The sequence below is a fragment of the Colletes gigas genome, unplaced genomic scaffold (assembly GCF_013123115.1).
Source record: "Colletes gigas isolate AHSC1104 unplaced genomic scaffold, ASM1312311v1 Colletes_gigas_Sc00007, whole genome shotgun sequence".
NCBI classification, from domain to species: domain Eukaryota; kingdom Metazoa; phylum Arthropoda; class Insecta; order Hymenoptera; family Colletidae; genus Colletes; species Colletes gigas.
In genome coordinates this window covers 10,422,496-10,476,024 of record NW_025106636.1, presented here as the reverse complement: position 1 = coordinate 10,476,024, position 53,529 = coordinate 10,422,496, and the positions used below count along the sequence as shown (strand labels likewise).

The following is a 53,529-nucleotide window of genomic DNA, read 5'->3' as shown; positions in this document are numbered from 1 at the left end:
TTAAGTGATAAAGTAGTAACAGGAATGACTTTCCATTCTCATCCGAGGATGAAGATGAAAAGACATTTGTTGCAGCCCACTCTTGAGACAGTTTGTCAGGGCCTCTTCGGCTCATCGAGAGCCTTTTCTTTCTTCGGCGGTCCTGCCGATGCCTGAAACTTACGAAAGACCGGGCTCGAGATTTTGTGCAATACGTAGTCTTCCAACAATATACGAATTGTTGCAAGAGCATACGTGGTGAATCTCGAGCGGGACGAACGTTTCGAAAGGAACCTAATCACGACCGCGAGCGCGAGAGAGCGACTTTAAGAGTCGCGCGATTCGAGGAGTCGAAAATAAAGCCGAAACAAACAGCACAAGTGCACCGTTTGAATCAGCAAGATTTCTACTCTCGAAATCGTAACTACAGGAACAGAACTGCCACGCGAAAACGCGTCTACCCGAATTACTAATGTGGACAGTCCTGCCCTGACCCTACCTACTTAGGTTTAAACACACACACCAGAGAATAAGTTACCTACCTACCTAACCCTAAATTTAAAAAAATGCAAAACTCAGTCTCTCAAACAAACACTCCACGGTTCTCATTCTGAATGTCCGGGCGCGACCTAAACTAGGGAGGACTCCCCGGGGTTCCTCCGACACCCGGACACAACCTCATTCATACTCTAATTGTGTACGTACCAGTTTTTGTAGTGGACTGACAAAGCTAGTGCCCATTGCGTACTTTTACTATTTATGTAAAACATTTTAATATATCTAATATAGTCTTTATTAAAATATCCTCTATATATGATTATATAAGATTGAAAAGCTAATTCATTATGCATTTTACAATATTACTGACGCGTATGCAATACGAACAATTGCCAAGTATATAATAACTATAAGTTTAATATTATTATTACGATTGTTATGAATCTAATGTTAAAGAATTCTGTATCTGAATTGTAATGAACTTTTGATACGATGCACTTCCATAACCTAACCACAAACACACATATGTGGACAGTACATCGTGCACGAGACACTAGCATTGTCAGTCGCACGGATAAATTATTATTATAAATGTTACAAACTAAGTCATCGTGCCCCGTTGCCTTCGCTCGTGCAAATAACACTTGGGCATGTGCACGAACTTAGGCAACGAACACGGAAAAGTATCCTGAAAATCCTGACTAGAAAAACTGGTTATTAATAATTAACTAAACGGTATCTATTCTCAATTAAAATGACTCGACTTGTTATATGTAATATATCGACAATAGAGTACGTTAATATTGAAAGATATTATTATTCAAGAAAAATTTGTGACTGAAATTTAATTGTTCAAAATGTAAGACTTTAATAAAGATTGCATGATAAAAGAATTTACTTTGCATATTGAAATAAATTTGTTAAATTACTATTCAAAATATTCAATTAACCTTGGTCGATTCTGTCGTCAAAGTAAATTTTTAAAAAAATAAAATTAACATGCATGTTCCTTTGAGTTGGAAATCGACCATTCGCGAAACGCCTTCTTGCACATAAAATACATCATATGATGTATTAATTAATAAAACGAATATTTAATAATTATATTAATGATGTAAGATATTTTACTCAATCGTACAATTAATATAATGTTTTCACATTATATTAATTCATATTCTACTCAATTATTATAATTCATATAAAGATAATAAACATATTCCATATATTTTATCAAAATTGTGTAATATTTATTGATAACATTAAAAAACGCGAGTGCAAGAAGACCCTAGCCTGCACTAAAAAAATATAACTCATGGGTAGTTTTCATACCCGCGGTCACTTAACTCGTCAAAAATACCAAGTATACAACTGGTCACCCGTGTTGATTCGGATCTTTCATCCTACAACATGGTTGAGGACCAGAGGAACACAAATAGCATGCGACTCACGAGTGATGAACTTGTGCCTCTGGAATGACTGCATAATGATGCTGCTGCTGCCCGGTGGAAGTCATCAAAGCCCCCTGCATGGTCCTGCTATAAAGAATAAGAAAGCAATTATAATCTATTGTTAAAATTATAGAGATTTTTAATTAACACATTTCAAAGTATAAATTTATACTTACGTTGTTCGCCCGTGGTCCACCGCCCGATACCCCCCGGGTACTGCTGCTGGTTCCCAGGATCATGTTCAGAAACTGTAAGAAAACTGCAAGAAAACAATTAGAATCTATTGTCAAAACTGTAGAGATTTTTAATTAAAAATTTCAAAGTATAAATTTATACTTACATTGTTTGCTCGAGGAGCATCGCCAGATAATCCTCTTCCGTGATGCACTGATTCTAATTCCGGTAACGAGGAGTTTAAATGTCAAATTGAAAAATAATTAATTTGATTGGAAAGTATTAAATTAGATTACCGCGACCGAAGATTGAAATCGGCGAACAAATGACTCTATTATCGCGATTCAGAGAACAAGGAGAGCCACGATGCTCTGGAAATAATTTAATACTGCGTAAGAAACACTGCTTCTATTCTCGCGTTTGCCTAACACCGTGAACGGTAATGTGCTTGGGGTCACTTTGCCCCGAGAAACAAACATGTTGCTACGTACAATCACTGAATCTACCGGCCGCATTGCGCGCGGCCAACAAATTTCCTGGAAAGAAAAGAGCTGAAAAGAAAGGGACAGGAGACAAGAAACACAACAAGCACACCTGTGCTTATCCTACTGGTTTTCTTTTTTCATTTTCTTATAAGAGTTCGTCAACAGAAATACTGCTTTACGTAATACTACTGCATAATACATAATTTCAACGATAAAATATTATCTACGAAAATAATTACGTACAAGTAATTATTCAATTTATAAATATTATATCACTAAATTTCATAGTTAGTGTTGTAAGCATGATTATGTTTACTTTCTCGAACGTTAGAATATCCCGTAATTTTTATAAATATTCCGAAATTTGCAAGAATTAAAGTTCGCTAGTTATTTATGCTTGAATAGCATATTCCAACTCCGCAGTTACTACGTTTTCTAAAACTTGTATCGAAATATGTATGCAAATTGCAATTACAACAATTCATAAAGAAATATAAAGGATCAATTAAATAAATAACAGTCGGAGATATTTAATCGCGATCAGAATACAGTCTAATATAAACTATTCCAATTTATCGTTAATATCTACCGACGCCATTTCTATATACTTCGATATGTATCGAAGTAGATAAAAAGTTTGTTAACGATTTTAATATTTTATCTTAACAATGACCGATTACAAAATTAAGATCATGCTTGCAACGAATGATTTAATAATGATATAAAAATATATAAATATTAATATGGGTGTTAATTTTTGTTGTAATTGTTTAAACGTTACCAATATTCCCTCCAAAATTTGTCGACTCGTTTGCCATCTGTTATGGTGTCGTTTACGCGCCAATGAAACTTTCCATGGCGTCGATTTTCAATCCGAGACTGTAACAGAAATGAAATACAAATTAAATCATAATTAAACAATAATTGATAATAATGAAGAAATATTAAAAGGTTAGAAACTCGTATGTACCTCGTTGGTCGCGAAACGCTGGCACGTCTTGGCAGGTTCCAACAAGTCTTATTATTTCTTAATTTCGAGTTCCAATAAAAGACTGTAACAGAAACGAAATAACGATGCATTAAAGTACGCAAACGATTATTACAATTAAGTAATGATTAAATCGAAACCGTATTGCAAGAGATCGTAAGTAGTAATACGCGAGTAGTAATAGTGGAAGGATAAACAGGTTAGAAATACGCACCTCGGTCGCGAAACGCCGATACGTCTCGACACGTCTTGTTATGTTTATTTTCAAAGTATGAATGATGGCCGTCCGCTGTGCTCGGCAACGCTCGCAAATTAGGCGGCGGGGTGGGAGAAGCTCCGATGTCTCGCGAAGCTTGTTTATGAACCCAAGGGATACCTCGGATAGAAACCGCGGATAGACTGATTTTTAGTAAATTATTTACAACTTTAACTAGTCAAGGAATCGCGAATAATTCGTACTTTTCAATTGGTATGCATTTACACGCACTAGCTGCTGCCTACCACACTAATTCAGTGAGTTTCTCAACTGACCGTTATCCATGAGAAGAGGCCGCTAAAATCACCTCCGAATTTTCAGGTCGGTATGGCAGTCAGATTCGGCCGCGAAAGTCCATAAGGTGAAAGGTCTATTCATATATCTCGTCTGTGATTTGGTATAAGAACTGAAATACCGATCTGGTATAAACCAGCTGTTTTTTAGCGACCTCTTCGTTTGAAGAATGATCGCTTTGATTACTATACCCAACCACAGCGACCTCTTCGTTTAAAGAACATCAAATTGAACCACCGAAGTCGATAAAATTAACAAACGCAGAAAGTCAGTCTAAACCGATGAATTTATTTAATTATTCATTTAGAATCGCTCCTGTGATTTAATTTTGTTCACTTCGATGTAATTATTATTTAAGACTGCAGCAGTCGTATTCTAATCTGAATCGATAATATACGTATACCTCGTCTGTGCTTTCACCTTATGGACTTTCGTGGCCCAATCTGACTGTCATACCGACCTGAAAATACGGAAGTGATTTTACCGTCCTTTTTACATGGATGGCGGTCAGTTAAGAAACTATTCACTGAATTAGTATTGATAGGCAAACAGCTGTAGTGTTGAAAGATCTACTCGTATACCTCGTCTTCTCTGACAATACTCTAGAATCTTTGATGAATCAATGAGAATCAAAACTAAGCTAGCGAAGAAGCTCTATATTTATGATGACCTATGCAAAGCGGATCGCAGCCAATTTGCTAATATTGTTTAGTTTTTAATTAATAATTGCATTACCCAGCTAAGAGTGATACGATTATTAATTAAACGCTAAATAATATTTCCCAGGTCTCACCACGTGGAGGTTGCTGCGAATGGAGACCCGCCCTAACCGATTCCCAACCACCCTCCATTAGTAAAAATCTTTTGTGACCATCGATCGTTGGTCGAAGAAGCAATAAACGAAAGTGCAACCAACGAAGAAAACAACCAACGAAAGAGTCTTTTGAGAAAGAATTCGTCTCTAAATTCTCATCAACAAAACAGAGAAATGGACCAAAATATTGCCTGCCTGATATAATGATTAATATAGAGAATCAAATTCCTGCCTAACTATAAATCTAAATTCGTTTATATCCTACCTATCCAATCATCTAACAAAATACATAGAAAACGTATTCTTCCTTGTTGATCCTTCGACGAAGATTTCCTGAAACATACTGTTACATTCTACCTAACTATAAATCTAAATTATTAAAACATAAACTAAGCAATCTGAAACAAAATACATGAAATACATTCTTCTTTCTTCTATCTTCTATTTATCCCACGATGATTTCCTGAAACACAAACAAAGCAATATCAAATAAAATTGTAACAATTCTTAATTGTTATTTCTATAAACCCAAAACTTCCATAGGAATATGCTCTGCAACAGAAACTTGTTTAATAGATTCGTAAGAGAACAACACGGAATCTGTAAAACTACAAATACTACAACTACAGGCAAGTGCAGTGAGAAAGTAAAAATAGTACATAATATACGAGGTTACTTTGACTCTAAAATGTATTCGTCGCGAAATATCTTCTTGCACGTCGATCTAATGATATATTTTAATAAGTAAAGAAAGACTTTGGGTATCTTCGATATCGAAGATAGCCAAAGTCGTCAACTTAATTATGAAGGTGAATTTAATTATTGAAGAATGTAAGGAACAATCGGAAGCTACTAATTTGACACTCATTCTAAAATTAATATAATTATAAGTATTATAAAAGATATTAAAATCATGACTCTAGTTTCGATTGATATTACGATATTTGTCATATTAAAAATTGCGGCGTGTAAAAACATCGCACGCTTAAATAAAACGCGACGCGACACGTGCTCATAGCGTGCAGTGAGTGTGGGTATCAGATTGATCCCCCCCGGCCTTGATTATCAGAAAAGCAAGTCGCGCCCCTGACCCACGTCTATCGGACCTCTCTACGTACAACCGCCGGGCCCTGGAGGACACACGGTCACAACAGGACCCGCTTAGTACTCGAGAACGGATATGGGTCAAGAACTCTCACCGGAGGTCATTCTCTTTTCCGTATAAAGAGGAGAATATATGCGCTCGGTGAGGCCCCACTTAAGCTGAACCAAGCTGCACCGGGGTTGAAGCGGTAAGAGCTATCACACCTACTACACAGGTGTCACATGTTTCATTCTATCAAACAGAGGTGATCGAGCAAAACTCTCCGGTCCTTTCGGTCGAGACATAATCTCGGAAAGCGAGAACCAGAGAACGAGCGGACGAGAGAAAGTTAACTATTCATATATGTATACGTACTCATTATATATTCATTTTAAAATCAGTGTCAAATTAAAAATGAATCTACTATGACATTTGTCATCTTAAAAATCGCGGTGTGCAAGAAGATTATAATTTTAAGCAAAAGATACTAACTACACTTGCCAAAGAAAGCACGTATACAACCAGTTGTTTTACCCCTTTGCCTTACGATTTAATTTCCAACTGTGCCAAAAGCGTCAGCAAGTTTTGGCCCGGTAGACTTATCACTTCTTCGAGACGTCTTGTTCATGTTAGGCCCGGTAGACTCATCACGTCTCTGAAACATCATTAAGCTAAGGGATTAAAAAGGAGGTTTTTAAACACTTAAAAATGACCTATCAACCTATCACCTAGCTTAAAAATAAAAATTCATGATATTGTATAGAAACAAATATAATATATGATCGAAAACAATGTTACATTAATATATCCTGCAATATTATACATATCGAAGCAATCACATAAATTCGAAGAACAATGTAAAAGTGGAAACCGAGAAAAGGAACATTCGTAGTAACCAAATAAAATCAGATAGATAAATGAAGTTGAATTCACATCAAACAAACAAATAAAAATAATAAAATATAAATAAGTGGAGTGGACTTACTACTTGTTGTCAGTATATAGGGTAGTTACCACTGGGCCAGCTGTAAAGTAAGAAAATATTCATATTATAGCAACGTCAGTTAGGCAAGCAAGGCAAAATCAGTTCAGTGAAGCGAAATTGGTATCAAACGATAGAATAGAAGAGGGGAGAGAATTTTTAAACAGTTCTTACCGTAGTCATCACCGTCCGGCACTGGTCAGTAGTGGTCAGCAGTGGTCAGTAGTGGTCAGTAGTGGCAGGAACGCGAGTCAGCACTGGTCAGTAGTGGTCAGTATTGGTCAGTATTGGTCAGCACTGGTCAGCCATGGTCAGCAGCGGCCATCAGCGGTCATCAGCGGTCCCCGGTTCACTTCTGGCTATTTGCCCACTCCCGAATCCGCGACGAGACTGAAGAATTCTTCGCAGAGACCCTGCTTATATGATTAAGGTGATGAAAGGGTGGGGAGGCCAGTCAGAGCCAAAGCTGAAGTTAACAGTTAAGACTGTCTTGTCTAGAAAGAAACTATTTCGATTGGTCCCACCTCTTGACCATTTCTGGATCTTCACTGGACCACTGAGCTTGATGTCAACCTCACTGTTGACCACCAGTGACCATAAGCTAGTCATTATTGATCATCGACCCATTAAAACCATTACAAAGATTAAAGCCTTCGTACGAAGATCCCCTTACAATTTGATGCATGATCTTTTTAACATTTTGTTACACTTTGGAAGAGTGTATCTCGTTAATTTTTGTCTAAATCTGTTGGTAATGTTGCGAGTGACACGAAAATGGTAACGGGGCTCTAGAGCCCCAGAAAATTGGGCCGAAAAAATACATTGGGTGAAAGGTCTACTCGTATAACTCGTCTGTGATAATAGATTTTTGGAACTTTTCAACAGTAGATATGTATCAAATCGACAGCTGATAACAATGAAACCTACCGAATCTTGAACATGGGAATATCGAAATAGTATCAAAGATCAGAAATACTGTAAAAAAATCATATTAAGGTAGGCTTCTAGTAAATAAATAAGAAAGAACGTATCGGATTCCAAATTTCTGATTTAGATCTTCAAACGTGTCTTACCAAGTGGCGCTGTAGGAGTTGAGCCGAACTACTGGCAAATACCTCCAAGTGGAATAAGTCAACGAGCTACGAAGTCAGACATAAATTCAAACAATCATATTAGTCCTTATTAATTTAGTCCTCCTTAATTTTTCTAGTCTGCTGTATTCCTAGATTTCATAGAATATTTAAAAAAATATATCTGTTTTCTATATATTTTAATACAACGTATAGAAAGTAGTTATACATTTTTAAAAACAATAATTTGGTATTTAATCGGTTCGGTTTGCCTGCAAGATTTTGCGCCATACTTTCTACTTAAACTCAGAGAAATTTTAGCTTAAAAGATGCAACGCTTGCGACTGATGTGCATTGTAATGGGGTTGCTAGTTCCGTTGCAGCTAAAATTTGTCTCACTTTTGTCCCCACGTTTTTTAACCAATTCTCGGAGCCCTTTTCCTCATCCAATCATTAGTCCCAGCGCGAGAAACATCACTTCCCCCACTGTGAGCATTTATCTTCATCATCGTTTCATTTCAAACTTGCACTAATCATTCGCTGCACTAATAAAACGAAACTTGGGGGTGTAAAAACGTAAACCAGACGGCAGTATTTGAACAACGAAAAGCACCATCGACTATGAAGAGTTTATCTTCCTAGTTATAAGTAAACCAGTTTAGTTTAAAAATGAATTCGATAAATTTTGTTTTCTTACCAGGTCGATTTTTAAATAGTAAAATTTTTAGAAATTTTCTAGTTTGTCTAAAAAAAAAATTTACATTACAGTTCAAGTAAACACTCCACTGTTTCTTTTTGTCATAATTTTCAAACAAAGCACTCAAGAGCTTTTATAACATTTTTTTGTTTTGTTTAATTTTGTTTGTGAAACGTTTTGACAAAGTTTAGCGTACATATTTATTTTTACTGACGTAAAAGCAATTTATAGAATAATAAATTAAACAAAATTAATTTTATATTAAATTACTGTACATTGGCCATTGTTTTACGAAGCTGATAAAAGACACAGGAAGAGCTTACCTGACAATTCATATATTTTCACAGCGTATATCGGTTTCGACGTCCAATTGACATTCGAAATGTGTACGAGGGCGAAATCGCATTTCGGAGACCTTTGACATCGCTTTTCACTCGCCACGCCTGATTCCACATTCTGTGTATCTGTAAAATTTGAATAAGCACAGATTTTTCGCGCTACTTTCCTCTTGTTTGCGCACACGAAACGTGCAACTCTACAAATATAACACCGATGAAATTTTAATAAAGTTAAAAAACGAACGAATATTTCCATTTATTTTACTATAAATCGAACGATTAACTAATTCCTGGTAAAAACCAATATCTCAGTTATGAACTGTTTCCATAATAAAAGCTTCGAACCCGAAAATAATTGGTTTTTTTTTTTACTTTATATGTAAAATTAAAATTTTATTCTTATTATAAAATTTCATTTTTATTTTACCCTGTTGTATTCAAATATAAAAAATATAAAGCTATTAAATCATTTGATGATTTTTGGGAACTCACACGACTATGATACATGTAATTAAGGAGAAATTTATTTCTTCTCTCTAATTATTATTACCTAACCCAGATCATACTTTTGCAATCTCTGCCAAGGATATGGTAAACAATTGTATGCAAAATAAAATTGAAACTGAAGGACGAGCTTCCTTCAAACGCAAACCACTGATTTCGAAAGCGAAACTTTCCATTCAAATAATAATTTGCGATGTTGATGCACGGTCGCGCGACTTTCTTTGAAACGAAAGATATTCCAGAATCAGAAACAAGGTAACGAGATGTCGGTCTTCTCGTCTTGAAGTTTCTTTTTAAAAACCAACGAGAGTGGAAATCTTAAAAATTCGATTTAGGGAAATTATCACTTATTAAGATTTTATTATAAAACTAAAAAATGATCAAAATTATCAGAAAACTATGAACAACATCTAACGACGACTTCTACTATTTCAAGTTAATAATTTTGGAATCGCGTGTTTACTAAACTTAATTGACATTTTGTATTATACTAATGATTTTAACGCGATGTTTAAAAATGTTATAGTATTGGATAAATTTATACAAGTTAAAAATTGCTCTCCAAAAACAATTTTGAAGGAAGTTTATGAAAACAAAGAAATTCTAAAATAGTTTGAAATAAATATTTAACAATATCTTTTGCTTCGAACGATAGTATAATAATTGTGCATATTTATGAGAATGTTACAATAAATAGGGCATCGCGTAAGAAACATTTGGACGCAACGAAAAAAATCCCCTTCGCCATAAAACCCGAATCCCCAGTCGCGTTAAATGGCACATGATCGCTTGAATATTCATATTTCTAACGTAATTGGTAAGTTTCGAGCGATTTTGACGGAACGTTTATGCAAAACCTGCCGCCCCATAACGCCCCGCGCCATGAAGTCGATTCCGATGGGCGCACGAAGAAGCCCATTTAATCCTCTGCATCTGTAAAAATAAAAGGCAAACGGTGCGAAACACCGCCCACGAGGGGGGATTGACGCGCCATGACACTTCACGCGGATCGTTTGTCCCCCATTTTTATTGCAAATGCATATCGAATGTTACAGTGCAATGGCTTGTAACGCGTCCACGGCACACGGTGTTCAATTCCTCGCGATGTCTCGCGTTCTTTCGTTTCTCGATCCACCATTTTCATTCTTACTTTCGTAATGAATTTCAGGCTAAACGAACGATTGATCCTGGAATAAAAACTGGACTTGTAAAAAACATTTCGATTATTTTTGGAAATTCTCCATCAAAATACGCGTAGTTTGCCTTTTCAAACATTAAAATCCTCCAATCCGTTCAGGAGTTATGATGTTTCAAAGATTTGCATGAAATTTCAGGGAACCATTTCATGCCACAGATTATATTTTCAGCAAGGAATTTTTTTCACGAAAATGAGTGGGATTTCAGGGGTATATGTATTGACCAAAAATGATTATAATTGACCCCCCCCAACCGAAAATAATTTTTCCAGAACAATTTGAAATTTTTTAATTTTGTCAACTTTGTCCACCTACTCGAATTTTTTTCTCGAAAGTGCGTAGGATTTCGGGGGTATGTCTATTCACCAAAAGTAATTATTATTGACCTCCGCAACTGAAAATAATTTTTCCAGAATGATTTGAAACTTTTCAATTTCGCCGAAAAATTAAGGCACCTACCCCCTGTCGATTTTTCTTAAAATAGTTTTTCATTTATAATAAATTTGTTGGACGCTGTACAAAAATGTTGTCTAATACTTTTTTGTAGGTATCCATGAGCTCCACTTCGCCACTAAATTTTAATTAAAACCATTCACTATTGTAGGAGTTATGGCCGTTTGAAAATTGGATCATTTTTATGCGGTTTTTCTGACTTTATGGGGTCAAGGAACAACATTTCGATTATTTTTGGAATTTCCACATATTCTCTATCAAAATACGCGTCGTTTGCCTTTTCAAACATTAAAATCCTCCAATCCGTTCGGAAGTTATGACGTTTTAAACATATCAGGAAATTTCAGTGAAACATATCAATGTATGGTCAGACATTATATTTTCGGTAATGAATTTTTTTCTCGAAACTGGTTGGTATTTCGAGGATATGTCTAATCACCAAAAATGATTGTAATTGACCCCCACAGCCAAAAATATTTTTTCCAGAACGATTTGAAATTTTTTTTTTCGCCGAAAAATTTTCTGGTCGTTATGGAACTTTAAACGTTAATAACTTTTTAACGAAGCCTCGATCAACAAATTGTTACTCTTGATTTTCGTCTTATTTTGGCCTCTAGAATCTCCCATTAAAATTTTTCCCAGAGATGGCCGAGCACCTTGTATTTTTATAAAAATATAAAATACAAAAGTTACTTGTCTTCTTGTGGGAAACAATAGTCGCTTTTTCTGACTAATTGGGATATATATTTTTGTAAAAATTTGTTCTAAAACATGATTGTTCCTAATTCGGTTATATCGTAGAAAAATTGATTGCACAGAACAATTGTCTTCTGTTTTATACAAATGCCTGTTTCAAGTACAGCTTACAAAATGGCAAATTTCTTGAGATCAGGACTGATCTTTCGTTCTACCTGCAATATTGACAACAGTACCAAGGACAGAGTATCGAACTCGAAATAACTAGGCCCCTCATCGTTATCGTAGTCATAAAGGGACGATGTTACTCGTACTAACTCAACGTAAGAAAGGTTTCCTCCTGCACCATATTTGCTATTGGAGTCTAATACAACTCCCCCGGTGATAGAACCCTCGTATCATACCGACAGTCACGCAAAGATCACGAACTACCAACAAAATGTTAGATCTTGACGAGAAATTTACAATATTCGACCAAAATCGTGGCACTAAAAAAGTCAATGACTAGAAGCTGAAATTAATTTTTTTTGGACCATATTTCGATTGTTTCGATCCTAGTTTTCCACCTTCTTACGGAAATTCATTATTGCTGATGTCTCGAAACCCATCCTTGGAGTGGATTTCTTCAATTTTTACGAACCGTTAGTCGATCTTCGCGACTGTCTCTTCTTCTATCAGACGATACTTAAGTCGTATGACGCGGGATAATACGACTTCCATTAAGACTTTTAGCGAAATTTCGAATTCTAAAGGGCTGGTATTAACCCGCTGATCTATATTTGAAAGGGTCATATGTTTAGAAAGGAGAAACGATCAAAAACAAATTGTCTTTCAAGTGTTTAATCTTTTTAACTAATTCGCTAGATTCTATTGAAACGTAACATTTACATTTTTTTTTTACAAAATTTATCCTGTTAAAATTAAACACTGGTAAAATACCACTACGTAAATCAAGCAAATATTTGGGAAGAACGAGATAAAGTGCAACTCATCAAAAAATGTTTAATTGTTAGATCAAACCCCCACCTCAGAAGTTGATCAAATGTACCAAATTTCGATATGAATTGATTAATATGTTATTTAAAATTATCTATCGATTCCAGGTGTTAATTTTTCTGAGAATATAAAACACGTATAAATGATCGACGTTCTTGGGTTTAAAGTTCAAAGGGATATTGGCATGATTTCATTTTGTAAATTCGTTGAAAATCGTCAATTATCATGTTTCAATCTCCTGACTAAACGAATGGTATTCGTTACCGCTATTGATTCAGAAATAGGAGAGAAATATGCCAGAGGCCAACGTATGTCGGATGATTAGAGCACTTCCTGTCTGTAAAATGACTTACATATTGCTCCCGCTTCTGAGGAAACTCACGCCTCTCATCGAATATCGACCTTTACTATTGCGACATCCGAAAAAACGAACCCATTTCCTATTTTTCACACCGATACACAACTCAGAATGCAACTAGTTATATACGACTGTCTATTTATTAAATTGATACAAGACTTCTTTATAAAAATTCAATTTCCTTGACGTAACAAATTATCACTAACAAGATTAAAACATTTAATGCACGATAAAGTAAAACCATTCTTGGAAATTAGTTGTTTCGAATCATTCTTGTATCGTCAATTGTTTCATTTATTTATTTGGAGAATTCTAAAGTAATCGTGGTTATAATCGAACTGCATCGCTAACCAAAGTGCCTTTCTGTAAAAGTTAAATGACATTGTGAGAGGGATAGTCGTTATTGCGTTGCTCACGCGTCGGTGATGTAATTGAGGACAAAAGCCAAGCTGCCGCTTTTCCTCCTTCTGATGACTTAGGTTTTACGACTACCATGAATCTCTCTTGAGACCGTGTTGCGCGATAAAACGTTGTTGACAGCGCTTTTCGCGTGATGAGAGTCTCTCATGGTCCTAGTTACTCTGAATTTTTACGGTCAATTTTTAATTTGCGAAACCACGGATCCCACCTAAACGCTGTAACGAGTACCTTTGCAGTCCAATCGATAACAGAAACGAAACATAATTTCTTAAATCGAGAATTAACACTTTCACTGCCACGTCACCCATATATAGATGACAGAATATGTGAATTTTAACAAGGTTACGAAAATAAGTACTGAAACAAATTTTAGGTTATGTAGCTTATAAAGGTCAAAAATAAAAATTTTATTTTTGCAAAATATCATACTGATCTGACAGTGAACGTGTTAAAGTTCGATCAATTTAATATACACTTTAACATCTACAAAATTAACAAATAATAAAGAAATATAAGTGTTCGTTGAATCAAGCCTTCAAGTGTATGCATTTACATGTTTATAGGAAAACTAATATTAAAAATTAATATTTGAAATTAATTGCATACGCAATTTTTATTGCTAACAGTAACATATCTCGATAATTGCATTTGCAATGGTTTTACATTTATACTCTTGTTTCATTTTATGTTCAATGTAATTGATAAATGAAAAATTGGGACTTCAAATTAAAATTTTCACATCTCACCTAACACGGAATATACGAATTCCAAGAATATTTTCGATAAGTATTCGCGTGTATAAATTTACAAATATTAACACAATTCTCGTATATTTTATATATATATATATATATACATATAATAATGGGGATAAATTTCTGGGAAACTTCAGAAAAACGTTCCTGTTCATAATATCATTGTTAAATTACATAATTATTACTTTTCACATACCCTTCATCGGTCAGTTCCAAACTCGGTGAACAAATTGCGTTGTTCGTGGAATTGGATGTTTGAAATACTCTTGGAAAATGTTATGCTAATTTTATTCAATTCCAACCCTTTGAATCGTGGATCTGAAATCAGACGAAGAATAATAGGAATAATTTTAAATCGCTTAAAATGCGTTTCCTCTGTACAATAATATTGACATAAAATATTGTCCTTCATAATTAATCGCAGAGATTTATTGTTTTAACGATTAAATTGTAAGATTTTAAATTAAAAACCTTGAAAGATTTCTTTATTTTTAAATACATTTTATTTCACCAAAACGAATAGGTGTTTCTGACAGACTCTATGTACAATCGTATGCTAGTAAAATTAATGGTGTCCATTTTTAATTGGAAGCATGGCCAGTATTTTTTTCGCCGTTTTGTCAGGTTACAACACAATTTTGTAATGAGGTTATATTGCAAAATTATAGTGAATCTGATTAAGATAATATACCCGGCTAAAGCGGGATGAAATATTAACACGCGCAATTTACGATCCATGTATAATGATATTGGCTTAAAATAACAGGATCCAGGTGCGCGACTATGCGACCGTTCGTCATGCGGTCGGACTAAGAATCGTCCTAACTACTTAAGACCATATGCGTGGGTCGAGAGCTTCGCCACTAAAATTCGCGAAACGAATGTAGTTACTATAATTTCCTATAATCGTGTTACACGCGTAGGTGCATATGATTTTAATTAACTTTATTATGCGTAAGCTTGATTACAGAAGTTATCGTAAATTTCTGAAAAATGCATAAACTGTACATAAAACGAAATAAATTCGAATTTTGATATTTAAAGTCTCAATTTTCTTTTAGTTTTAAAAAGAGTATTTATAATATAGGAACACAGTTGTCGATTCTAAAACAATTTAAATGAAACTAAAATATTGAAAGTAATTCTATTTAATTATTATTATATTTTGTATGTATATTCAATAAATATATTTCTTTTAATGTTAGAATTGTTTTCAGAACAATGCATTCTGTGTGATAAAAGTATAGAAATTGAACTTAAATAATAATATAATTCATCAAGATAAAGAGGAATTATAATAATTATGCAATGTCATTGTAACAGAATAATATTTATGAGTTTTCTTCGTCCACGAAACCTTAAAGCAAAATAGCATCTAATATTTATGACACCTACTGACAGCGTTGCGCAACGTCTTAGTAAGAAATTATAATTAGCGTTGCCAGTAGGCGACTCACATATTAAACCACAGCGTGATTTAAAACCCTGATTTTATAACCAATTTTTGTAACTATTTTTCTTAATGACACTAAACATTAGTAATAGAAGTCAACTGTAAATATTATTTTTTACAAATGAGTTAGAGTAAACAAAGAAACATCGATATTTCATGGGAATCGATCGTTAGAAATAGCAATATCCTATCTGTGACATCTACTAAACATTTTGAAATTCCACAATAAATATGGAAATCTCTAACATACGTTTCTGTTCGTAAATCTAACAACGAAGTTTAGGATAGTTTGCACAGCTATTATGAAACGGGGGAAGTAAATTTCGTAAAGCCTCATAATTAAGTTTCGCGTGTTGGAACAAGAATGTCGTCCGATAACACGATCATACTCTTGTCAATTATTCCAAGCAAGAATTCTTCCAAATAAGTTCCTCCATTCCACAACACTAATTTAACTTGTAATTTGCTTTAAATTTAACAAAATTTCTCGAGTAGAAATTCTAATTCAATAATATAAGGTGAAAAGTAAGGTTTTCTAAAATATTTAACTTTTTAATTCGTAATTGAATATGTTCGATTCCAGACACTGTGGATCTCAGAAAATGAAATAATCTATAACGAGACACATCCATTTCGAAGTCATCCATCAGCTGCTGACACGCTGAACTCTCAAGACATCAGTCATTCTACAGCTCTGAATCTATTAATTTCCTGGCATGTGTTTGCTTCGACATTTCTGTTTCGTCTAATGAGTTCCACCATTCCCTAAAGTTCGAACCCACGATTTTCATACTCCAGAATATTCTTCTTCCTTTTCTACACTAGATTTTACTATATTTAATCAATTCTGAATCGTCTATTTCTTTGCAAAGTTAATTTTTCTAATTTTATTTACAATTTCCAAACATTTCTATTTGTATCAATGAAAGAGCCTCCCACATTGAATCGAAACATTTTAAATTGTACAAAGTGAAACAAAATGTATAGTGAAAATAAGAATAGGGAGATTTTTCATATAAAAATAAGCGGGGAATGTAAAATATAATTTTTTCATACGAAATTTCGCTTTGGAGAATACTAATTTCGAAAAGTTGGGTATGCTCGTTATCTCGGGCATTAATTATTATTTCTACGTGTGACAATGGTTTTATACAATAATGATGGCACAGTATCATCTGATATATCTGGTTCTCGTTAATTCAGTAAAAAACTAGTAACAGGTAACGTAATATAACCCTACTACAAGTAGAAAGAACGAATAATAATCAGACTTAGCTTCATGCCTGACCATTACTCCTCAATTCTACTTGCCCCAGTACTTGTGTTTGCTATCTCGTAACTATTTAACACCATTCGAAACAATATACATATCACGTCATTTGCAATGTTTACAATCACAACTGCAAGTAGAAATAGTCAGTGATGGCCAGCCTTGTCAAGTCTGACTCAATTTTCAAAATCGATTTGCTCGAAAAAGAAACTTCTTTTCTATTATATCTTTTGCTATTATAAAGCATATAATATATTTAAGATATATCCATTTGTTTATCACTATTTTTCACGCAATTCTAATCTCATAAAGTTTAATAAGTTTGGTATAATAATAATATATACTATTATACAACCTCGAGTGTTGGTAACCTTAAAACTATTTGAAGCCACGTTTTCTTCAAAATATTTCTATAAGTATCTGTTTACTCTTAAGAAAACGTGTGCGCGCGTGCCTGTGGAAGATGAGTGCCATGACTGCGTTTGGAAGCAAAGTATAGTCGAAAACGAACCAGTAAAAGATTCACTATCATAGGTTATCATGGGTTATTACGTAAAACGTACAAGTATAAATAATTGATATTTCTATTTCTATTGTCTATGTACTACTCTTCGTTTTTTATTTCTCTCAATTGAAACATGGAGGACAGTTTGGATCCCTACTACCGTGTGTAACAATTTAATTCAGCGTCACTAGGGTGGGTATTTTACAGTTTCATCAGCCCTGACACGCATCATACAGATTTTCCTCCATTTCGCGCAGTTTAAGAGAGAGGATAGGCCTACTCTCTCCGCGTAATTGAATTTCAACCCTTCATTTACACCGAATTCGTGTCACGTTTTAATGGACGGGTTCAGTTCGCACAGATTTCGCTGAATGAGTGTTTACGAGCATTTAATATCATTTCTAGAACCTGGAATAAGTTTTGCCATAAAAATGTCCGTTCTTGCAAAAAGTCGACTTCAACGTCCTGTGCTTAACAAATACCAGCGCGTAGTATAAAAACAGTAAGCGTTACTATTTCTTTTAACAGTTTGAGGAAGTATGAAAAATATAGAAGACGGCAATATGTTTTATGTACGTCTATTTCGTATTATTTGTATTTCGTCGGTCATTTTATTCGTGTCTGAGTTTCATTTCAGCTTTTCATGTACATTTGACATTTATAATTTCACATTCACAGCTGCTAATATCAGAAAAATTTCTTAATTGCAGAAAATATTCGAGACTGGTATTCGTCAATCAATTGAACGTTTCGCGCAGAAGACATATTCAGTTTCCAATGTTTTCGAACTAATGGAACTCACAAAATAATATTCCTATTTTATAGTATAATTTATAGGACCACAAAGTTTCTCAATTATTCGAATTTTTAGGATACCGAACGTTTAAATTTGTCACTGATTTTAATAATATTTGAAAATTAAATCATGCAACCCAAAGAATATATCTATAGGGGAATAGACATAAAATTATTGAAGACTGTACTGCATAAATATTAAATTTTATGTGATCAATTCTGATTCTTGAAATTGCAACATGATCTTGGTTTAAGAGATCATTTAAGAAGTTCATGATATTCATCTTTAATCGATAGTAGGCGTGAAGGGACTTTTCCGTTCTTTAATCCACTCATCCTATATATTAAGCCTTATAAGGTCAGATTGTTTGCTGTTAAAACTGTTGCTGCAAGAGTCATTATTTCTTTCATCGCTTTTCACAAAGCAAATGCGGGATATACTGTATAGCACTGTATAATTACGAATATTTTTCCATAGCGTGGTATTCCTTAAAATAGAGTTTAATTACGTATTCGATTAACCTTAAACATTTTAGTCTTTGAAACATTTAAATCTAAATATCGAAACCTGAATATTGACGCATAAAATAAATGTATTGAGATGAATTACGATTTATTGTTATATTTCTTTCCACAGCGATTCCGGTATTGTTTTTTTAAATTATTAGTTTAGTACATCGTACCACATTTGTTTTTGCAAATTCTGTCGCATGCTTTTCAATATCCTCTGCAATCAACCGTATGGTTAAAATATTGGAATATTGGTACGATCCACCTTATTCATTATTAATTACCTTACTCGTTCGTTTAAAATATTACGTCCGTCTTAACCGAAAAACAACGACCAGGAAACCCCTCATGATTATTTAAAATATTTCAGTAAAATTCATTTCAGAAAAGTGTACAACATGACGTTTAACGTGTGTCAATTTTTATTGTTGAAAACTTGTGTGTGTATTAATTTTGGATAATTAAGAAAAGGGATTTTATCTACTTCTGGTGTTTCTTAAAAAATTCTAGGTCTACAGTTAGCCCTTAGGAGCCAACATAACGTTTAACAGGGTCAAAAAACCGCGTCAATTTTTACTGTTGAAAACTTGTGTGTGTATTAATTTTGGATAATTAAAAAAAAATGATTCTATCTGCTTCAGGTGTTTCTAAATCTACTAATAATCTTCAGGAACTACCATGGCATTTAACATGAGTCTGAAAATCGTGTCAGCTTTTATAGTTGAAAGTTTGAATGTGCGGTAATTTAGAAAAATTGTTTAAAAATGATTTTATCTATTTCAAGTGTGTTTTTTTTTTAATTTCTAGGTCCCGGTTGCTTGGGTTTGTTTAGTCGTTGCCCCCAGACGTCGAATACTTGGGCACGACCCTGTTTGTTATCTTTGGATCATCAAAGGATGGCTAGTTTCAGAGCGAAATGACGTCAAAAATGCCTGGTGGCGTCAGGGAATATTTTATTCTTTATTGGAACGGTAGTTCTGGAAATTGAGGAACGCGAATCCGTAAGAACATGCACGTAGCCCTGGTCTCTGATCTCGCGGGAAAGAATACCCCTATCCATCGACGCAGGTGCGCGTTTCGAAGGCGCGCGGATCAGCTGCCCCTCCACCATGTACCACCATGCTCCACCATGTACCAGACGTATCTATAAAAGCACCCGACGTGCCACCCGACGCCTTCGAGTTTACTCGTCGAGCCCTTCGATCGAGATCCTCCGCAGGCGGAGCGTGGAATTTCGAATCGGTGAACCCGTGCAACAGGACCTGTTACTTCATCGCGAACCTCCTGGTCTCGCGTCGCTCATCCTTCCACGAATCCAAGGTGACATAACTAAATCGAGGGGTTACAACGACTGGCTGAAAGATACAAGGTAGCCTTTGGAAATTTTATTCGAAGACTGGTGCGCAATTCTCATCGAAACTTCGTCGAAACATCAGGGACCAAAGATAACAGTTTTAAAACAGAGAAAAAATTGTTCACGTAGAATTTGTTACGCGACTCGGTGATGATAGTCTGACGCAAAAACAAAAAAAAATATCGGTTTTTAAAATGCTTCGTTATATGATACAGTGAAACTTCCGTATATGAGTTCACTGATTTATAGTAACATTTCAATTTTTACGAATGTGGAAATGTCTAGGAATTGGATAAAGCTTGGTAAAAGAAATTCTCGATTTGGTTAAATAATAAGAATAACAACTGTTACATATGTATGTACTGTACATTGAAAAATATAAATTTCGCGTTAACTTGAAACTGATTTAGAATTTTTTTATATGTCGTGTCGAGATTTCGGAATTGTGAAATTGTTATTTTTACTGTGAATCAATAATGTTTGATAGAGGAACGTATTGGTGCAAGTTGTATCAACAAGTGGTCGATGCATGGACCTGATAACGTTGCAGTTTGAGTTACTATTCTATCATGCATAGAAACAATTTTACACTATCGTTGATTAAATTGTATCTTTTCTTCACGTTTGATATATTCTGTAATTTTGTTAATTTTGTTTAAAACGTTAATGTAAGAACATGATGCAACCAAAATCGAGGAGTCTGATTTATTTAAATTATTAGCGATCAGAAAATATTGACTTATATTTATTTGAAATAGATTCCAGGAAATTCTAAGTTATTTCAATTCATTTAAAAAATTCAAAATATTTAGAAACATTATGCCCAAGTAGAGTAATTCATTTGTAACGCAAAAGCTATTTTTCTACAAGAAAGGAAACTCTGAATTTCAAACGGTGATTTCACCCCCACAAATTGTATTATGGCAACCGTGAAAAGTGGTTTCGCGTTACAGGCGAACTACTTTAATTGCGCGCGATTTGAAAATTTTTTTAATCAAGAAAAACAGTTCCCTGGATATGAAGGTTTTAGATAAATTTCAACGACTGAACAGATCTTTTTAATAGCTACCTGGGGGCCTAAAGGGGAAACGTGAACTTTAATTAAAGACAAAAGAAGGAAAGCAGCTGTAAGAGGAATTTCCTCCACTTATGCTAGCTTTTAAATAAATGATCTTGCCTTAGTCAACATTCATTCGTTCGCCTTTCGTAAAATTGTTTTAGACAAAATTGAACATTAAATATTTTACACTCCTCGAATCATAAAGTAATTTTTAAAAAAATTAATACTTTTAACGGTAACAACCATAACTTTGAGATAAATCGAAACTTCGTCATAAAATTCTGTTAGATAATGAAGAACATTAGCAAAAAATCACGTACCATTCTTCGTAAAAAACTTCTAAAGGTCACCTTATTTTTCAGCATATCATTCAGAAACCATGTTGCCCCATGTTAGCGATTACTATCTTAGCAGATTGCAAACATATCTTCCTTCTTACAGTGTATTTTATTATTAATCTTTCAATTTGCAGTATATTTCTGTGTTTATAATTTAAACTTTGTCATCTAAAAATAGTGTATTAGTAGGCAGAAATAAATTTTATACTAGTGTATAAAGAACTTAGTATTTTTGAATAGAAAATCAACAATTTCAAAAGAAACGTATAATCTGCTTTCGTAAGTCTATTTTTTTTGCTTTACTTTGTATTTCTCCTACATCCTAAACGACTGTTTCGAGATTCTCTTTTTACTCCTTCCGGTATCGGAGTTGTAGTCTGTTTGACTCCTCTTTCATATCTAAGCTCTACTCTTTTCCCCTCGAAATAGAAGCTCGAGAGATAAAGTAACTTAAAAGCTGACACGGGATGTAATTTGAAGGGAATGTGAAAGTATTTGTCACCGAGACTGCACGTATTTTTCTTTATTTGAGTAGCTTTGAAGATCCCGTATGAAAATATCGAACACAGAGGGGAAAGTATCTTGCTTCAATTTTAAAAATTACTCATCTTTTCAGTGTCATTGGCTCATTAAAAAATTACAAAATTATTATATGTTACGCCAACGTTTACTCCTCTTAATAAGCTTTGATCGAAGATCACTTTACTTACTAGTAATATTCGGAGATTAGAAACACGATACTAAAGAGTAAATTTTAATATTACGATAAACATTAATGTCGAAAACGTTATATTTTGCATCGCGTTGCAGTCACAAATATTTAACAAACTTTGAAGCGAATAAAATTGATATCGCGTTTATTAAAGTTTACCTTTCGTAGGAATATGCATCAAACCGAAAATGAAAATACGAAGATTTTCGTTGGATTTACGTTTTCGCCTATTTTCGAGCGCGTATTTGGTTATTAAAAATTGTTCCGTTTGCGGTTTTATTCGTAAATATTATCGATATTACCTTCTATTTTAACTTCGAATCCAACGAATCTTCAACGATGCATTTGTTTGACACTCACGCAGAACACAACTGGCCACATGGCGACCACTTCGGAAACGTCACTGACGATTTACGTACGTACTTGGTCCTTCATCATACTCTTCAGCTTTGCGGGATGCGCGGCTGGTACGTACAAATGTTAAATCATTAAATTCGTTTCTTTTTTCTAACGTTTAAATGCTAGTACTACCACACACACACACAAATGCATTTAATTTCTATACACACAGAATCTTCCATTAACATTTGAACACCATGGAACTCAAGAAGTTATAATTATAAGAGAAATGAATTCATTATTTTCTGGCTCTATCAAGCAGCCATTTTTAATAACAAACTCACAAATTTTCGCGTGCATGACTTGCTTTCTTAGTCTCTTGTTATTATTAAAGACTAAGGAATAATACAATCCGATTCAAGTGTTTTTATTTTTAGTTCAAAATTAAAATCCATATAACCTAATCCAATTCTATCACATGAAAATTATTGTAGTATTTACTATCGCATAAATCGACTTGAAATTAAGTCACGAGTTTCATATTGCAATTCGATTTTATATATATATATTTTTTTTTTATTATTTTCTATAAATTTTATTTTATAGGACAAAAGAGACATACTATTATTGAATTGTTTAACTTATTTCTAGTTCTACGGTATTCGAATATTTATACAAACGACTTTCACGCTATCTCTATTAACCTAATAGACATTTTCACTGACCTTCGGAAATTAACAGTGAATGCAAATTTTTATGGTGTACCGTTCGCAAATTAAATAAACCCATTATATCTTAATAACAAAACACGTTAACTTTACGTCTAACTGGTAATTAAGGATTAATGCCCGCGGTTACTGCGAAAGGTACACTTTCATTACACTTTGGCTCGTTGGACATAAACGACGTTAAGAAATTTTATAGAAACTTTTAAACTTTGATAAAATCGAGATACGAGAGACATTTCGCTGATAAAAACAAATGGACAGTCGTAGATTGTTTTTTAAAACATCGCTGATGTTTGTCCGTGATACGTAACGATCGTACGATGGTTCGTTTCCTTCTCGATCGAGTGCCATAAAATTTTGAAAAGGGAAAGACATATTGGGCCAATGAAAATTAAAGTTTGCTTCATGGTATTTTTTCGTAAGATTATTACCAACGAATTGATGGGTTTTTCTGAAGAAAACGAGTCCAAACAAGACCTCGATCGAACTATTTTTTTTAAATCGTGTGTCGTTCAAATTATTTATTTTCATAGAATCGAGGGTAGTCCGATTAGGGTCGTGTTCGGATTCATTTTCATCGTGAAAACCTCACCGATTCGTTCACGGTACTCCCACTAAGGTAAAATTATTCTACCTTATTTATTAACGTTACGATCTTCCGCCGGATTTTTAATTACTTAAAAAATCAATATCAAAACTGAGGATCGGAATATAAATATTACACAAGCTTATATTAAAAACTGAATCTATTTGAGGTAAAATTTAATTTGAATTGGATTCAATATATTACTGAACCAATATTCACACTTTATTAGATTTTAAAACCATTTATCACCGGTCAAACAAAAGGCACGAGAGACCCTAGAAACAAGGTTAAATAAAATTAAAATTCCCACGTCACTTTTTGACAAATAATTTCTCCCACCCACAAGGCGTCTCCTTGAATTGATAATTTCTTTCAATATGTGCATAAAAATTACCCGTATTCCAGGGAAACGTTGCCTCAGTTTTGTATCGGTTTAATTTATGGCTGGGAACGTCGCTGCATGAGCAGAAAAACGACGCCTGACATTATATCGAAATGTAAACAAATATGAGAAAGAGTCCAGCAATTATTTCTGCTTCCAGGCGAAAAGTAATTACGAGCACTAAAAGTGTACTAGCCTTCGCTTTCCCCGGGGGTGTAAACTTATTAAGCGCGTTATAGATCGCCGAAGTTCCGTGAAATTCACCGGAACGTGAGATCGCGATACAGGCAAAGAACGATCTACGCGTTGAAAAAAAAAAGAAGAAAAATTGCACGCGTTTTGACGTCCAGATGATTTGTCATAAACTTTAATTGCGTTATTAACGAGGAATTTCTGATCGTGTTTGAAAACAGCTGCTATCAATTCATCGTTAATATTGTTGTTTTTGTTTCTTCCCGTACGTAGAGAGATGGTGTATTTATTAGAATACCTAAATATTTTTAAACCACCATTCGGTTAAATATAATTAAAAAATTATTTGCTCCAACAAGAATATTTTACTGTTTTTATTTTGTTACGAGTATTATAATAATGTGGTTAACAAAGTAACTGAATAAAGTACAACGGAAACATTATTCTTTTAATGACACGTTACTGAAAAACACCAAGAAAACTTCTGTTCTTTTGTATCACTATTAATTTATTTAATTATGCGATATGCATGTTCTTCATCTAAGATACATAAAGTTTCAGACAATAATGGTATTATTCTCAAGTTTTTCATTTCTTGGTCGAACAAGTTTTCCTTTTGTTTACGCGGTATAATTATGCACATTATTATCAGCGAAACTGGGATAATTACGAAACTGTGATCATTCGGTATTACTATAACAAATTTGGCAACAGCACTTTCGATCGAATTTAAATTAATGTGATAAAATTTTGGAAATAAATATTTGAGAATTAATTCGTTAAAAACTAAATTTTATACGAGGTGATAATAAGTGAATTGTTCCAAAAGTAAAGAGTGAATATTTGTAAACAATGTACGTCAAATTATGAACTATTTTAAAATATGAAAAATACACGAAATGCAAGTAAACATCCACGTGCTTGGAGTCTAAATACTGTACCCAGAATATTATTATTGATTCAAGAGGTTATTCGAGAATTTGTAATTGAATTTGAATAATAAGGGGGACGGCTTAAGAAGAACCAACGCGAACAATAATAACGAGATTCCTGCAACTTTGTTAATGAGATCATCCGCGGTCTAACGATCCCCGTTTCCATCGAAGGCGTTAAATTTTAATTGTATACAGGGAATCCCCGTTTATCGGGTATAAGATTAACAACTTCACGCGTTCCAGGAGTTCGGCGGTGGTAACCTGTTGCAGCTAATCCTCGAAAGCTGAGGTTTTGCTGTCCCATCAGTTTAAGTTTTCAGGGATAACACCTTAAACGGATAGGTGATAAAAAGTTTCCGGGCAAAGAAAGCTTTCGTTGTTCGTTAAAAAATTATTGATACGCAAAATAAAGGATATAAAGGGTGTGGACCATCGTTCAAAGGGTGATTCTACATCCTGGAACGCGACAAAAATAAAAAATATATAATGCAAATCTCAAATAAATTTGAATAATATTTAGTTTATCACATAATAAATTACTTTTCTCAGATTCAGATTTGCTCCTAAAGGAATTGTTATTAATATGAGAAAAATAATCACTTTCTAAACGTCTCATGAAAAGGTGGATAGACAGTATGAACATTTATATTCCTCGTTGTTTCTGCATTTCGAATTTCCGGGTATCAAAGATATTTGTTGTCACAAAACAACATATATGCGTACGCCAGACAAGATGACACGATAAAAAGAAGTTTTTTTACTAGCATTTCCGATGCACTCTTCTAGAAATACATATACTGCAAAGCAAATTGAGAGGGTATAGATACAGCGATACGTCGCGAACATGGAAATCGGAAAACCAATTGTCGCTTTTGTCACATGGTCGATCCCACTTGGATACGAAAACAGACGTTTTTTTTAAGAGCATTATTCGTGAATATCAAGAACACCTGTGTTGACTGACGTGTTAAATTTATTACTTAATCGTGTATATTTTAACATTTCCATTAACTGTTTATTAATATACAATAAATATAATGAATTTTATAAATTTTTATTCAACGAAATTGAATTCTATTGAAACAGGAACGAGTTACGCGAAAAAAATATAAATTGGCATTAAAAATTCAAATAATATGATTAATTTATTCTAATAAATAACAAATTCAATCCAAACTGTTTAAATGAATTTTTTAATTGAGTGTACTACAGAAGAGAGAATTCATTTTATACATTTTTACTAAAACACATTTGCATCAAAATATTTAATTCAGCATAAAACTTTTATATGCAGAATTTTATTTAAAGTTCCCAACCTAAAAATTCTCACAGTTATAATGTTATTTACTGTTTAATAAGAGAATTATTATTTAAATATTCCCGGAAACCATTCTTTCTCGACAGATTTATAGAATCTGTCAGAAATAATTTCTTTAACTTTGAATTCTCATAAAAGAACACTGTTTTTAATGCGTTTTATTCATACAGTTATGTGCAAAATATAACTCCTGGCTAGGCGAATATGAAAAACAAATGACGTAGAGATATATATATATTCGAGAAAGTCTAACTCCCTCTGACATTTTCTTCTCCGGAGACACGTTAATGCATCTGCAAAATAAAAATGTATTTACCGCTCTTCTTTCGCGACAAACGGTACACGTCTTTATTATACGCGAAATAATAATAGAAAAAGATAGCTAAGAGGTGAATAGTTTAATTAAAAAATTATAATTGTAGCTTGATTTATTATAAGAAGCATTGTAACATTTTTACTACTCGATTTTTTTCAATCTGTCTTGCTAAAAATATTGCAACTGGAATAATTAACTTTTTGATGCAAATGTATAATTTATATGTAAATCATAGTATAATATACATACATTTTTAATTTTATATCAGCATCAATAACAGAGTATTTCATAATTTCATTTTGCGACTCTATCACGGTGACTATAATTTCTAATAAAATACAAATGATCCGAAAATAGATCAAAACAAATGGAAAAAGTAAGTTTATTAAGCGTGATTAAAACAAATGGACTGGAATACTGTTTGTTGAAGGAATATTTCATTTATCAACGTTGGTAAAGTTTAACCCCTAAATACATGATTTTTTAATTTTGACCGAAAAAAATCTATTATATGTAGAGTATAAGTTTATGCAAAAATACAAAAAAAAATAATTAGTAAGTAGGTTTTAATCTTTTTTTTTTTGTTTAAAAAATGATGCACCATGGAGTACAAACATAAATAATATCGTTTAATTGTTATAAAAAAATATGCATATATTTACTCACAAATTATTATGAAATGAGGAAAAATAGCTTGAATTTTTTTTGTTAACATAGGTAAACATTACATTTAGAACATTTTATGGAACTCAGGAGTTTACATTGAGGCATTTGACGTCTTCTTGAAACTGTTTTGAATTGTTCATGAGCAACCTTATCTTATATTTTCCTTTTTTTATTTCATAATTTGTTTGAATGGACCAAAGTAATATGGCATACAGTCAAAAGTAAAACTTTCATTTTTGAGACACTGTGCATTTAAGGGTTAACTCTGTTTATATTTGATATAAAAATTTCAAGTTCGATTGGAGGGCTACGTACAGGTATAAGGAAACGAAACTCGCGTAATATAATTATAAAAAAGTCAATTGATGATAACGCGAGCGTTCCTCCATGTTACGTTGTATCGTGTACGCCCAACCGAATAAAGTCCACGGAACTTTTCATTCTGTTACACGAGGCACTTCGCCACGCTGTTGAGTTTTTAATTAGGCCAGTCCGCCGTAAAAGTTCCCACACTCGTATTGTTTTAGACATAATTTAAAGAGCTCTAATGAGATTCACTCGCCCACCTTGGATTTTCATTCAACATGTTATAATGTATCGCGTAACGCACGTCAGTCTTTCACAATCGTCCAATTGCACATCGTGCAACGTACCTACTTCTTATTCGACGGCCTATAGAGAAAAATAGTTCAACAACTTTTATTACGTAAAGTCACGGTTTAAAACCCACCTGATTCTGACTTTTAAAAAAATTTATATTACATAGAAGGATATTTTTTCTTTTCTCAATCAATTTTCTACCACCTTGTACATTAAAAAATTGTGCTACTGTAGTTTAACTATCTTTCGGGAATTATTTGTACTGAGTATTGCTTGGAGAACTATTTTCAAAGAAAATAAAAATCATTATTACTTATTAAAAATATGAAAGAAATTTTATTTCACGTTTTTCACTAATTTTTTTCAAGACTTTGCGTATACTGTACTACGAATTACGTTCCACCCTGTATGTACGTTATGATCAATTATGTGATTTTTTCCTTTTAATTGTAGTGAGTCCTTAATTAACTGAACTTTGATTTTATGGTTTCTTCAATATTTCATTTTCAATTATTCCAGGCTTCCATTATCCAACGCGTAGCAGTAAATTACTGCGCGACCAATCAACTCGCATGCAATTTTAATAGTCATCGCTTAGTCAAACATTTACAAGTACCATAATTTATTCTTAATTATTAGCAATTACTAACATACAAATAATACTTATTTTTGCCATTATATGCAATAACTACTGCTATCATTGACCCATTCATTGTTTTAGTAAGTACCAAATTATTGTTTTTTGATCATTCATGTTTTCTTTATATAGCATATTTAAAAATAATTTATTAAGGAGAAAGAACAAATTTTTCAATTAAACCACTGGATGACACCTAAAAATATTCAATAATTTCCACTATAAATCAAAATGGTAGCCATAGTAATAATTGTAACGATTTAATATTCACCACAAACTATTTATTTATTTCAGGTTCTTGCTTGAGCTATGGCCACTCTTGTTGGGGAGGTACGTTTTCACATTATTACTATGTTTTAACAAAAGACAATCGCTGGTACACATTTTTTATTATACAGGGTGTTCTACCACCCCTGGGAAAAATTTTAATGGGAGATTCTTGGTGAATAGACATACTCCCGAAATCCGAACTATTTTCGAGAAAAAAATTCATTACTGAAAATATAATGTCTGACCATACATTGATATGTTTCCCTGAAAATTGAAAAGTTTCAAATCATTCTGGAAAAATTATTTTCGATTGTGGGGGGCAATTACAATCATTTTTTATGAATAGACATACCCCCGAAATCCGAACCATTTTCGAGAAAAAAATTCATTACTGAAAATATAATGCCTGACCATACATTGATATGTTTCCCTGAAAATTAAAAAATTTCAAATTGTTCTGGAAAAATTATTTTTGGTTGCGGGGGTCAATTACAATTATTTTTGGTGAATATACATACCCCCGAAATCCTACGTACTTTCAAGAAAAAAATTCTTTACCGAATATATACTGTATGTCCGGAAATGTTCCTATAACTTTGTAACGAAGCCTCAATCAACAAATTAGTATTCTTGATTTTCGTCTTATTTTGGCCTCTAAAACCTCCCATTAAAATTTTATCCAGGGTGGCCAAACACTCTGTATATATCAATTGCAAAGGTAATCATATTTGTATTAATAAGTTAATACAAAATTGAATTTACGATAATAGGGTATCATTTGATTTGTATCTGCACTATATTTACAAATAAATTTGTATTGTCTTTTTATTTGCACTATAAACTAGTATATTTTCAACTGATTTGCTTTGAATACTATACCCCTTTCATAACAGAGATTTCTCGGAAAACTATTCGTTCTACAAGGTACAAAAGCTACTTTGTAGAAAAATATATTGCAAACTCTGTATGTTAGATGCAATTGTCCACAGTACTGCACAAAAGTAAAGGAATAAATAGGTATATACTTTGTAATCGAACACATTTCCTGAAACTCGATACGTCAAAGCATTACGACTCGAAAGAAAAGACACTCTTCTTTTCTGCCGCCAACACTGCTATAGATAAATCGCTGACCAATTTGTGCTACAAAAGACCTAGTCTTTCCTTTTGACGTAGCCCTCGTTATTATTACCCTGTACTTCGACTGTAAACTAATTACATAAAAAAAAACCCTTAATCGGGGGTTGAAAACACTCGAAGATCTTCCCCTTCCAGCACAAGTTATTAAAATTGGTAAGATCGTTATTATTGTAAATAGTTATTCGTAATGGGCTACAAGCAACTCCCAATGAGACATCATCTTTCGCAATTAAACTAATTTTCCCATCGAAAATTATCGACAATATGTTTCACGGTATTGGAATAATCGCAGGTCATGGTAAACGGAGCGGAGGACATAATAACAACAACAACGCGTATTTCGTTACATCGAAAACGATGAACGACGTACAACAGGATGTACCTTCGTTTCCGAAAGAACAATGGGTATTATCTCGTCTGATTGCTCGACCTTTGATGTCTACTAAATACAGAGGAAGATGGGACAGACCTTTCAAAATAAAAACGCATCTTCCGCAGCATTGGGAAAACAGTGAACTAAACGCACACATGATCAATGACGATCCAATTAGGTGAGTTATGTCGTACTGTAAACAAGAAAACGCAAAAAATTATTATAATTATAATAAAAAAATATTATAATTAAAATTTTTTCAGAGAACAAAATAGTCACGAGGATATAGATGAAATTAAAAAGAGAAATATTAACGATATACAGGGCATTGTAGGAACTATCAACGACGAGCGGAAAGAAGTACCAGAACTATTATTGATATCGAATAATGGCGATAACGAGCAAGGCAGCAAACCGCGCAACGTCGAGCTGTTCAAATTTCTGGTGAATCGAAGCTTTATTAATTAGAGAATTTGCCACCCAGGGAAATATAAATTTGTCATTTTCATTTTCAGAGTGACGCCAACGATAACTTCGAATAAGAGGATCAGCTACTACTGTGAAACATAATGTAAAATAGAAATCGTCATAAATGTATTGTAACTCAACTAATAAGAATATTGTTTAAACCGCTCGGTTAGTGATTCTGTTTCTCGAATAAAACTTGGATGACTGTCTTATCAATATTTTAATGTATAACCTGCAATTATTTCAACGCGTATTTAATATTCCATACTGTCGTAACTTTTGTTATACTATAATAAATCAAGCATTGTTCGTTTTATTCGCTACTGAAAATAAAAATGTGTGTGCGTTGTCATTAATCCAATCTAAAAACAAATTAATACTAATTATTCATTCGGTATTGGTATTTCTACAAATCATTGCACAGGTGCTGTAGTCACATCCATTTATCATTAAGTTTGTATAAATATACCGTAACACCTTAATTAATCTGTATCACTTTTAGAATCAATATGTCACCAGTAATAGCTAAATAATATATCGTTTAATGCGTTCGAAACTTTCGACTAATCGAATTTAAGAATACGATTCAATTATTATTAATATAAAAATATATTACTCGTCTCATTAATTATTGTCCTCGATGACAAAATGCCCAAGTTTGTCAAGAAATAGTTTCTATTGCGTTGAGCGTAATATACATTAACTTCAGGTTATACAGGTTATATCAAAGCTTATGTTTATAATAAAAAAGAATGTTCTGTACCTGTGGTGACACCGCCCGCACTCGCCAACATAGAAATACGTTGAATCTTGTACCTCTTCCACGAGTATTATTTACTTGAACAACCACTTATTCACATATACATTTCACAATTAACCATCAAACGTTCCACTGTCAAAGGCAGGGCCTTACTGATGAGTTCAGACGTTCAAGCGGTTCAAGTTCAGACCCAGGACGAAACGCCCCCCACTCCTTTCCTTCTCGCGTTGCCTGGTAACAACACTAATATGTACTTATCATATAAATGTTAGTTACAAATATCATTTTACCTAAAACACTTATCTGTCGAAGATTGTCCAACAACATTTAAAAAATATATAAATATTAATTCCAATCACGATTCGGAATAAAAATTCATCGAAACTTTCGATCTATACAAACATCGGTGTATCATAAGTTCTATCGATTATAATTTTTGATCATTTTCATTTGACAGTAGTTGAAATAGTTATTAACAATATCGACTTAGCAAATAATTGTTGGAAATATTAATATTTCAAGTCTCGAGAGCAAGAAGAAAAGACTCACGTTCGCCTTCTTTCCCGAATTTCCGAAGCTACCCGAAGCTGCCCGAAGCTGCCCGAAGGAGGTTGTACACACGTGGTTGCGTATCGGTGTGCATAAGTCGAAGGGCAGTTTCCGAGCATCGATCTTTCGTCTGTTAACATCAAATGGAGGTAATAACTAGTGTTTAACCATAAACTAAACAGTTGAAACAGTGACGGATCATTTATGACCCAACAATACGAACCAAGTTTTAAATATTTGTTAAAAATTTGAAACGTAACACGCGTTTCACGGAAGTAATAACAACTTTTATTAATAGAGTTTTTGTTCTCTCTATTATTGGGAAAGTAAATTATATTTTCGTTCTTAAGTAATAACATAATAATTTCTGTATTGCATATCATTTATTTATAGAAAATTTATAAATTATTAACATAACTTATAGAAAATAGAACTTCTGTTGTTTATATCAGTATTGGCGTAGTGCACCACGTCTAATTGCTGGTTGTCGATTTGGTGGTGTAATAGAGATATCTAAATAATCACCAATTGTAAACCTGCAATTATATAAATACATAGAATCATTGTTTTTGTTACAAAGCCCCCTTAATTTAACAAAAAATGTGTACCTTGCTTGCGCAAGCGTCTTGTTATCATCCGCACCCTTTTGCCCTGAACAAGTAACGCCAATTTCACGCATACGGTATCCTGAATTACGTAATTCTGGAGTCACTAATGAGAAATCAAAATATGTTCCTTTACTCCGAGCATCTGGATTTACTTCCTTGACTAATCCTGTAATTTCTCTTAATGTTGCATCCATCCTTTTAATACAAAAAATTTACTTTATAAACAGCTTTGAGGATAATACTAACATAGAATTATTATATTATATTATATTTTAGAAACATTACCAGGTATATATTTGCAATTCATTTGATGGAACATTTCCTCTACTGTATTCCATTATATTATGATGCCTCCCAGTGTTGCAAAATACTCTAAGTAAAAGTGGGCACGTCTGAAAATTCAATATTATCAGAATTAATACAGAAGTACAAGAAATATATAAACTTTTTGAAAACAATGTACATCTTTAACCAAAATTTTTCGTGTTTGTAATAATGCGTACTTTTTCTCTGTCTATTGGTTTTTCTGGTAATTGTTTTTCATCCACTACCATCGACTCTATTGCCGACGTCATTCTTATAATTGGGGCGGCAATTTTGTATAAAAATATATACGCAACAACAGTAAAATTGATATTATCAATGGGAAATAACCCGTTAAACCTTTTCAAAGTTCAGTCTTACACTGCGTCTTCCATAGATTAAGAAGAACGTAGAAAACGTATCTTTCTCTTCTTTAGTGGACATTTTGCAGTGCCTCGGGTGGCAGGTTCTATAACTAAAAGACAGAAGCGAGGCTAGTGTAGGAAAGTCTACATTTTTTTTTTAATTTATGGAGCTGAAAAGTACGAAAAGAATACGAATTTTGAAATAATTGTGGTTCGACATATAGTTCTATTTGATAAATCACTTTTGTCGGTCATTGAAGCATTCGCTATAGATGAGAAATTGTAAGGTTAATAAGATGCATGTGATCGCAGAATGCATCTGAAGTACACCCGCGCGATCATTCCACTCATACACGATTCATTGAACCTTCTTTACAGATAAGTATACACACTTCACAACTCAAGCTCCATTCAATTCACAAACTCATTTTCATGAATTATTTTTTACTACACAAAACACACGAAATATACAAATAAGTAGTGTTTTGAAAATGTTTTGATGTCAGCTACAAAAATATCTAATAAAACATGTAAGGTCAAGGCTTTCCAAAGGTTACCCAAGGTCAAATATCTTAATTATTACTAATGAGGTATATTCTGGGCTAAGGTTTGAATAAAGCAAACTGTACTAACAAAATTATTGTTTTTTAGTGTTCATATTATTTATTTTCCAACATACGAAACCGCTATTTATGTACTTGTAAAATGCAGGCAGGCTCAACATTCCCCATTCTTGGTCTTTTATATAACAGTTTCTGACTTGATCTTCTTTAACAACTTATATAAATATATTTTATTTTTTACGTAAATGTATCTGAATCTGAATCTGAATCTGAATCCAAATCATCATCAATATCAAAGTTTTCACTATCTTTTTCTTTAATGAGTAATGATCTTAATTTTGATAACAATTCGTTTTTGGATATACTATCTTCAACCATAGTTTCATTTTTTTGTTGCTCCTCAATTTCGGTTTCTTCGTTTCCATTTTCCTTGTTGTTCTTATTTTTTGTTTTATTTGAAGCTGAAACAAATATTTTTACTACTGTTATAAAATATATATACATGTATTATAATATAATATGTATTTTCAATACCATTATGATTCATGTAACGTATAAATGTTCTACGCTTTCGTTCAGGTAATTCTTTGAGAAGTGCTTGCAACTCTTTATCTAACTTCATAGATTCTTCTTTACTGAGTGTTCCTTCAACGATATCACTTTCAACACCACACTTTGGGCATACTTTAAATTGCTTAGCACAAGGTAAACACACATTATGGTACGCATGTTTCACTGACTTTTGTTGACACTTTGTACACTTTGATGGTGCTTTTAATGGTTTATATTTCTTGTATTTAATTTTCCATTCAATTACTTGTTTACATCTTTCACATACATTTGCAACATCGATATTATTAATGATTTTTATTTTGTGTGATGTATCATGTAAGTCATTTTTAAAAGCAGTTCGATTTTTATACTTTTGAGGTCTTGATCGATTTGAATTGCCTTTCTGTGTACTCATATTTCTATATTTACTTTAAGAACAAAATTTATACGTTCTGTAGATTCTGTATTTTTTATAATATTATCATGTTAAAATTATTTCTTGGTGTTTGTGTTTTATAGGTTAACATAACCTTTATAATAATTGACAATGTGTGTACTAAAATAATAAAATTTCTAGTGCCATCTGAACTCTGTAGTATGTATCTGATTGGATGTGAAAGGGTGTGATTCGCTGATTTATATACTACAAATTATCTAACTAACTTAAAAATCAGTACTTCAAAGCATATAAGCTGCCACGTACTATTAATTTCGACTACTTTGACTCTCCCTATCTCTGAAACCCATTCATCTTAACTTAAACATTTGTTGTGATTGATTTGTTGGCAGTCTGTTAGAAAACGTAAAGTGAGAGCTTTTGCTCCAACTCCTTTCTCTTTCGGTTCTCAACATTTTATATGATATATCATATATATGACTAGATTGTTGATTATTAATTTGCACGAAGCAATAAGCAATAACCGATCAAAATTTTTCTTGGCCATCTGGTGGTTGCTCTAGTTTGTCAAGGGGTCGCTACATTTATTCTTTTTTAACGCCATCTGTGGTGACACGCATAACAATTGTAGCGTCAATAAATTAGTAAACCATGTGTAATATCCTCATATTATAATTGTGATAGTTTATCGATGTGAAATATCAGATGAGTGTTATTAATAACCTATGTTTTCGTTTTTAGCATCATAAACAAACAGTAGCATTTGAGGTACGTGACATTTTATATTCTTTTTGCAAGGAACTATTGCTAGTAGCTTGATTACGTTTATACATTAGCAGAGTTCATAACTTAACAACATCTAGTAAACATTAATTAGTTTAGAGTAACGTGAAAAAGTTTCTATAGTATTATCGTTTTTGGATTTGTTATTTAAATTCATTTGGTAAACTATTCTCTCAGATTTACACACATTTACACACATGCATACGTATTCACAGTTTTTTAGGTTAAGTTAAATGTCTTACTGGATCAGAATTGAATAATGCTTGAGTTGTTATGTTAAAGGGATCTTCTAGTTTAGAACATAAAAAACGTTGATCGTTTTATTACATTTCCTTAAAGCTTCAGGTTTTGAAAACATGTTTTTAAAATATCTGAAAAATTGACACAGTTATGGGAATTGAACGGTAACATCATGTAAATAAAAATTAAAACAGAGGCGACACAGTTTATTTGTTAGTATCTTTATTCATATTTAACAAAGGACTTGATACGATAAAGTAATTTCTAAAAAGTCAGCAAATATCAAAGACACGTGTCTTTTTTACCAGAGTTCTTTGGCTTACATATTTCTTCAATAAATTAATAGTTTTTAATCATCAAATTAATGTCAATAATGTTTCATAAAGGAATTTATGTTAAAATATTTGTTTTTAATGTTCTGAACTAACAAAGATCACCTTAAGTTATACAGAATATATTTGTTTGAGTATGTAAATATGCTACTTAATAAAGTTGACCTTAAATGTAAATTGTTTTTTGTTGTATTTCATATACATATTTATTTATGAAGTTATTTATAAATTGAAGATACAAGGCCAAAGTGGTATTACATTTTATATTGGTTGCTGCAATAATGAGTTGGGATGATTAGTAAATGTGGAGAATTTTATTATAAAATTTGTGTTCTTCGTTAAAGGTGCATCACACAACTGTAACAAATCATATTTTTTGTTGTTTGAAGTTATAAAAATAGTGTTAGAGGAAAAAGATGAATGGTTTTAAATAGACTACATATTCATTATCATATTTTTTTTATAAATGCAATAATACACTTGCATTTTGCAATTGCGTTATTTTTGTAAATGGAAACTTTTCTTATTTTCTGTATACATGGAATCATATGCCGCTTTTTAATCATTTTCAGAGTAATTAAGTTGATCTTTGATTATTATTTTGCAATATCCATGATATTAATAAAGAAATGGAAATTATATCTCCGTTCTAAACGTACATTATGTATGTACATATGTTTGTGGCTACTGCGACGCTTTGTAAAAAAAAAAGCGGAAGATAAGCGACGATCATCCGATGATACTTACGTTCTCACGGTCGTACATGTATAGGCAGGTTTCATGTAGTGGTAGCAGTAGTTGTTTACAAATATCTCGAAAACTAGCTTTTCAAAGGAAATAATTAGTTACTCAAAATATCATGTTTCGTAATATATTTAAAAATGAACAAAATCTATGAAGACAGATATTATCAACAATTTCACCGAAAATACTGGTATTTTATCTATGGTTACCGGTAAATTTTTGGTTTTTTTTATTTCGATTAAATGATCAAAAATAAAACAATATACTTTCTTTTCGCTGAGATGTTACATAACATCGTATGAAGCCTTGGACCTCGAAGCACATTTCTATAAATAAATTAAGGCTTGTCTCGAAGCTGATGACAAAACATGGGAATATAAACACTCAGTCAGTCTTACGATCGAGCACTGAACGGATTCAATCGGAGGAACTAAACAACATTGGAATTGAAAACTAACTTAGTGTGTATTACGTAGTTTAGTTATAGTTTATTGGTGTTAGTGCACGTAGAAGAAATTGGTGGGAATAGAAGAAATGTTTATGAATATTTTATACATAGTTCAACAACCGATAAATTATATTTAATTGGTGTGAACGTGAATTTACAGTAAGTGCTGACATTGTAACTTAATAAATAAGTGAATATTCGATTATTATTTTTATGACTTGTGATTGCGTATATTTGAGAAAAATATACTCGTACTCAATTTTTTTTCTCGAAATTGGTTCGGATTTCGGGGGTATCTCTATTCACCAAAAATGATTGTAATTGGCCCCCGCAACTGAAAATAATTTTTCCAAAACGGTTTGAAATCCGTCAAAAAATTTCACACCTCGAATTTTTTTCTAGAAAGTGGATAGGATTTCGGAGGTATGTCTATTCACCAAAAATGATTGTAATTGACCCCCGCAACCGAAAATAATTTTTCCAGAACAATTTGAAATTTTTGAATTTAATTTTTTAATAACTAAAGGAACCGAAAAAATTATCGGTAAATATAGGTAAAATACCGGTATATGAAAGTACGATATATTGACTTTAAAACTCAAAGTCGTTTGATGAAGTGGTTTTGAGTTATTTAAACAATTTTCACCGTAAAAATTATTACATTATTACTGCTTATACATGTATCCAATATTGTATATTGACTATATTTTGAATATATATTGTTGTAATTTTACTGATTGTACATATTCATAATTAACATAAATATAAAGTATGATGTAGATTTTTTGTTTCAGGTGCAAGTCATCCCATAATCATTAAAAGGAATACAATTTGACCAAGATGATTTTAACATTGTTATATATGATAGCAACTTCAATACAGTCCAGAAGGATACTGTTTTTAAAAACCCATTTACGTAATTTGTTTCAAGGGAATACAACTCATTACCCATCAATCATGTTTTATAATAAAACACTGTTAGATTCATGTAAAGGTAACATTATATATATTAAGATATATTGAAGCTCCAGCGGTATTACTAATTCTTATTAAAAAATACAATTTTTAAAATCCAATGAAAATCATATATTTATGCAAAATGATTTACTAAAATTATTTATTTTTTTTAATTTAAATAGTCCACTTGATAAATGGTTTCCATGACATAGTAAAGATATCAAAGTTTCACAGGAATAATTTAAACTTGAATTTTATTAACGTTAATTTTTAATACGCATGTGTAAATTAAACTTGCACTTAATTATTTTATCAAATTATATTTTATATATATGTTTAATATCTTTTCAAACTACATTAATCAAGACTTTAAGTCGAGTGTATACAATTTAATGTAATTGCACTTGAACTCTTGGAAATAATTTTAAGAGTTAGAAAAATTAAAAGAGAAGCGTGTTATACGAATATTTAATTTTTATACGTATACTATATCTAACACAAAACTTTATTTTCAGCGTTATTTTCAATTTCCCTTAATGACTATAATTTGTATTTTTCCGGTAATTAATTTCTTAGTACTTAATTGCACCGTTATGTAATTATAGTATTATTGCTACATCACACAAATATAATTTACATTATCATATTGAACACTGAGCGGAATTTCTCAATTATCTTACAAGATCGGAAATTATCGCAGTTTTGCATTACTATACAGTTAGCTTTAAGTAGATCAAATCGTTTGACAAATTTTTAAATGTAATCAGCGTCGTAGTTGTAAAGAAATTGTATATAAAAAATGGAAATTGATATGATGTCCAGCGTAGTAAGAGCCGAAAATTGAACATCGGATTAATAACTTTGCGCCGATCACACTTAACAGAAAATCTAAATCTTCATGTTTCTTTTAGATATATGTATAAGAATCAAACGTTAGGAACAATCTATTCATTATAGTTTCATTAGTTATTATTTTTTTAACAGTATTTTCATGTTTTCTTACATTTGATATTTTTCAAATCTATGTGTCTGCTTTCCTGAGTTTCCTTAGAAAGACAATATTTATCTTATGGAGGGAGGGAGGGAGGGGGGGGGGGGATACTTCGTTATGTACATCATTTAAATGCACTAATGTTATTTATATTATTGAAACATGTATGCAAGGAATTACTGTTTGTTTCACTCATATCTTCTGGTAAAGTTTTCCAATAATATGCATCATTCAGCAGATTGTAAACATTTAAAATTCTTCCGTTTTTATTTTCTACCCACTGTTCGAAGAATTTTCTGGTAGTATTGCCATCATTCGAGGTTCATTGCGATTTTGGTACAGCAACTAGTGGTCCTATGTCTTCTCGAAGTTCCTCTTAAATGTTTCTCTTCTTTTCCTCAAATTCAATCTATATGACATTCGAAAAATCGAATCTATATGTGGTTGATACAACCGATCTTTGTTTCATCGATTTGACTGAATTCATTTCCGAAATTGTAGCTTTACAAATGATCCCAGCATCCTCCCCTGCTCCTTCTACCACTCTCAGCCCGCTTTTCGTCTTCCCATATACCTCTTCGAAAGTAATTTTCTTTCAGACGTTCCTTCGATGGAAATCAAACATGGTCTCCATAATTGTAATGACAGGAGGCAAATCGTTTGACCAATATCCTCTAATGAGTGCTGTAGAATTTCGGTCGCAAATGGTTCCAATGGAAGTACAACTTGATACCTTTTTTTTATAAATATAAAGAAAATCTTCTTTAACTGGCTTTGGCAGAGTATCCAAACGATTTCTAAAGTTACTTCTTGTCGACGGTGTGGTTGTTGCAAACAAATATAACATAACACATGTTTCGCGTTGCGTCTCTTTCGTTTGGTCACCTTTGTTCCTCCTCGTCTGTTTTACTGTCGCTACTGACCGCAGCTCCCTCATAACGCTTGGGCGGCAAATACGAATGGGTTCCATATTAATATTTCGTCAGTCCCCCTTTTTGCGTGCAAAACTGCTTGTAATCTTCTTGGTACAGGGTGGACTAATTTTGTTATTCCATGTTTATATTTAGTTATGTTATAGTTCTTCTTACTTACACAGGCATTGGTTTATTATTATATTTATGAACACGTACAAACACACGAAATAAATGTAATATACAAGTATTATTTGTATTATTATTGAGTTAGTAAATTTGTTTTATAGTCAACATTTTGCATATGTATAGTGACGTTATGGTAACGAGCGATAAGAAGTGTTTAAAAATAGAATTATGATGTGAGTTTGTTATACAATCAATATTTTTACTATACATATATTTCTAGCAATTAATAAGTAGGTGTAATAGAACATTTACTTTCTCTGTTTTAAGTAAATATTATTATTATTACCTGCAATAAATATCTTATTTCATTACGTTGTACGAGTAACATTATTTGTTATGTATTGTCTTGTATTTGATTTTGTATTTCGTTTTCCTGTTTATTATCGAACTTAATGTTATATTTGTAGTTACATTTATTATTAATACGCATATAATTTTATTTATAAGTAATTTTTTATTATATTTATAGAGCTGCCACCTTTATACATTACAGTATCCAGAGAGTATGCGGTTAGTATTTTGGGATTTCGATTGTAAGTTCGAAAAGTTTCTAAAATTCATTAATACAACATTTTTTTTTTAACCGAACGTACATTTGCAAAGTAACAACACTAAAAATGGCATTGGATACATTCATTAACAAATCTAGATGTTAAAATTACTTTCAAAATCGACTTTCTGTTATAATAAATCGAAGGCTGGAAAATAGGTAACTAAAATTGGAGATTTTATGAAAACCAGATGGGTGGCAGTCCTAAACACTTGCTTTTCAGTTTAGTAATAATGCACGTGCATATTTAACATTTGTATGTTTTGGAGGATATTTAGAAGTATTTCTGTACGAAGGGTATAATGAAATCTCTATTTCTTATTTTAAGAATCAAAGTGCGCCACGGATGAGTGTGAAAATGACGAGTTTATGACTTCTTGTCTGTGTTCAAACAAAAGTGATGCTAAACTCGACGAATTGTTATGGTATCATGGTGACATGAGATTGTGCACTATATATCCACAAGTATGCATTAAGCAATAATAGTATAAGAAAATTATAGTAGCTCGAGTTTAGTATTGCCGATTGACATTTTAATTTATTACTGTTTTGCCAGCAACAGGTTGACATCTCAAGTTGGTTGACTTATCAGTATGGCAGAACAGTTTTCCCCTTGTATACAAATAATTGTAGTGAAACTTTATTTCAATCAGAGTACAAACTTTATATTCTTGTTGAAGCTGATCTTCAGAGCTACAAACCCACTGCCGCAGCAAAAGCTACAAAGGTAGTATTTGTTTATGTTATAATAATTGTTTGCATTAAGAATATGATTTTTGCGTGGCTTTAGTTCTAAATTTAACAAATGGCCGCCTGGTTTCTTCACCGAGGTTCAGATATGCCTTAGATCAAATATGGTGCAATTTTCGATCCGCAAATCGATGGTCATTTTGTTAGTCATAATTTTCATATACATATTCATGAAAAATTTCATTTTTTTTTTCATTTTTCTATTGGGATAGGCGAAATATTACTTGCAATTCAATAAACAATGCTTCTACAGACATTATTATATGTTCGAGTTTGTAATGTTACTCCAATTAAAAGTTTTGTTTGGCCGTCAGTGGGAGTATTACAGAAAGGCTGCAATAATATGTAGAAAGTTCGAAAACTTATAGTGCACTATTGTTATTGACGAAACAGCCATTTAATTTTAATTAATAATGTTAAGTAAGACTTGTAGTGTACAACGATATTTTCATAATTTGCATACATTGTATCTTCTAGGTTGAAGATTATGGTTTAATTATTACTTGGACGGCTAATAAAAGTATCGATTTAATTATAGAGACAGATTTAGATACGGTCGCAAAATTTTTAATCGCATCGATGGAAGGTCAATGTTATATTAATAATGGCTTGTTGCTGAAACGTATAGAAAGTAAGTATGGAATTAAATTTTGTTAATCGAAATTGTCGGATTAAAGTAGTTTTTTGTGATTTCAGCTGTCCTGATATCAGGAAAGCCTTGTCTTTATAACAACGACCTGTTGAATTCACCATCAATTAAAAGTAAGATCGCAAAACAGATTAGATGTGTATATGTGTAGTTTGGTTGCTACTTTATTTTACATTAGTATCTAATTTTTAGTTTTTTAACTGAATTTTCCATTTCAGTAAGTTTAAAATTTACAGAAATTCTTTATAAAAATGTTTTTTGAGAGTTATAGTAAAAAATGAAAATTAGTTTTGTAGGTACAGTGTAATGCACAAAAATAGTTGTTTATAGTAGGGCTTCTGAAATTTTTATAGATTGGAGAAGGGGAGGATTTGCATAGTCAGTGTCATTTTACTACCATCAATGGGCCATGACCCACACTTCAAGTAGGACACTTCTCATTAGTCAAATCGGGATGTTTCTGTAAATAAACTCAGTCTCTTTTATTATTTTATATTGTTAATTAACTGTTTCTGAACTTAGTAACAATCTATGTAACGCTTTCTTATTTTACAAACACGTGGCTAACCATTTTTACTAAAAGCTACAGGCCTATACGAGTGACGACGCGACACAACACACATAATAAAACAAGGAGCCGCTAGGTGTCAGCACATTCGCACGGCGGCAAATACAAATATAATGTCCAATAGTGTCAACGATTAAAATGGAAAATTTATTGTTCTATAGAACATAACTAAAACGCTCTGTTTCGCGAGGATACAAAACGTTTGATATATTATTATTATTATTATTATTACGCTTTGTTCGATCGAACACTTCCGCAATTTCTTTCCATTTGGCGATTGAACGAAACAAATGAAACGCTGTCGGGCAATGTTTGAGAAGTATGGTGGATATCCTAGCCTAACTTGTAAGACTTTTGCTTTGTTTTAAGCAAAGTATGGAGTTTGGTGTTGTCGTGGAATTAACAATTCTATTGTTTAGGAGTGATTCATAAAACAGTACACCATTATAACCCACCAAATTGGTGCCATAATTTTTCTTGGGTGAAGGTCTGGTTTTGTTATTGTTTGTGGTGGTGATTTATTGCTGTGACTCCACGATCGTTTACGCTTTTGTTATCGTAGGTGATCCACTTTTCATCGTTCACTTTGCTTGCGTTCTTGGGAGACCAGGTGAGAAAACGTGGACCAATTATATTATTAAAATATATTTAAGAACGTTCCTATACACAATACCGATTCCTAGGGCTAATTTTTCCATCATTTTCTTCGTTGGCGGTTTCCACGTGTTTTTCGCTTTCGACTTTCAGGTTATGCGTGCCAATTGGAAGCGCTAGACTTCTTCTTTTATTCCAGCAATATTATTCGTTATTTTTCTCTTCTTGTTTATTCTTTCTTGCTTGTCCGTTTTTCTTCTTTGGTTTTATTCGCCAATTTGCCAATTCTTTTGTAGATCTTCTTGACAAAAATTCTTCTTAAATATATTTCTCTTCGCACACTACCCACTGTGCCATGTTATATCGTGCCTTTATTATTTACAGATGGATTAGGGAAAATTTAGATAACTCCTGATTGCTTTTCACACACCTTGTGTTTTACACTCACTTGTTTTACAGGCCGCTCTGAGGAGCGTTGCTCACATCTACTCACTAGATGGCGCTCTCTCATACTCCCATGCATACTACTCTAATCTTAGTTAATATAAATATCCAAGCACATTATAGAATTTAAATATAATTTTTATAAAAGACATCATCCAATTGTTAAAATTTGGAATACTGATACAGCATTGAAAAACATTAGATACGTATTTTTTCAACTGCTGATGTTCATGTTTAGGGGGTGTTTTCCACCCCCAAAGGTGGGAAACACATTTCCCTAAGTATCTCGGAAACTAATGAAGGTAGAAAAAAATGTTAAATGTAAGAAATGTTTGGTTTTTCGTGGCCAATAAGATTATAAATATAAATAAATATATCGCTAGTGTTTGTTTAATAGTATTAGGATAATAATAGAACTAAATAGTTGACGATCTCCTTCGGTTTGCTCAAGTGTTAGTACATATAAAGATATTAGGAGGAAAAGTGATTTTACGAAATCATTTTTTCCATACAAGATTCACGATTTATGTATTTTTCTAAATAAATTTTTAATCATTCATTCAGAAAGTTTAGAGTGAAGAATCCATTAGGTATAAAATCTGCACGTTTCGAGGTATTATAATCGGTATTTAGGTAATTCTTAGCTAAATTATTTTGTATCGAAGAAATTTGAATTGGTAGCACTAGAAGTAATCAAGGTGATTTAGCTATGTGGTTCGTGCTATGCGAGAAATAAAATTATAAAATGTAATATGTAATTATAATTTTTGTTTGATTTAATAAAAACTAGATACAGCAGAATGGGAGATACATATAGAAAAACTAAGAGCACTAAGTAACACTGCCAAGATAGCATCAGAGCAACGTAAATCGTTAGAAGTCGAGGAATTTCCAGGCATAGTAGTATATCCAGAAAATTGCGTAACAGACAAAGAAGTTGAATGTATATATCGTGTAGCATCAAACGAAATACTAGGTAAAACTGTAGGAATCATCTATTTAAATCTAAGCTTACTTTCAGTTCTTGAATGAGATTTTCACCGAGTTGCAATATTTTTTTTATAGTAATACACTTTGGTTCATTATTTTATTACGAACATTATTTTTGTACGCCTCGAAACTGAACGAAAATAAATATTTATTTTAGAAAGCGAAGATACAAGCCGTGTTTCTACACCAACTTCTATAAGCATTCCACAACAAGAGAGTCAGACGGTACCAAACGTAACACAAGTCTCTGCTAATGATAACATTCAATTTCAAGATATATCACATTCCGAGAATAAATCAGTAGATCGGCTCGACAACTTATTAACATCCGAAACCGAAGGTACAAATCCGTGTTTCTACATCAACTTCCATAAGCGTTCCACAACCAGAGAATCAGCTGGTATCAAACGTAACACGAGTCTAATGATAACGTTCAATTTCAAGATATATCACATTCCGAGAATAAATCAGTAGATCTGCTCGACAACTTATTAACATCTGACATTAAAGAGATTATACAAGCATCTTGTGTCGATACCGAGAGTTCCAGCAAGTCTTTTGACCAAATAACTTATTACAGTACAAAGGATAGTAAAGCGATACCATCCAAAAGTAATTTCAAGTAAGTACTGTAGAAATAGGTTAAGTAAATGTATAACAATCGCTAATAGTTAGTGGTAATAATTTTTAGGCCCACCTTTCTTTATTACGACCTGAAAAATGCGATTTGGCATGCTATCGATGAGGCTTTGAAAGATCTTCTTGCGAATTCGCTTGCCAAAATTATCGCTTTTTTTAACCCTACATCGTTTTGAAATTCTCGATTTTTTTTATAAACCTTTACAATTATACTCCAGACGTTTTCCATAGGATTTTGGTCAGGAAAACGCGCCAACCATTTGATAACATTAATCCGGTTTGATCGAAACCATCGCGTGTATGGCCGTGTTGTCTTGTTGGAACGTCTCCATTTCACAGTATTGTTTTTGTTAATAAATTGTTTTGTAATATGCTGATGCATTCTGCGCTATTCGTTTTGATGGAAAACTCAGTTTCAGTATGTCATTTATGCAAAATGCCCCCCTCCCCATAAATCAAACTACTATCGTCGAAATTTTTCTTTTTAAAAGAATCACATTAATATTGTAACCATCTGGTCTATCATTAAAAGAAGTTGGATTTACGTGAATTTAAAAACGTTTAAAATAAATTTTTCTTAAATTTATTTATTTTATTTGCTGCAGTAAAAAATAGGGGTGGTGTTGTTTAGGGCTGAGTCGTACACATACTGTTATACGTGGGTAAAATAAAATAAGTTATAGTCGTAAAGGGTTACCTCAGTCATTGAGTGAACCTTGTCTCTTACGTCCTACACTACATATTGTTACATAACTAAATTGTTAAAGCTTTTGAAATGTGAAGCTTATCGTGTTGGTTCCTGTTAGGTCAGAATTATTATTCCGTCGATGTTTTTATTTTATAGAAAATCCATGGAGGAAGTGACAGCAAAATTATCGGCTAAAATTTTAAAACCACCAAATGTTTTAATATTTGCAGATAGTAGTATTGCACTTAATAACGTGAAGGACGTATTGGAGAAGTCTCTCGGCACAGATAAGTACGTTAATTTTCTGTATTTCCTGTCAAAAAAATTTTAAATGTTTTTTTAAAATTTGAATTGTATTTATACAGGGTGTTCAGTCATCTCTGGGAAAAATTTTAATGCGAGATTTTAAAGGCTAAAATAAGACGAAAATCAAGCATATCAATTTCTTGATTGAAGTTTCGTTACAAAATTCCTAAAAAAATTAAATTAAAAAATTTCAAATCATTCTGGAAAAATTATTTTCCGTTGTGGGGGGAAATTGCAATCATTTTTGGTGAACAAATATACATCCAAAATCCTACGCATCTTCGAGAAAAAAATTCGAGTAGATGCTGAAATTTTTCGGCGAAATTAAAAAATTTTAAATCGTTCTAAAAAAATTATTTTTGGTTACAGGGGTCAATTATAATCATTTTTGGTCAATATATATACCCCTGAAATCCTACTCATTTTCGAGAAAAAAATTTCTTGCTGAAAATATATTCTGTGGTATGAAATGGTTCCTTGAAATTTCATGCAAATTTTTGAAACATCATAACTCCCGAACGGATTGGAGGATTTCAATGTTTGAAAAGACAAACTACGCGTATTTTGTTGGAGAATATGTGGAAATTCCAAAAATAATCGAAATGTTGTTCCTTGATCCCGTAAAGTGAGAAAAACCCCATAAAAATGGCTTAATTTTCAAACGGCCATAACTCCCACAATAGTGAATATATTTCAACGAAATTATTTTCTGAAGTAGTGCTCATGGATACCTACGAAAAAGTATTAGACAACTTTTCTGTGAGGCGTCAAACAAAATTACTAAAAATCAAAAACGAATTTTTAAGAAAAGTCGACAGGTGCTGAAATTTTTCGACGAAAAAAAAAATTTCAAATCGTTCTAAAAAAATTATATTTAGTTACAGGGGTCAATTACAATCATTTTTGGTGAATAGACATACCCCCGAAATCCGAACCATTTTCGAGAAAAAAATTCCTTGCTGAAATTTCATGCGTATGTTTAAACAATCATAACTTCTGGACGGATTGAAGGATTTTAATGATTCAAAATTCGAACAATGTATATTAATGGAGCTCAAAAGCCCCAGACAAATGCATTTCATAGGTTACTTTTTAACGAAGCCTCAATCAACAAATTAGTATTCTTGATTTTCGTCTTGTTTTGGCCTCTAGAATCTCCCATTAAAATATTTCCCTTGAGTGGCCGAACACCCTGTATATAAACAAGTATGTATCTGTAACTTTATTCGTGTGTGAGAAAGAATTTTTAATGTGGTAGTTTAAGAAACCGCTGCTCGTTAATATAAATAATTTAAATTAATCAAGTGTCAAATATAGTGTCTCATCTTTAATGTTGTTCAGCGTATTTTTTCTTGTAAACAGATATGCCATTTATGCATTATCCTTAGAAGAGGCACGTAATGGCTCGTGGATAGAACAAGCAGCTTTGGTTGTAGTCTGTGGAAATGTCGGTAATGAGGTTGGAAATCAAATAGTTGAATATATTCTTCACGGTGGTAAACTTCTCGCTTTATGTTCCGACGTACTTCACATTTTACTTCCGTCGTTTAAAACCGCGGAAGTACGCGAGAACGAGCTCGTTCATTTCTCATATGGAAAATGGAAACACGTACGCATGATGCATCATATCTTCTGTTATCAAGCGTCTCCTATAAGAACGAGATTCTCTCAGGATCACGAAGACGTAAAGTAAGATATTTATTGGCTACATAACTTTGCATTAACAACGCTTGTAAACAGGTTTCGTTCAAGATAGAAAAATAGATAATTCTAAATATATTTAAGTATATATTTACAATTATATTTAAGTGTTACAATTAAGCGAAGTTGCGTAGATTGGAGACGTTTCAAACGAAATTTTGTTTAGAGTATCTAGTCTCCCTCCCCCGACGTCAGCGAACGTGAAAGATAAAAGGGGAAATTCGCATTCGTTTAACGTGAAAGTGTTAGGGACGGAAGAAACATGGCACACGCCGAGCATTTTGCTCGCGAGCCTTACGGAAAATGGCGGTAAAATTGTTTTCTCCCAAATACACCTGGAAGTGGACCCGATGCAGTACGAACTCGAGGAGAGTAAATTTAAAGCTCTGAAAGAAAGCAACGCTGCCAGAATAGAGATACTTAATGATTTATTAAATGTTCATCTCGGTATAGAAATTCAGCATACTTCGCGAACACCTATAACTTATACGCCAGCTTTCTTCTTGGGGCATCACGAAGTAAGAAAAATATCGATTGATTATAAAAAAAAAAAAGAAACAATAATACGTAAAATATATTTAATTCACGCAATTAAATGTTCCAAAATAAATAACTCATTGGTAGTTACTGCTTTTCATATATTCTATTCCATTAATTTGTTCGCAGTTGAAGCAGGAAATGTTAGAAAAATTAAAAGATGTTATGCAATCGAACGATATTTTAAAGCTTCCAAATATAGAAATACAATTCTGTCGAAGTAGTGCAACTGCACGTTCAGCCTCCGCTACGTTGCTTCCAATAATGCTACATCAGTGTCCCGATAATTTTTCGACGATCGAGTATTTCGAGGTAATATTTATTCAAAGTTGCATCAGCGACAACGTTTAGTGAGAATGTGAACTTCTATTGTCACCAATTATCTTCTCGTTAAGAATTTTAATTTCAAATACAAATTAAAAACATTCGTTTTTTTTTTCATTTGCTAACTTGCCTTTATTTTGTTTGCCACAGAACTTGACTTCGAAGCAATTCGGCCGTTTAGTGATATATGCGGATGTAATGACATCAACGATGGACATCTTAAATGGATACCAATTGCAGCATGGTTTGGCTGTTATTGCTCGACAACAAACTCAAGGTCGAGGTATGTAAATATTTCCACGCTTTCAGCCTATACTAATGCGTTATTATATTCTTTAAATGAAAAAAATTTTGTTGCTGAAATCTGAATAGCCAGTATTTCAGTTAAATTGAGATCTTTTAATTAGGATGATAATTCCTCCGCCTGGACAATTTACCCTGTCTTTTCTAATGAAGTTGAATCCTCGAAGCTCAAAATCAATAGTTGAGCCATGTTTCTACACGTACAGTTATATTTTATTATTGATCTTCGAGATTAATATTACCTATGAGTGGGTTGGTTGGTCAGAGTTAATCTTGTATTTTAATACAACTGGTTTAAATAATCAAATTCGTATGATAAAACTTCAAAATTTTAAAATATAAAACAGTAATGATTTTATGTTTTATATTTAAACACATTATGCTATACCAGTTGTAATAAACATGGTATGTATTACTTTTAAGGGCGAAGTAAGAACAAATGGCTCAGTCCAAAGGGATGTGCGATGTTTAGTTTACAAATTCACGTGCCGACGAATACGATACTTGGAAAGTGTATCTCGATTTTGCAAAATTTGGTTCCTGTTGCGATTATATCTGCCATTAAATCTCTACCTGGATATGAGGTTTATCATTACTATACTATATTCTTATATGCATCCTGTTGTAGTATTCCGTAGGTTTTTTTTTTATTAATATTTTTTCTTAAGACATTTGTTAACGCCACTCAATTTAAATTTTATTTTTGTGGTGCATACTTTTAATTGTTTAACCGCGTAGAATTCAGTTAAACACTATTATATACACTGTTGTAGTAATAGGCAAGTAGCGACTTTTATGTCGAGCTGAAATGCAAAAAACATAGTAATACTGTATGTTATGCTATTTGAATAATTTTTAAGAAAATGACCTGATTATTAGTGCAGATATAATATTTTTTTTCTTTATTTTGAATACCAAATATTTTTGAGTCCTTTGTTGAATAATTTTTTAGAATGTATAAAAGTATGATATTTTATAATGTAGAAACTAATGTAAATAATCACTATTTTCACTAATAGGATATTGATCTCAGATTAAAATGGCCTAATGATATTTATGCCGGTGATAAAATTAAAATTGGTGGAGTAGTGATATCCACCCAAATAATGTCAGATATTAATATATGTAATGTTGGTAAGTACTATAATCCGTCATATGATAATACCATCAAATAATTGTTTCATCATAAAATGTAGTTTACATATCTTCTTTGTGTATAAGTACTGTAAAGAAAACGTTCTTACAATCTAACACACTTAAAGTCAAGAAGAGTTGTTGAGTACTTCATTTTCTATGACTCGAAAAAAATTGGTCGTTCTCAGTCTAAATCTTTCGAAGGTAGAAGAATGATTATGATCTTTGGATCAAGAGTTTTTAATCCCCATGCTTCGGTGCAATAATTCTTTATACAAAGTATTTGAGTAATAATGCCCATATTCCTTTGAATGTCTAAATAATCCCGAATTTTCAAATAGAATATTTTGGGTAATTGTTTGCACTTGCAGGAGTTGGAATAAATTTATTCAACGAGGAGCCTACGTGTTGTATTAACGACATAATTAAAATGTTTAATAAAGTTTATCATAAAGAGTTGAAAATAATCTCGTACGAACAATATTTTGCCATTGTATTTAATGAGATTGAGAGATGGTTAAATATTATGCAAAGTGGACGTAAAGATATTTTCTTGGATGCTTATTATACGTATTGGATGCACTCGTAAGTGTTTGCAATTTTTCTATTTATTTCTGGTATTTTGTATCGTCTTTTAACACTAAACCTACGGGCACTTCGTGTATACTTATTCCTACCACGACCGGTCAAATGGCTTTCTTTTTCTATTTTACGAGGCAACGTACTTCTAATTTTTGCTTTATACGTATAGAAAGTTGTGTTTTGATGCTTATTCGTAACGATATCCTTCTTATTTATATTAAAAAGTTTTTTAATTTTCTTCGGATAGAAGATAAAACGACCTTGGAAACGAATTTTGTACCAAGTCGATACCGTAGTTAGTTATAGAGAAAACAACTATTTAAGAAAAAGTGCTGCCCAGTAATTACGCAAACATCCTGTATTTAAATTCATTTTCAATTAAATAAACAATTTATGGTCCAGTTTTATCGCACACCAGTCGTACGATCAGTAGGAATTGCTGAAACTTCTTTGGGTATGTAGCGTCAAAGTAAATGTGAAAATAAACATAGGAGATAGCAAAAATTATAGTAGCTGGTATAGTCATTGGATAGAGGATGAGATGCCCTTTAAAACGAGCGTTCGAACAAGTCGATAGCTTTATTAGTTCCGGAGATATAGCGATTTTAATTTCAAGTCGATGAGGTGGCTAGTTTCGGAGATAGGGTTTGTTTACGTTTCGTTGTGCGCGCGCGAGTTCATTGATACGCGCGCGCGACAATAGTAAACAGTGCGTAGTAAATTCTTGGAAATACTACCCCGCCGAAACTGGGTCACGGCAGTCACGTACGCGGGGTAGCGCCACGCAAAAGACAAGGAAGTCCGACTCCGCTAGACGAAGACAGAGACAGCGAGATTAAAAAAATTACCTTTTACATACATTACGATATCTCCGAAACGGAAAGTCGGATCGACAAAAACCAAAAACCATTTTAAAGGGGAAGCTTCACCGCTGCCAACAGTGGATCAATTATTAATCAAACACTAGTAGTTTCGGAACTGCACGCATGTAAACTTTTACTTATACTATAATAAAAGTCGTGAAGTTAAATGGCGCTAAAATAATATTGTGTGTCAGAAATTTTAAACGAAATTTTAAAAACGGTCATTTGACCGGTCGCGGTAGGTTTAGTGTTAAGCTATCTTTAAATTTTTCACTGAATATGTTGCACAATGTTACGATCTATCTTATGTTTTTGTAGTGACGAGAACGTGACAATATTATCATCATCAGGTACGTCGAAAAAAGTTAAAATTCTAGGTATCGATGAACACGGATATTTACGCGTCCGCGACGAGGACGGGGATATATTCAGTGTACATTCGGACGGTAACACTTTTGATATTTTCAAAGGTCTCATAGTTCCAAAATAATTGAAATCACATGGAATGACAATATTGTTGAAGATTCTTCATTCATTGTGTACTGTTATTATCGTTCATTTTTATATGTGATGCGTTCGTTAGGTGATTGTAAAATCAAATTCAGTCTTAAATAAGTTTTTTACTTTTCTTTTTACTTTGCATCATTTGTCTATATAATAAATATAATGTGTAAACTATACTTTGTCCTTATTGACTCCTTGTTACACAACCTTTCCAAACATCACCGATTTGGTACAGCAATGAAATGAATTTCGTTTTTCGAGCATCTGGCTCTATTTTCT

General features: G+C 32.7%; 4 protein-coding genes across 4 annotated transcripts; 2 read left to right on the top strand and 2 right to left on the bottom strand.

The window, feature by feature from the left end:
• Positions 1-20,258: 20,258 nt before the first annotated feature.
• On the top strand, positions 20,259-31,506 carry LOC122396357. The gene is made up of 6 exons (XM_043394674.1): positions 20,259-20,338; positions 22,847-22,949; positions 29,476-29,511; positions 30,884-31,142; positions 31,228-31,408; positions 31,480-31,506. The coding sequence occupies exons 2-6, from the start codon at positions 22,862-22,864 to the stop codon at positions 31,504-31,506; spliced, it is 591 nt and encodes a 196-aa protein (XP_043250609.1). The 5' UTR covers positions 20,259-20,338; positions 22,847-22,861.
• A 1,633-nt stretch (positions 31,507-33,139) lies between these two features.
• Positions 33,140-34,298, bottom strand: LOC122396271 (histone deacetylase complex subunit SAP18). The gene is made up of 5 exons (XM_043394505.1): positions 34,260-34,298; positions 33,853-34,127; positions 33,635-33,741; positions 33,350-33,544; positions 33,140-33,277 (listed from the first exon to the last, which is right to left on the bottom strand). Exons 2-5 carry the CDS (start codon positions 33,922-33,924, stop codon positions 33,190-33,192), a joined length of 462 nt encoding a protein of 153 aa, XP_043250440.1. The 5' UTR covers positions 33,925-34,127; positions 34,260-34,298; the 3' UTR covers positions 33,140-33,189.
• A 412-nt stretch (positions 34,299-34,710) lies between these two features.
• Positions 34,711-35,968, bottom strand: LOC122396270 (uncharacterized protein C9orf85 homolog). Its single transcript, XM_043394504.1, has 2 exons — positions 35,115-35,968; positions 34,711-35,041 (listed from the first exon to the last, which is right to left on the bottom strand). The coding sequence occupies exons 1-2, from the start codon at positions 35,545-35,547 to the stop codon at positions 34,818-34,820; spliced, it is 657 nt and encodes a 218-aa protein (XP_043250439.1). The 5' UTR covers positions 35,548-35,968; the 3' UTR covers positions 34,711-34,817.
• A 192-nt stretch (positions 35,969-36,160) lies between these two features.
• On the top strand, positions 36,161-53,236 carry LOC122396269 (biotin--protein ligase). The gene is made up of 18 exons (XM_043394503.1): positions 36,161-36,297; positions 38,871-39,070; positions 42,003-42,139; positions 42,231-42,401; positions 42,902-43,055; positions 43,121-43,186; positions 45,470-45,655; positions 45,827-46,009; positions 46,114-46,291; positions 47,153-47,287; positions 48,665-48,991; positions 49,170-49,521; positions 49,670-49,852; positions 50,015-50,147; positions 50,591-50,751; positions 51,187-51,301; positions 51,673-51,886; positions 53,065-53,236. Exons 2-18 carry the CDS (start codon positions 38,917-38,919, stop codon positions 53,234-53,236), a joined length of 3,021 nt encoding a protein of 1,006 aa, XP_043250438.1. The 5' UTR covers positions 36,161-36,297; positions 38,871-38,916.
• The last annotated feature ends 293 nt before the right edge of the window (positions 53,237-53,529 follow it).

Bases quoted from the DNA above. Each gene is read 5' to 3' on its own strand.
- LOC122396269 (XM_043394503.1), top strand. From the start codon at position 38,917: ATGATTTTAACATTGTTATATATGATAGCAACTTCAATACAGTCCAGA. The intron at 49,522-49,669 runs GTAAGAAAAATA...ATTTGTTCGCAG, and splicing joins TCTTCTTGGGGCATCACGAA to TTGAAGCAGGAAATGTTAGA. The intron at 50,752-51,186 runs GTTTATCATTAC...TTTCACTAATAG, and splicing joins AATCTCTACCTGGATATGAG to GATATTGATCTCAGATTAAA.
- LOC122396271 (XM_043394505.1), bottom strand. From the start codon at position 33,924: ATGACGTCGGCAATAGAGTCGATGGTAGTGGATGAAAAACAATTACCA. The intron at 33,545-33,634 runs GTAATGTTTCTA...TTGTATTAAAAG, and splicing joins GAATTGCAAATATATACCTG to GATGGATGCAACATTAAGAG. The intron at 33,278-33,349 runs GTACACATTTTT...ATATAATTGCAG, and splicing joins AAGACGCTTGCGCAAGCAAG to GTTTACAATTGGTGATTATT.
- LOC122396270 (XM_043394504.1), bottom strand. From the start codon at position 35,547: ATGAGTACACAGAAAGGCAATTCAAATCGATCAAGACCTCAAAAGTAT. The intron at 35,042-35,114 runs GTATTGAAAATA...TATTTGTTTCAG, and splicing joins ACGTTACATGAATCATAATG to CTTCAAATAAAACAAAAAAT.
- LOC122396357 (XM_043394674.1), top strand. From the start codon at position 22,862: ATGGCGACCACTTCGGAAACGTCACTGACGATTTACGTACGTACTTGG. The intron at 22,950-29,475 runs GTACGTACAAAT...TATTTATTTCAG, and splicing joins CTTTGCGGGATGCGCGGCTG to GTTCTTGCTTGAGCTATGGC. The intron at 31,409-31,479 runs GTGAATCGAAGC...TTTCATTTTCAG, and splicing joins TCGAGCTGTTCAAATTTCTG to AGTGACGCCAACGATAACTT.